We start from the raw sequence: 58,853 nt of genomic DNA, 5'->3' as shown, positions 1-58,853 counted from the left end.
ATGCAATGGGTGATGCGCAGCACCGTCTGCTGGAGGAGAGATGCTGGCACTTGGGTTCAAATAGCAAAAAATAAACACGAATCCACTGTGCACTGCCCTCCCCAGGCAGCACGGATCAGTGCCAGCACACGCTGGCACAGCCCTGCAGTGTGTCGGCCGCGGGCAGCTCGGGCAGCACAACATCTTGTTCTCGTTATGCCGGGGCAGGTTTCTTGCTGATGCTGCATCCTCTCTGTGAGCAGGCATTTCCGTGCCACTGAGTCATCCCCGGCCCTGGAACGTGGCCACGTGTGCTCAGCCCATCCAGCCCTGCTCTCCTGGTTGTGCCCTGCGAGCCATGTAGGAAATAAGAAACGTGGGGGGGAAGCAGCTCAGGAGCCTCTGTTAGCAAGCAGAATGGGATGTGAGTACAGGCAGTGAGGCACTGTGGCAAAGGGCTGACCCTTTCCCATCTCATTTTGCACCGATTTCCATGAGAGAAGGTGAAACCCAAGCAAAGGGAAAGGAAGAAGCTGGTTTCTTCCATGACTTTAAGCATGCAATGGGCATGAATTGAGTTCCTGAACAGGAGTGAGCCGCCCCAGCATGGAGCAGTGCTTGGTGGTTTCATAGCAGCCCTGAGCTGGGACACAGGAGTTTGTATGTTGGGCAAAGAGAAGAGAAGCCACCTCCTTGGCCAGGCTGTGAGCACCTCAGCCTGAAATATTCCTCATGTGTACCCCCCCAATCTGTGGTGCATGTGTTCACATGTCGAGACAGCACTTCTGTGTGAGCCAGGCAGATGGGGGCTGTGTTCAACGCCTTCACTTTTTCCTTTTCCCATCTTTCTCTGTTCCTCTAATTGGAGGCCTTGGGCTGGCATTTCCTGCCCTGCAGACCACGCTGCATGGCAGAGCTGTGCCAGGGCTGGCAGCCAGGAGACAGCTCAGCTCCATGGGGAGCACTGGGTCAGCCTTCCCTGTGAGAGCTGCCTTCCTGCTGGATGCCTTCAACCTTTCTTCCCTCCCAAAAAATTGAAATGATCTGAGAATGTGTTGGCACTCAGCTCTGCCATAAAGCCTTAGGTTTCCTTAACAAAGAAAGTGCCTTATTTGGGTTGTTCCTTACCGAAAAATTAGGCTTGCAAATTCCTTGGCAGAAGCAGGAAGCTTTGTGCTAATACAGTCTGTGCTGGTTGTAGGTGTGATATTAGAGGCTGCCTGAGCGTCTGTGCCTTTCCCTGCTGTGCTCATGTGCTGCATCTCCACCATTCACAGCACTGCTGCTGTTACAAAGCTGCATTCCCAATAGTAGGGTGCACAGGTTTTGATTTCTCTGATTTGTAATCTATGCAATTCCCAGCAGAGCCCATTGGTTTTAAAGGTGGTGGCCAAAGGGTCAGCAAATGGGGCTTAGCTGGCTTGTCCATGCTTCCAGCTTCCTATGACAGAGAAGCTGGGGCCACTGGGAAAACCCAATATGGATGAGAAGAGAGTGAATTTTAGAAGTCCATGAGCAGTGTGTGCATCAAGGCATTTGCTTTGTATTATCAGCCATGGGACAGGAAGGGTTGAGCGTATTGCCCCCAGCTTGTGCTCTCCAAATAGAAATGAAGGGCATTGGATGCTCTCTCAAAGGGCCAACTGCTCTTGGCTTGCACTTTGCAAGACAGCTGGGTTCCCTCTGTGCTCATGTTAATGCAGGTGATGGTCCACAGTGTAACCAGGAGCTGTTCTCCCCAGCACAGCGATGTGAGGTCCTGACCATTGCTGCCTGCAGGGCAGGGATCAAGATGCTTGCACTCCCTGGGGCCAAAAATGTCTTTAGCAGAGCACAGCTGGCAGAGCCTGGTGCTCTCCAGACACCTGGAATGTGTCACATCTGTCTCCAGAGCCTAAAAATGGCTCATCTCTGCCTCTTCACAGAGGGCTGTCCACAGGGTGCTGGCACTGTTCTTGGACCCAGGTGAATGGGCAGCAGTGGATCCAATGTGTTGGCCTGTCTGGTTTGGAAAAGCATGTGAGATGCTTCTGTGAAAGCACGAGGGCTGGGCGTGCTGACCTAACTGCCTCTCAGGATGGGCACTGTGCTTATTTCCTATGGTCAAGTGACTCAGACTCTCCAGTTCCTTTGGAGCAATGTGAGGATGCAGTCCCCATCTCACCCGTGGTGACTTGCACCCCAGCACTACTCCTGGCTCCCCGTGAGCCTCAGGTCCCTTTGCTGAAGCTTCTGAATCCCTTAAAGCTCACGTTAAGGAAGGCTTGTTTTTCTTATAAGAAGCAAAAAGCACATTTTTGGTTTCAAAGTGCTCTGTTTGGTTTTTTTTGCTCTACCTCAGAGGCTGGGAGGATCTGGGGTGTCACTCCCAGAAATCTGCCCCACTTTGCCAGCAAACAGTGCCTGTTGTTCCATCCCTGGGGAGATGTGGGTGCATAGGGGGTGCTAACAGCCCCCTTCTGCCTCCTCATTTCACACCAGCAAAGTGGGAAAAGCCAGTCTGGGAGTTCAGTTTTTAATTCCTTCTTTGCAAATGACTCCATGCCCAGAGTCACTTTCCTGCTGCATATTTTCCCCTCCAGTACGTTCAGCAGTGTATTAATCAAGAGCTCCTCTGATGTTGTGATTTTTTTTGTGGCCTGCCAACTGCACAAAGCCAGTTTGGCATCCTCTCCAACGAATCAGTTTAAATGGTTTTACCGTTCGTATTTTGGGCTTAGCTGTGTGTGTCACTTTGGTGGAATTAAAGTGGGAGAGGGGGCGGTATCGGCTCCAGAACTCATATTGCTCAGCAGCTCTCTCCAGACTGAGAGGAATTGCTGCATGTGGGCAAATGGAGGCAGCAGAAGTGCTCAGCTGTAAATAGGACTTCTGTGGAGCAGGAGATAATATTAATAACAAATAGCTGAGCATTACGCAAGTTGGTCTTTTTTTTTTTTCTTGCCATGGAAAACTTCCCAGGGGAAACATTCTGGGTTTATTGGCGAGATATTCGAATACTTTCAATTAAGTGGATGAGGGACTGATGGAGCGTCGCCCTCAGTGCGGGGCCGTGGGATGCAGTGCAGAGTGCTGGCCCCATGGCCGAGCACCAGGCTCTGTGCTCCTGGTTGGAGGTGATGGGGTTTACGTTGGTGCCAGGTAGGTTAGTGCAGAAGTGCAGTGCTTGGCGTCTGATCCATTTGTGGCAGATGAAGTACTTGGGGGCTCGTTCATCTGGAGTGAGAAATGAACTGGGAGAGACTAAATAAATGGGAGAAAATAATGCTAGATAAGCAAACAAAGAAATTCCTCAGTAGCAAACAGTACTTTTTTTTGTGGCTAACGCATTGTCAATGCGGTGTAGGAGCTGCTTGAGCTGTGAAGTCACTGGGACAGCACCTGGGGAGGGTCAGACCGGGCTCTGACCGGGGTGAATGGGCTTAACCCGTGTCAGGAAGCTGCAGAGCAATCTGCTGGGAGGTGGATGTTTACAGCTGGGGGCCAGGAGAGCTCTGAAACACCCAGCAATGCGCTCCATGGCTGCTGGGATGCTGCATGACGTGTAGCCAAGATGTTATTTTGGAGGGGTTTGTGTAAGTCGGCCTGGCACACTCCTAAAGCCAGGTGTGGAAGTGCATCTGAGCCAGGAGAGCCTCAGTGCTTGCTGTGGGAGCACTTGGCTGCAGCACGAGCTTGGTGGCAGAGAGAGGAGACTTCTGGCCAGGGCTGATAAATACAGCAGTGCTGATGGAGTGCTGAGGGCTAGAGTTCCTCCAAACACTGTGCTGCTTCCAAGCTGCTTTCCAGAGGTGAAGTTATTTCCTTGCACTGCGTTGAGCCCTGAGAACCTGGAGGGTCCTCTCCCCATCCACCCTTGGGGTGCTCACAGCTCCTGTGCCGGGTACCACGAGCTATGGGATCCAGTGTTGGGACCCCAGGGTTGCATCCCATGCTGTGCTGGGGAGGATGCTTTGGTTGGAAAGGCAATGGGTGAGGAGCTGAGTGTTGGAGCCCTCTGGATGGTTCCCTGGGGCTTTCAGCCTGTCTGCCTGAGATCTTCCTGCTTGCCGCCTGCTTTCATTTCCAGCCTCGTGCTCTCAGACGACGTAAGGTTTCCTGGCCTCGTGCAGAGCTGGTAATCCCTGGAAGAGCGTGGCTTTGTGTTTACATCAGCCTTTGTTTTGGACAACCAACTCTCTAGGGCTCTGAGCTCAGCAGGCCGCGTGACAGTCAGACATGGCAGCACCACGTGCCCCCTTCCCCCCCAGGTGACCATCCCCTGCCCACCCCAGAGACCCCTGGGGGGGGGGGGTCCGGCTTTGTTCTGAGCACCCCCTGCCCCAGCCCTCCACAAAACATAGGGGAGGAGCAGTTTAGGGTACCACATTGCTGTCACCCCAGGGATGGGGCAGCTCACCGTGAAACGCACCGCACGACCCCATCAGCCCTTCCTCTGTTTGGATTTGGGAATTGGGGGGGGGGTGTTTTCATTCCTGGCCTCTGTTTACATTCCTTGTATCCTAGCTTAGTTCTTCTGTAGCTCACGGAGTGGCTGAATCCAACGCATGACACCCTCCTGAAGGTCACGAGTGAGGAGCTGGGAACAGCTGAATTTAGGAAAAACTGAGCACGTGTGGGGGGATGTATTGGGAATGTGTGGGATGAGGTCTAAACACAGGGGAAGTAACTTCAGGTTGTTGGTCCACCGGGCTGTGCTTCTAGCTCTGGAGGCATGGGGGGGTGGGAGCTTCAGCAGCAACCCAGCTGGGATGTAGGAATGGCTGCTGGAGTCTACCTGCAGGATTTTCCTGGTGAGAGGTGCACGAAGCCTTGCTCAGTTCAGGAGAGAACGTGGGGTCATCCAGCACTGCCTCCTGGCTCTGAATGAGGGTGCAGTCAGTGTAGCTTTCTCCTATCCAAATTTCTTCAGAAGCCCATCCAAGTTGTTAATATGGGGAAGACATGAGATCTCCCCTTTGGGAATGGCTGAGAAACAGCTAATGTCACTCCCTGCTCAGCTCTGCAGCCAAGTGAGCTTGCTGCCTGGGTTGAGGCTGCCCTGCCTGCTCTCTCCTTGCTTCCTACCAACCCACAGCAGCACTGGGAGAGGTCCTGCTCAGCACAGAAAGGGCTGAAGGATGCAGAATGCAGCTCAGGTGTGGGCTCAGCTCTGGGGTTTGCTCCCCTTGCTAGAGGGATGGGTTGGTTTAAACACAAGAACGTCTGGATGCAGAGTACTGGTGGTCTGCAGCTTGCATGGATCTTGGTTTGTACTTTGTCACGTGTTGGCCCCTGCAGGGATAGCATGAGGATTTGGGCTGCAAACTTGTGGCACTTGAACCACACTTTTTCATGGGCTGAAGGTAAGGGCTGCCCTCCCCCACCAGAAGCTGTTGCACTGCTCTGATTTCAAGGGGAAATTTTCCTCTCTCATTTTCTCCATCCATTTTTTTTTCCTGGCTGCTGGAGGGCCCTGAGGACTCCGTGCCACTCACGTGGGGTTGGGTTTGGTTTTGCAGCACAGTGCAATGCCTGAGCAACCAGCAGGAGTGATGCTGTGTATGCCTGCAGGTGCAGCATCCCTGCCCCCAGCAGAGCCCAAAGTGAAGACCCCCGTAATGGGGGCTCACTGAGAGCCAGGCACAGATTGCAGCACATCTTTTCCTAGTGCTCTGCCAAGCTGCTGTGCAGGGCTGAGGAGGGGGGTTTGTTTCCAGCCCCACTGGGCTCTATTGGAGATGCCGTCCACAAAATGCTCCCACTGCAGCTGGGGTGGGAGAAAGGTCAGAAATAAAATGATAGTGATGAAGAATAGCCCTCATCAGCTGCCTGGGGCTGTTCTCTGCCCCAGAGCACTGAGTGGGTCACCCCTTCACCCTTCCTCTGCAAGCTGAGATTTTGGGAAGCGCTGCCTGGGTTGGACAAAGCAGTGCTCAAATGGCACTGGGATCCAATAAAGGAAAGGGAAAACAGCATTTAATGTGTTCCCAGCTTTTTGTTTTTTACAGGCTTAATATCATATGATGAATAGATGAGATTTGTTTGCTGTAGGCCTTTTGGATGTTAAAGAGCCCTGCTGCTGAGCTCGCCGCTTGGAATATCATGGGATGTCCCATAATAACTTTGCTTTCCTCAAGTAACATTTTTACATGGGGCTGAAATACCATTATTTCCTCTTTTCCTTGTTTGTTTTTTCCCATCTAGCTCTTCCACAGACAGCTGCTTACATTTTGGGAGTATTACATCACTATTAGCACAGCACAGCTCCTCTCCTTGAACCCTCTGCTGGGAAAGCAGTCCTGAGATGCAAATAGGTTCTGACCCAAGCTAATGAGAGACCTCAGGAGATGTGCAAGCTGCTGGTGGGCAGCCGATGGAGCAAACCAGGGCTGAAGGAGAAAGCTTCCCCAGCTCAGCACAGGTCAGAGGGGAAAATCCCCTCTGCTCCTCTGAAGTTTGGTGCTGTAATCACGCTCTGGGGATGAGCAGCAGTGCTGCTAGGTCAGGAGCTGCTGCAGCATTGTGGTGCTGGGCTGTGCATCCTGGGGCATCCCTGGTGTTGTGTGAAACATGAGGCCTGTGAGCAGGGAAACATCCTGCCCTGCTTCTGATGCCCTGGAGAATGGCATTTGTGCTTGGGAGAAGCACAGATATTACTCTCTACTCCCTAAGAGCTCTTAACTTTAACCAAACCAACTCTACCCTCTGTTCCCTTCATCTCTTGCTGCCCCCTGAAATTCTGATTTGTTTTCCTTTCAGGGTAAGGTTCAGGAGGGACAGCTGGCAAACACAGTTAAGAGCTGCAAACATTTGATTTTGTCCAACAGCATTTTGCTGGGGGAAGGGGTGCAGTGCAAACAAGCTCCAGAGCATTCACATCTCTGAGACCGTTTGGATCCCACTGCTGCTTTGATCTCTGTTCCAGACATGTGTCCTCTCCCCCTGGTGCCCCAGAATGTATATATGTGGGATGGAAGGGGGAGTAGGAAGAGGAGCTGCATCTCCTAGGCACTCCCTTTCTTCTAGAGGAGTATCTTGAGCAAGCTTCTTCAGCCCTGAACTGTCTGGCAGAGTCAGCAGATGGGGATGCTGGTGGTTGGAGCTGCTTCAGCTCTTCCCTGTCAGCTGGGGGGGGAATGGGGCACAGAAGTGTTGGTCACAGCTTGGTCTGGTGGACTGTGGTCTGTGCAGGCAGCAACTCCCTTGCACGCAAAGGGATTGGAAGAAAGACTTGGAAGGGCCTCTGGGGTCTGAAGAGAAACCTGCAGCAGTGGGTGCATCCTCTGCAGGTTGCTCCCAGATTTGGGAAGGATGGAAACATCACTCAGCAGATGTTGTATAGTATGTCTGGGGCTGTTCAGCCCACCCAGAAGTGACAGGGCCATAGATGACAGCTCTCAGAGAAGTCATCCCAAGGGCAATGCAGCCTCAAAGCATCCCATCGTGCTCAGGCACAGCCCAGAAAGTGCTCCTTGGTGCCCTGCTGCTTTGCTGTTGCAATGGGGGTTAACACCTGAGCTGAAGTGGCATCACAGCAGCCCTGTTGAGGCACGGGGACCCCAGCAGAGTACCACGTGGATGGCACTGCCGTGGGGACACATGTCCCATCCAGCTCAGCCCCAACGCAGAGCCGATCCCTAAAGGGTGCCGTGGCCGCGTGCAGGCTGTCCCCTCTCCTGATGTACCTCCTCCTCCAAACCTCGCTCGTCCCTCCCACTCCCTCCCAATGCTCGCCTGCTGTCAGGGAACAGGGGAAGGCTGGGGATAAGGAAAGGGCTTTCCGAGCGGGGCTACCACTCTGGCTGAGAGCCTCCAGCAGATGCTCGGGGCCCGGGAGCCCCCGGTGCTCCCATGGATCTTCCCAGCGGGATGCTCCTCGCCTGTTCCCTCTGCCTCCTGCCCGGTAAGCACCTCTGTGCCTGGGGAAGGAACTCCAGTTGGATTAGGAAGGGGGAAGGAAGGTGTTTGGGAAAGCCCAGGTTTGATGGGGCTGTTGGAGAAGTCTTTGAGGCAGGCAGAGAGTTAGTTGGAAGGGATGTGCCTCCCCATCGAGCCTGTGGGCACAAGTGGGATGAGTTAAGTGGCTTTCTGCAGTAGAGAACTGAGAAAGAATAAGTCCCCTAAGCAGCCAGACCCTTTTACCGTGGGTTAATTTTTGCACCCTTCATTCAGTTTATCATCCAACTTACCCTGCTGCCCGTGAAGTTGCTGTGTGAAGGAGAAGTGCCTGGGAATAAACAAGCAAAGCAAGTCTTTAGGTCTGTGTCTTGCTCACGGATGTGGTCCCGCAGCCCTGTTTGCCTGGGATGGGGCAGAGCTCAGCCCCTCGCTGCCTGCTTGCTCCGTCCTGCTGTGGTTGCGGCTGGCAGCATCCTGCACACCGCCCGGGCTGGGGCAGCTCAGCTTCAAAGCGAAGAAAAGGTCCCATTCCCTCTACCAGGAGCGCTGCCGGCTGCGCATCCCCGGCAGCACCGAGTGCTGATGCCACTGTAAACATTTCTAAACGTCCCGATGGAAAGCGAGCCAACACTTTCTTTTTTTTTTTCGTTTTCCTTTTGTTTTTCTCCTCTCTAATAGCGCCGTTGCTGGATGGTTTCAAGCCAGCCGCGGCGGAGCTGCTTTTCTGTGCCTAATGGGGACCATGTGTGCAGGGCTCGCATGGCGGCGGCTGCGGGGCTGCCTGCGTGGAGCTGCGGGGCAGAGCACTGTGGCCGCCCCGTCTGTGCTTACGTGGGCAACCGAGTCCCTCGGTGAGCTCCTCTTAAAGAGCTGCTGCTCGTAGGGCTGTTGCAGAGTGCGGTAGATCTGTGTTTCTGCTTTGGGCTGAACAAAAATCCTCGGGTGGAGCGTTTCTGCCGGCGGGGATCTCCGTCTGCGTGATGCCCGAGGGTGGTGGTGCTGCTCCTAGGGGTGGTGGAGTCACACAAAGGGTTAACACCGCTTCCAGCACAGCGTGGTGGTCTCAGCCCAGCCGGACCCAGTGCTTTGGTGGCTGTATTTCAATGTATTTTGCAGAGGACTGACCAACTCAAAGCACGTTTGTGCCACGTGCGGGCACTGAGCCTGGATGTGCACTGTCAGGAAATGTTCCTTCGCTGTGCAGGCAGCCACTGAGTGTCCTGCTGGTCTGCAAGGCACTCACCCAGGCTGGGAACCTCGAGGCACTGCCACGTCCCAGTGCTGGTGGGCATGGGGCATCCCCCAGGAGTTACTGCAGGGGTTACTCAGTACTGGGGGGGGGGGTTCATGATGCTCAGGGGCCACCAGGGCCATGCATCCTGTGGACAAATACCTCAAATCCAGGCCGAGGGCTTGCTTACCCCTCCAGGCAGTGGTTGTGTTGGGTGATAGCCTGTAAGAAAGGTGCAACCTACACCATGGGGACTGGGTGGTGTCTGAACAGCATAAATTTATTTGGGAAGTCATCCTTAGATTCAGTAAATTCTGTTATTTCACAGCATTCGTTTGTTTCCCTGCGTTAGTTTCCTTGCTTAGAGAAGGCAGTCAACTCATCCCTTCACCATAGGGTCACCAAATGGTAAAACCCTTGTGCTTGGGATGGTCCAGGTGGGGTCACAGGGGACCTCCAGCAGTTGTGCCTAGGGCTTTGCTGATGGGAACTAAACACTGAGGGGCTGCAGAGCCCAAAGATCAGGGCTGGACTGTCCCACACCTCAAGTCCCCCATCCAACAGCCAAGGTTTGGCCATTTGGGCAACTTGAGTGTAGGAAGTTTGCCTCCATTTCAGAGCCTTAGGATGAGCCTCCTGTTGGCACCTCCCCTGGGATAGGAGCATGTAGAGAGCAGCTGATATTCATCCCCCGTTGCTGGTTGTGTTATTCCTGGTGAACACGCTGCAAATGAATAATCAACGCATTCCTCGATGCTGTTAAACGTGGTCTGCTGCAATTAATGTGGTCACGCTGCTCCTCCCCTGCTTTTGGGGGGCCAGAAAGCTGAACTGTGGAAGCACAAGGTACTCCTGTAGCGAGTGCCCCGGGGATGTTTGTTAGACATTTTGTGGGTAACCAGGAATGTTACAACACGATGACTGATCTTCTGTTCATCCCCAGTATTCCCTGGCTCTCTATCTGCAGCTGTGGCAGCCACCGAGCCCTGCTTGTTTCCTAATAGCTGATGACAAATGCTGGCTATGTGATAGCGACCTGGAGAGGAATTTGATAGAGGCTGAGGCTGGAGGGAGGCATGGGAACAGCTGGCCCAACCTGCTCCTCCTCGGAGCCTGCTAGCTTTTGCACAGATACTCCATATCATCCTCAAAGGATTCCCTAAGCCGATCCTACGTATGAAAGTAAACAATATGTGTGACAGAAGGATTGCAGAGGAGCTCTGATGCCACCAAAGACCACGTGGCAATGGGGATCCCATCATGGGAGCCAGGCTGGCTGCCCTGGACACACCGGGGTGGCATGGGTCACAGCTGTGCAGTGGTTCAGTGGCAGTGCTTTAGAAGTGTTGTCCCGAGCCATGGAGGAGGAATGGTGCAAAAATAGCTCTCCTGCTAAAGCTAAAGAGCCCAGAGATTGGGCTTCACCCTGTGCTTCCACCTTTCCTAAGCTGTGGCAGCGCTAGCTTTGGGGCTGCCCCATGCAGTCAAAAACCCATACAAAGCACAGTAAAATTGAATTTATTCTAACAGATCTGCTGCACAGACCAGATCTCCTCGAGTTAACAGTTTGCAGCAAAACAATGAGCAGCAGCCACCGACTTCTTAGCTTGGGGCACCGTGGCAGAACCTTCACCCACCCCATGAGGACCAGGAGGAGATGAGTTGGTGGCAGGGTGATGGGTGGATGGTTGGACTAGGTGATCTTAGTGGTCTTCTCCAGCTTTTGTATTCCTATGACCCAGCTGGAGGCACAGGCACTGGGAAGGAGGATGGCACAGGGATCCTGAGAGCATCCCTGGCTCAGGGCTGCATAGGGAGGACTTATTTTTATTCTTTCTGGCAGCATTGATTCCCAGTATTGTTCCTCAAATGTGCTTTATTTTTCCCCTTTTCAATATTTGACCTGACAAGAATCAAAAGTTTGGACTCAACAGAAGTTCCAGTTCGGAAAGGAGGTATTTGAGGCTTCCTGCCTTGGCGTGATTACAAGCAAAACATTTGGGTTTTGGTCACATATTTATGATAGTGATGTCACTTCTGACAAGAAAATGAGGCTGAGCCCTTCTGGTTGCTAAATCTCCTTGACAACTCCCATTAATTTAAGCCGACTTAAATCTTGACGTGTTTATTTTCTTTCTTCCTACCTCGAATGCACCCACATCTGTCTGCTTTCCAAAATTCCTTCCCTCCTGTGTCCACATCCCAGCAGCATTGCCATCCATTGTCTGGAAGCTTTCTTCCTGACTGCTTTGTTTTTCTGCCTGGTACCTGCTGCAAGCACCGGGCATGGGGGCCATCAGAGCCCATGGCCATCTCTCTGCAATACTATGGGATTGGGTCAAGGTCATCTACGGGCCCTCATGTCTATGTGGGCACTATTTGTAGATAAAAGTACCCAAAAGCTCTTTTTATTTTTAAAGAGGAGGAGCAGCAGATTGGAGTCCAAGCAGCTCAACAGAATTTGGGATCTTTGGGTGGATGGCTCTGGTGCTGGATGAGCGGAGCTCTGCTCTTGTGGTCTCTATCTTTCTGTCCCTATGGGACTCAGTGGAAACATTTGAAGACAAAGAGACCCCAAAATGCTGAGTTCTAATACCTAAATCACTCCAAGGAAAATGTGAATGTTTGAGAGCAGCAGTGCTGTACCCCTCCCAAGGATTTCGAGGGGATCAGTTGGGATGGGAGGGAATGCTTTTTACCATTACCCTGCTTTTTTTCCCTCTATCCAACCCTGAATGTAATCTAACCAAGCTCGACTCTCAGTCTGGCTTTCCCCTTCATGCTGTGCCTGTCCTTTGAGGATCCAAGCCATGGGAAAGTGCTTTCCATCTTCACACTCTGCACACGTGCATTAATTGGCCCACCCCACGATTCTCCCTGCTTCTCCCTATTTAGAGGCTCCAGCCAAGAGCCCAGAGCTGCCCACAGTGTTAAAGCAAGGAGCTGTGGGATGGGTGTCCCCAGCTTGTCCCAGCATTCCTGCTCCCCAACACCACCTTTCATGCTGGCTCCACTGACCAAGGGAAATGCTGCTTCAGTGCAAATTTGGAGGAAGTGATCACCCCAAATGCACCCTCCTCACCCTCTGCCTGCTGCTCGATTCCTCCTTGTCACCACTGGGCAATGGCTAACTCGGAGGAGGTTTTGATTTGTTTTGCAATGTTAAATCAGGTCAAACTACCACAAAATGTGCTGGCTCTCATTCTCCCCAGTCTCTTTTTTATTTTTTTCCCTGCTTTCTAGAATTTCTTTTTGTAGGATTATAAAGCTTCTTACCTCAGCTCTCCCTGGCGAGACTGCCTTTCTCTATTTATCAAATCAGCATTGCCAATTTGTTACCATGATTGCAAAAAAATAAATAAATAAAAGCAAAAAAAAGTAAAAAGCAGGTTTACTCCTAACATTCCTACCCTAGCACTTTCCATCCTAAATTTTCTGCCTGGGAAGCAGCATTCCCAACCTCTTCTGTTGTCAACTCCTTCATATCCCTGTGAGTACCAAACGTGATCCCTCTTCTGCCTCTGAAGCTGCCTTACGAGTGATGCCAGGATTCTTCATTTGCAGTGGGCAAGTAAATCACGTCTCCTACATCCCTTGGTGACTGCAAGCGGGGTGGGTTGAGGGCATCTGTGGTCTCAGTCTCCCCTCCATCGTGGATGATGGAGGCAATGTTGTGCCACCGAGCTGCTGTGATGGGATCAAACCAGTTCTGTGCCATGCCAGACCGTGGTGTTGGGGTTGGAGGAAATTCTGGAGAGCATCTGGTCCAGCTGTGTGCTAACTGGGCTGGGCTGTGGGAATATCCCCATGGATGGGGCTCCAAACTGCTCTGGGTGACCTCTACAGGGTCTGACCACCGTCACTCTAACAAGAGCTTTCTCTTTCTGTCTCTGTATTGTGTTTAATGGGATCCTTCTCTCACCAGGGCTCAGTGATACCTTCAACATTGACACCAAGAGGCCCAAGATCATTGCCGGCTCTAAGGATGCGTATTTTGGCTACACAGTGCAGCAGCATGACATTGGGGGCAAGAAATGGTGAGTGAGCTCTGAGAGAATGGATCTACAACGCCCTAAGGATATGTGAGCATTCCCTGCTCTTCTCAGCCTGCTGGTTTGGGGCAGGCATTGCCCAGGCTCCATGGGAAAGGGAGCTTTGGTACTGGTAAATGCAAGATGTAAGTGAGGTTTAGTGCTGGATCCAAGTTATGTGCACAGAGCAGGGCTTGCAGGTGCTGCAGGGGCTCTCTTCCCACTCCAGGCAGGTTCACAGCTCCCCAGGGCTGCTCAGCCTCCAGCACTTGTTGGAAACCCATCTGGACTTTGGGTCAGGGCCATCCCATCTATAAAATGTTATAGAGTTTCCACCAAAGAGGCGATGTCTGCAGAAGTGATCAGAGCTGCCTGCGGCAGTCAGGAGTGCAGGATGACACTGGGATGAGCTCTGCTCGGGATTTTGTTCAGATACTGGAGGATGGGGCAGGAAGGAGGTGGTGTAATCCAGGAGGCAACCCCATCCCCATGGCAGAGCTGGGACCTGAGCACGTGTTGTAGCTCCCAGGGAGTTCATGGCAGGGTCTCCTCCAAAATATGGTCATGCTGAGCATTGGGAGGTCCCCACTGCTACGCCCCAGTGGTCCACGAGCAGATTTGCATATGGCATTGGGGAACCTCTTCCTAGCAACGATCCTTTCCATCCTCACTGTCCAAGGACCTAAACTACGAGACGCTTTCCCCACTGTCCAGCTTACAGTTAGCAAACCAGAAATTCCTTCACCCTTCCTGCGCTCAAGAACGTGGCTATTTACCCAAAGTAAGGCTTTCTTGGAAGGGTGAGGAATTTTGGGCAGCCTGCCAGCACGACTGCTCATGGCCAAAGCCACCGGAGCAGGGAGTGAACACAGCCGTGAGGCAGCTCCTGTAAATAGAGGACATTCCAGCAGTTCCCCCCTGTGCACAGCCCGGGAGCAGCTCACAGCAGCAGCGCTGCTGTTTTGCTGGGAAAAACGTGTGGTCCAGCTCCGTGTGATGCTGGAGTACGTGCCCCTGCAGCACAGCTGCTTTGAGCCCAAAGGGATCGCTCTTTTAGCCCCAAACTCTCAGAGTCTTTCTGTGTTCAGGCCACAACCCAAACACGAGCTGTCCCTGTGTGCAGAGGTGCAGCAGAGGGCTCTCACCACACCAGCAGTGCCAGAACCTCGCCAAAAATGTGAGGTTGGGGCTAAGCCTGGGAAAGCACTGATCAGAGACCGCAGTTCTTTGAAGCAGATAAGGAGCAGGAACAAAGTGTCTCTGCCACCACATTCCTGCTGCCTCTGCTGCTCCGTTTCTATATTGCTTTTAATCCTTCAAGTGCCAAAACATTGGTGGAGAGCAGAAACCGGTGAGGACAGTATGTGGGCTCAGGTGCCACCATGTTCCTCAAGTGACAGAGCGATGTCCACCTGTACAACCTCCTCTAGGGGCCCTGTGTTAGCACAGGGTTGGACTGGGTGGTCCCCATGGGTCTCCTCCATCCCCTCCAGTTTTGTGAGAGCGGCAGCAGGGAGCCAGTCCAGCTCATGTGGTCTTCTCCCACATCTCCTATTCCAACGTCTGCCAGCACTGAGCTGTTGTTTTCACAGAATGAGTATCCCCAGTTGGAAGGGACCCGTAAGGATCATCGAATCCAACTCTTGGCTCCACAAATGACAAAGTTTTTCTCCACCGCATGAAGAAATGGATGTTCTCTGCCCCGAGTAAGCATAGGCATATACATAAATACAGTGTGTATTAGAATGGGCAATTACATAGTATAAAATGTCTATTAAATGTGTGCATCATTAAAAATGAAGCCAGTGTGACTCACTCTGGTTAAAGGATAAATGACTGAACAAACAAAACCTCTGTAGTATAAACCAAGGACATAGAAAGCCATGTGATAATCATCGTGCAGAGCCTCAGCCAGGCTGGAGAGCTGCCAGGGGCAGAAGGAATGGGAGCAATATGGCAAAACCACGGCTACTGGAAGGCTGGAGCTGGGCGAGCAGCACCCAGGAGCTCAGAGGAGTGAAATGGCTGCGTCTGAAACGCAGCTCCTCCAGGAGTGATGCTCTGACAGTGCTCAGCCATACAGCTGCCAAATACTGACTGTGGAATCTGAGGATTTTGGCACCTCTGCTCCAGTCTGAACCGTTTTAATGCTGCTTTTGGCCAGTGTGGATGGCTGCAGGAGGATTGCAAAGCAGCTTCTATACGTGTGAGTGAGAGTATAGGAATATCTGCGTGTGTGTGAGTACACAGATATGATTCTGCAGGCGTACTTTGAGTTGTGACTCTTTCTCTTGGAGTAGCAGCCAGACAGCTTGCACGTGGGGGCTACAACGGCAGCCCTAATAGTGGAAAACCTGGGAGGAAAGAATCCCGATTATTAAACCCTGGGGGAAGAAAGCAATTGGAAATACACTGCTCCAGGAGCTCTCTGCTTCGTGGGGTCGCGTTCCCTGCTGGCAGGCAGCAGTGCCTCCCAGACCTCCCTCTTGCTGCTTCTCTCCCTTTTTTGTGAAGCTGGAGGTGTGAGCCGTGCTCTCTCCAAGAGTGCAAATGGAAAAAATGACAGTAGGCTCCTGAAAGTCATCCTGACGCACAGACCAAACTCTGCCTGGAGCTGGTGGGTCCGAGCATCCCAAAGCCCTCAGGTGATGCTGTGATACTCACCGGGGTCAGCATTTCCCCATCAGACGTGGGCAGAATTTGGGGTTAAAGAAGATGGAGGTGCTTTTGGGGTTGGGGGATGACAAGGTCCCAAAGAGGTGGAGCTGCTCCTCTTCTTGCTCTGCTCCGTTGTGCAGTTTAGGAGTACTTGAGATGTGAATAGCACGAATCTGAACAGGCCTGTTGCTGTAGATGCATTTATTTGGGAAAAGTAAGGATGTTCAAGCATGGAAATGGGGAACTCAGCATTGGCACAGGCAGCTCAGAGCAGTGGTGGGGTCGCTGTCCCTGGAGGTGTTCAAGAACTGTGGAGATGTGGCTCTTGGGGACATGGTTATTGGGCACGGTGGTTTGAGTTGGGGTTGGGCTTGCGGAGGTCTCTTCCAATCTTAAGGATTCCATGAATCCCATCCCCACCAGGCACGTGCATAGCAAACACAGACTGGAACTGCATGAAGTTCAGAGGGAAAGCTGAAAGATCCCTCTCCCAGGTGCATCTCTCAGCCCTCCATCATCTCAGCATCCCTGGAGCAGGAGCTTTCAGAGGCAGCAGGGCCCAGCCCCGCCGCCAGATGTTTTGGATTACCCCCCCCTGGCTCCAGATGGATGGGGGACATGGGATGGGGCAGGGGCCAGGGCTGCAGCCTTCATAGTGCTGCACAAAGCCCACCCTGATCAGATTAGCACTGCGCTGCCGAACCAGACAGGACTTTCCACTGCACCACCTGGGAGGGATTTATAGGGGAAAGCTCAAGGCAGGTGTCTGCAGCAGTGTGCTGCAGTGGGGAGGTGTGGGCAGGCTGGGGGCACTGCGTGTGTCATCTGAGTGTGTTCCCAGCCAGAAGCCCCAGCCACCGCCCTTGGCTTTCCACCACAATATTCCAGACGCCCACATCCTTTTCCCCAACTAAATAAAAAGTGTGAGGATGGGAGGAGGTGGCTGTGCCATGGGGCAGCAGGAGCATCACTGCTGCTCGTGCTTGCGTGTGCTGAGCACTTCCAGCTATCCAAAACAAACGAGGCATGGGGAGAACTGGCCGTGGAAGTGAAACGCTGAGAATAAACATCCATTAGACTTCTGAAGCTGTAAAATAATAAATATAGCATTCTCAAGCAGGCTGGGAGCGGGGCTTTGCTAATGCTACTGGCAAGGTGGCATCGTCCTGAGGGCATCGCCAGCCACTGCAGCTTGTGCTGCCCTGACCCCTGCACGACATGCAGTGCTGCAAAGCTCTGCTTGGCTGTGGGATTTGGCCCTACAGCAGCAGAAGGACCCCTGGGGATAAACCCCCCAGTGCCCGTGGAGAGCAGCCCCAGCGACAGACGTGACGTTTGCAGTCTGAGTGCTCGTGAGGGAAAAAGGAGGAGGGAGAGGGGAGAAAAGTCTGCTCGGTGGATTTAAAGCTATAATTGTGCTGATCTGGAAAAACAGTTAAAGGGTTTGCTATTTCCCTACTACTGCGAGGCTTTCTTGGCTTGCAACTCTCCTGTGGTTTGGCCAGTGCCCGAGTGCTGGGATTATTTTGGTGAGAGGGTACATAGCTGCAGAGCATTCCTTCGGCGCGGGGAAACGTCTGCTCCTGGTGCTCCCTCCCACCGTGCTGGGGATGGGGGGTTGCACTGCAGCCCCTCTCTACCCTCCAGTGTTCATGGCCCGTTCCTGGTTCTGTGTTATTTTGAGTGTGATTCAGGGGGGGTTTAGCTGTGAGAAGCCCAGGGCTCTGTTAGTAGCATCACTGAGCACCGTGGAGGAGAAGGACTCATCCTTGGAGAAAATCTTCCAGCTGGTTGTCACCAGCTTCAGGGCTGGATGGCATCAGCCACAAGCTTAGGTCCCACCGTTTGTATTTATCATTTTTATTTAGAAAGCCTTTCATTCAGTTGGAAAACAGTCCTGTGCTCCTCGTGGCAGGACTTGCAGAAGAGAGGAGGAGGTCCTCCTGCATTGCTCATGGGTGCATTCCTTCAGCCTGCCTCAAATCCAGGAGGAAAAGTGGAGCTATAGATACTGTGCAGCAGATGTTTATGAGTGGAGATGGTGTTACTCCTTCCTACCCCGTATTGCTCGACCATAAGAAGGCTCCTGTGGTCATTTCTTTGCTATTTAGGGTTGGGAGGTCTCAGAGCGTTGCAGGGCAGCTGGATGGAGTCGGTGACCTAATGGTGGTGTGGGAACCACCAAGAGCATCGTTTACAGGTGATAATGGGCAATTTGGGAAAGCGAGAGGCAGCGAGGGAGAACAAGTGTCAGAAATCAGGGTTTGCTTTGGAAATCCCCAGTAGAAATCACTGCTAGGATTGGGATGGTTGTGGTGCTTGATGCCTACAGAAAGCACCGACCAACTGCCCCAAACACCACGGTGGAAACCCACAGCCCAGGGGCCTTGCCTGCAAACACTCCTGGGTTGCCATAGCCCTACGTAAAAGGAAAAAATGACACCAGGAAAAACAAGAAAGTATCATTATTTCTGACCACAGTATTCTGCGAGTTCCTCAGCCGTGTTCTGCAGCACGCCCATCATACGCTATTTTAGGGAGAGCTCCAGCCATGCTGCTCTGTGTGATGTCTACAGAAGTGTTATGGCAGCAGGGACACTGCATGGCTTGCTCTTTGGTCCCGTGTCCTGTTGGAGGCCCCCTTCCCATTACAAGACTGCAATGGGTGGAGATGGCACAGCCATGGGTTGTGCCTGGAGCTGTGCTGTGTAATTAGGAGCATCCCTTCCCGGCTCGACCTGGGGAGCTGGTTGGACTACAGACGTGTTTATGTTCTGTTTTGCAATGAATGGGTTTATTATACAGCAGGGAAAACACCAATCAGCCCTTAGGAAAAGAAGCAGTGAAGGTGCCTGTGCTCATTGGAAGCAGCAGGACAGTTTCCTGCGGGCTTCCTCCATGCAAGTGGTGGCTGGGAGGGAATGGGGATGGAGCTTATGCTCAGGGATAGATGAGCTGAATTCTGCCATGTTTCTCCAGCACCATCTAAAGCAAGGTGGGAAATCCTTCCTTGGGATGGAGCATGCAGTGGAACAGTGCTCCTGATCGCTTTGATCTCCTTGAAGTCCCCCTCTGGACTGTTTTTTCTCTACCCTTGCCAGTGTAGAGAAAAATATCTCCAAGTCCGTTCCCCTCCCGTGTCCAGTCCAAGCAGCCACGAACCAACTTAAAGTTTTCCACTGCTGAACTCTCCCTTTCCTGAACCCCCTTAATCACTTCTTCATCCAGTCCCATCTTGAATAAATTAACTCCAAGTGAATTTGCCTTGCAGGAGATTAAGTGTCCCATTGATTGAAAAATCCTGTGAAAAGCATAGTTTCTTCTCCATTCCTCCCTAATCCCTGCATTCCCAGATCACCAACGAGACATACCTTCTTTTCCTGACTTCTTTCCATTTAATCAAAACATCTTGGGGCTCGGAATGAGCTTTGCAACCTCTCCGTGGTGTGTGGGGAGTTGCTCCCTGAAGTCAGAACGTGGCTGGGTGCTGGAGGTCCTAGGGGGCTTACAAGGCGTCCTTCATTTGGGGTACACAGCACCAGTGGTGATCACACCACTCTTCTGCCTGGGGAGAGGTGAAAGGGATGAGCTCTGCAACACGCTCTCCAGGGAAGGGATGGGTTCTCAGCATCTTCAAATCACAGTTGGATGGTTTTGGGGGAGGTGTGATCCAGCCGAGCATCATTCATTGGGTTCATTACTGAGCTAACCTGCATGAATTAATGCCTGTGTTGCAGGGAATTTCACCAGACAGCTGGGCTAAGGGGAGAAAAAAGAGAAGCATGGTTTGGCACCAAGCAGCCAGGACTCCAGTTGTTCCAGACACTGCAGTGCTGTTGTCTTTCAGGTTTTGTGCTGCCACCCATGTTCCCGTGCAATGAAACCACCTAAAATAACGCAAAAATAAATAAAATTCCCAGATTTGCGTTGTTTTGGTGTTTGATGTGAGTCATGCACAGTCAAGGAGCATGGAGCAGGGCAGGGCCATGGAGCAGGGCAGGGTTTGGTGCTCCAGCAAAAGTCCCAATGCCCCATTTCAGAAATTCAGTTCTTATTGCATTGGCTGAGAACATGACGTGGGCATTTCCATCCAAACCTTTGTTTTCAGCTTTTTTTTTTTTCCCAGGAAAAAATGTTAAAAGTATGTCCTCAGTCATATTGCTCTGAGCAGTCTGTGAGCTTCACACTGAATTCCTTCTTTTGTTTTCCCCATAAGGACCGCATGAAAAGGAAGGCGAGGGAGGGATGGTTTGGTTCTTGTTTGCTCTTAAATCTTCCTTTATTAGCCGAAGCGTGATGCAAGGCCACTGCTCTGGACTTTGCAGAGGGCTTTGCTCTCTCAGGACCACTGGGATGGAAAGGGGAGGATTTAGGGTGACCCAGCGTTGCATGGGAAGACGTAGTGGGATGCTCTCATTGGATTCAGGTCATTTGGGATAGGATATTTTAGGAAGTTTTGTGATTTTTTTTAATTATGGGGGAAAAAAAAAGGCAATTTAGGCCATGAGTTTTCAAAACCAAAAGACATAGAGAGGGGCTGGTAACCTGCGAGCTGGTGCTGCTGCCTTTAGGGGATGCTACCCCAGTCCTGCAGCCTGCACCATCACCTTCCCAACAGCTGGAAAAACCTTCTCCTGAGCAGCCAATTTTCCACGGGAATTTGACAGCTTCAGCTAATGAATCACTTCTATTTAACCCAAGAGAGAAAACAATGCCATTGTCTTCGGAAGGCAAAAAAAAAATCTGTTTTTGTGAGCTTCACAAACCCTTCGTGCATTTCCGCTGCATTTATGGCAGTGGCTGTAAATATTTGGGCTTTCTTGGAGCCCCCAGGCTTGATGTAGGGCTGGGGACTGGGAAGAATGGGCTGTTCTGCCATCACCACACTCTGTTGCTTTACACATCGCTGTTCAGTGTCGGTGACTGTTAATTAATGGGTAGTGTGATAATAGTGATATGGGTGTGTAAATTAGCGGGAGATTTCCAGGTTGGATTTTCTCATGGGGAGATTAATTCCTGGGCTGGGGAGCACACATCCTGCAGCCCTAGAGGGATCCTGGACGTAATGCTTTGGGGGCCACCACAGTGAAGGTGCTCCAAGTTCCTGTTAAATCCCATTTGTGTTCAATTCTTGGGGAAAGAAGGGTGAACAGATGAGGACTTCATACTTTGAGATGCCTCAACCTTTATGTCTTCTCATCTCCAGGGTTTTATCTCGTCTTCCACCCCAGCATCTTTTCACATTTCACATCTGCTGCCTTCTCTTTTTCTGACCATAATGATTTGTGGGGTGGAAGCAGAGAGCCATGAGCAGATTCCTTGTACGTGTCCAGAAGAAGGTACCAGAACCTCTGGATGCCATTCAGGACGGTTCCAAATGGTTGATATTTCATCCTAATCAATCTCCTCATTAGCATTGAAGCTGTAAGACAGGAAGTATTTCCATGGGAATCCTTAAATGCCTCTTAGATTTTGAAGGTTTTGGTTGGTGAGCAATCCCATTTTAGAGTGATGGAATAAAAGAATGAGTGCTTACTGTCTCTGTAGAAGCAGTGTTTAAAAAAAAATACCAGTTCTGGCCTAACTGAGAACATCTGTGCTGGGAACAGTGGCTTTGCCAGCTGTTGTGTAGGGCAGCCCAGAACAAAAGAGGTCCTGTGCGTTCGGCAATCCGGATGGGGATGGCTGCATCCACCAGTGGATTCTTAAAACAAAATGCAGTGGACCAGATTTATTTTGGGCCAACACGCTGGGAGGAGAAGGTGCCAGGAACCCGTGGTTCAGATTATTTTTGAACTGGCCTGGAAGAAAGGGCCGAATTCCTCAGGTCCTGCTCTCCTCCTCCTTTGGTTTGCTGCTTTGTTCCAGTCTGGTCAAGTCCACAAGAAAGTGAGAAAAATGCTTGCAGTGTCCCAGACGCATGCCACAACCTTTCTGGCTCTATGTGCTTCTGTCAGCTGATAAACCTCTGCTTATTTCAACGTACAGATGTATGCCCATCATCTTTGCCTGTCCCTGAGCTGGTTACCACTGGACCACTCTGGGCTGATCTTAAGTGAGCAACTTCAACAAGGAGCAGAACTCCTGGAAATCCACTTTTTATCTTTTTAGTGAAGAATATTCCCCGTGGGCCTCAGTGTGAGTTACAATTACTTATTCCTTTGGGTATTGCCTGGCAGGAGCCAGAACTCCATCACATGCGTCTGTGTCCTGAAGGCAATACTGGCACTGACCACTCTTGTTCCCAATCCCAGCCCAGCCATGAAAATACAACAGGGTGAAGCACCCTCTGCTCCTGCCCGTGTTGCGGGTTGTGCAGACCCCCACTGGATCTGTCAGGCAGTGCTTTCCAGCAGCAGTAAGGCACACGGCCAATCTGTAGGTTTGCATGGGACTGGGGGGCTCTGGGTCTCACCTTGCAAGAGGCAACAGACGAAAATGTTTCAGCCACATCCTTGCAGGGAAGGGTTTCATGTTTTTTCATTTTTCTGATGACAAGTCAGCCTCGAGACACTGACAGGTGCCTCTTTTTTGCAGGCTGGTGGTGGGGGCTCCCTACGAGACCAACGGGCAGCAGAAGACGGGAGATGTCTACAAGTGCCCGGTGACCAGCGACACTCACAGCAACTGCACCAAGCTCAACCTAGGTACTGCATCCCAGGGGGTGAGGGCTGCTGGCTCATTATTTCAGCTGTCTGTGTGACTCCCGGTGCTGAGTTTTAAGCACCAATAGGACAAAATGAAGCAAGTCAGGATGGAGCTAGAAAGTTGTTTTGTTAATAGAGCTTAAATTTCTTGATTCGTTCAATTGGGACAAAGTCAGCAGTGGGGAACGACCACCTCCATCTCATCACACACCAGCCATACAAAGAGCAGGATGTCCCAGGCTGGGGGATGAGCTCCTCATATTGCCCTGTGTCAGTGGGAATGCAAGAGCTGGGGACTTTCCCAGGGTCTTGAGAAACATCTCTGGGGCTTAGGGGTAAAGTCTTGAGTGGTTTCACAGCAGAGCAGAAGTTTGCACTTTATTTATCATAATTATTCATCTAAACTGTTATGGGTTTCTACCAGAGCTGATAAGAGAGAAGGATCTTTGGCTCATCCACGGTGTTTGATTGATTGGAAACAAATATGGTTTGGTTTGAAAACATTGTGGTTTATTATTATTATTTGTTTTGTTTTTATAAGAACTTCAAGATTTTTCCAGTGAATAAATCTCTCATGTAAATCTGAATTTTGCTAAAACATTATCCTTTCCCATTGGAAACCAGTTTCAAAGGAAAACAAAATCAGTTTTGAGAGCACATTCTGTTTTTATTTTTATTATCTTGTCTAGTTAGCACTGAAGCCACCTGAGTAAAAGCAGGCCCAGGGCTGCAGTGACACTGGGCATTTCTGCATGGCCAAGGTGTGCAGAGCAGGACAGCTGTCAGCTGCCACAGGAGCTGTGCTGTGCTTCTGCCTGTCTGTGCAGAGCTGCCCATGGGTACCAGAAAGGCTGGTTGGACACTGCTCCCACTGCCTCCATCATCCCCATCATTACCATTTTTCCCCATCCGTTCCCATTGTACCCATCAGTCCCTTTGTTATCGTCCCCATTGTTCCCATTATCCCTATCCTCCCCTTTGTTGTCATCACCCACCACTGTTCCCATTTTCCCCATCAGCCCCGTGGGCCCCACCTGGGTTCTCAGCCCAGGTCAGTGGGCATCAGCAAGGGTTAAGTTTCATCAGCTTGGGTGGAGGGAGCTTGGATGCATTCGTGAAGCTGCACTGGGGGTATGAAAGGGTTAGACAGTGTTTTTGTCGAAGCTAAATGCTATTCATGTTAACCAAAATAAAGGGTTGCCCCATGGGCCGTTCCTGGTTTCTGGAGTGTGACACTGGAAATGGAAGAAAGGCACAAACATAAATGCATGCTGGCCCAACATGAAAGGATGAGATGCTAGAGCTGCTCAGAGGGGTTTCTCTCCTAAGGACCTACTACGTAAGAGCCTGTGACTCACAGTTTCATTCCCAGAAGACATTTCTCTTTGTTTGTTGTGGCAAGAAAAAAAAAATAAAAATCTTATCTTGACAATCTGCTTCAAAAACAAAAGGGAAAGCACAAACTCTGCAGCCCTCCGTGCCCCAGCTCTCACGGCAGGGATGCCCCGTGCAGGCAGGCAGCAGCTAACTGTGTCCTCTCTCCAAAGGAAGAGTCACCCTGTCCAATGTGTCTGAGCGCAAGGACAACATGCGCCTGGGGCTGAGCCTGGCCACCAACCCCAAGGACAGCAGCTTCCTGGTGAGAGCCGGGGCGCCCTCTGTGATATGCACGTGTATCAATGCATGCTGCTGTATTTATATGCATGTTTATAACGATGCACGTGTGCAAATGTTTTCCCAGCTCCCAGCATGCCCTGCTGGTGGTTCAGGGTCTGGGTGGAGGGCAGCTGTGATGGTGATGCTGGTGCTGGTCATGGTGGTGGCGATGCTCCAAGCGATGCTCTGAGCCCCTGCGATGAAAAAGTGTCATTCCCCAGGACCATCCGTGATGCTTTCTCCCATTCCTCCAGGCCTGCAGCCCTCTCTGGTCCCACGAGTGTGGCAGTTCCTATTACACCACCGGGATGTGCTCCCGTGTCAACGCCAACTTCCGATTCGCCAAGACCGTGGCGCCAGCTCTGCAGAGTAGGAGAAACTCTTGCATCCCCTCTGTCCCTCACCCTGTGGGGTTGGATAAATTCCCCAGAGGTCCCTTCCAACCCCTACAGTTCTGTGGTTCTATGCTTGAAGCTAGCATAAGTTTCTGCTCCCAGAGCACTTCGGTACCATTGAGCAAACAAAGCTCTGTCGGTGCTCACGAGAAGGAGAGATAGCAGAGGAAATTATTGCAGGGCAGTGATTCAAAGGGGGTTACGAGCACAGACATCTGGTAAACATTTTCCTTCTGACTGACACCCGGGGAAGACAAAAATACTTTATTCTTCCAAAAGCAGAACAAAAAAGCATCCAGAATATTTTATCAGCGCAGCTCAGAAGGCAAAATAGGGAAAGAATTCAGCACTTGGCCACATAAAACAAAGAGCTCATTGACTGGAAACTAAATATCCTGGCCCCAATTTGTAGATCTGGGGGCACGATTTGATTTTGAGATATTAAACAAGCTTCCTGGCTTTCCTGTGGGTGGTGGGAAATTACAGAAGGCTGTCCTGGGGTCTCAGCTCTGCAAATGCTCCTTCTCCCCAGCATGGCATGGGGAGGTTTGGGCAGTGGGGGCAGTTGGGGCAGAGACCAGCACCAAATTTTAGGTGCTGCTTCCCTCGCTGTGACCAGAAGATGCTTTTTGCTCTCGTTGCAGATGGGTGTTTTATAAAGAGGGCTGTATGAGGCGGTATGAAGGGCCAAATCTGAATTAGAAAAGATACTGCGGGGTGTTATTTTTAGGCAGGGAGGATGCACGTGGCTTCTTTCTGCCCTGCTGAAGTGAATACACCCAGAAGGGCTTTATGAGGGACTGAAATAAGATGTTTTTTTTCAAACAAATCATCAGAGCGAGTACCTGACGGCGAGGAATGGGGCCGTAAATCCCCACTTCTCAAGAGCTGCCAAGGGCTTTCAATACCACAGTGCATATCTTTCACAGGATGCCAGACGTACATGGACATAATCATCGTCCTGGATGGATCAAACAGCATATATCCCTGGGTTGAAGTTCAGCACTTCCTGATCAACATCTTGAAAAAATTTTACATCGGGCCCGGCCAGATCCAAGTAAGTGTCGTTGTCCTCGTGTGTTGCCGTGCTGTGTCTCTGTGCAAAGATCCCGTTCAGACAAAACGCCGTAATCTGGCACCACATGTTCTCAGTGTGAGCACTGGATGCTTGAGTTGTAAAGCTGAGCCCATGGAAATAATGCTCACATTAATGTCCCTAAACGAGCTATGGGGAGCACAGCAACCCACACCCCAGCCAGGCATGGGGAGGATGAAGTCACATGGAAATGCAGTGGTATTGCTCTGGGCAGACGCAGTTATGCACTTATTTGTGCAGGGATTTTGCACAGCTCTGTGAGGAGGAAAGGGAGGAGAGAGGTGCTATGGCCACTCCTGATTCCTCAGCGCTTTGCACAGATAACCCTCAGTGGGTCCTATCTGGAGGTGGTGTGGATCACATGATGGCTGCATCATCCCACACCTGTACACCCAGAGAGGGCAATAGCAGGCAGAAAATGGAAACAAAAGTGAGCAGTATCAGTGGTCCCATAGAGGGAAAACTGGAGCAAATAGAGAGTGGCCGTAAACTGCTGTGGAGGTCGGGTCCCAGTGGGGCTGGGGATGCTCAGCTGCTGCCTCCTCTGACCTGGAGTACGGTGAGCTGTGAACTGCTGCATCACTGTTCTGAATGGCTTTCTCTTTAGTAGGTGAGCACAACTCCAAACAACCATTTTGGCTGTCACTGCTAGCCCCAAACCCTGGTTAAAATACCCCTTGATTCACCTTTCACCACTTTCCTTTTTTGCTTTTTGCTTGGCCCAGCTTTACTTGGGCTGTGGTTCCCAGCCTATGCAATACATCCACGCCATAGATCTGGGAAAGCACCCCTTCAGGTTGCTGTGCCCCACTGTGCAGCAGGCTTTGGTGTGACATATCTGTGCTCTCTAGGTCGGAGTTGTTCAGTACGGAGAAGATGTGGTCCACGAGTTCCATTTAAATGACTACAGGTCTGTAAAAGACGTGGTAGCAGCTGCCAGCCACATAGAGCAAAGAGGAGGCACGGAGACCAGGACTGCCTACGGGATAGAGTTTGCTCGGTAAAAATCCCTCACACTCACCTTCATTCCCATGAGTTTAAACTCAGTGCCTTCTCTCCGTTGTCGCACTCCATCCCTCCCTGCAGTCTGCAAAGCTGGGGGCACAGGGACGCTGCCTTGGGGACGTGCTGGGGTGGCCACGACCCCTGCAGCGACCCTGAGCAGCCCAGGGCATCTCTTCAATTGCAGCTCGGAAGCGTTTCAGAAAGGTGGCCGGAAAGGGGCAAAGAGAGTAATGATTGTAATCACAGATGGAGAGTCGCATGACAGCCCAGACCTGGAGAAGGTGATCGAGGACAGCGAGAAGGACAACGTCACCAGATACGCGGTGGCAGTGAGTAGCGGGGTGCTTCTGGACAGCTCTGTCCACAGCACAGAAACGCCTGATCTCCACGTCCCTACCTCCACCCTAGGTGTTGGGTTATTATAACAGAAGAGGAATCAATCCCGAAGCTTTTCTGAACGAAATTAAATTCATAGCGAGCGACCCCGACGACAAACACTTCTTCAATGTCACGGACGAAGCGGCGCTCAAAGACATCGTGGATGCGTTGGGGGAAAGGATTTTCAGCCTGGAAGGTGAGCAACGCCTTCCCTGCCCTCCCCAAATTCCAACCCAGTCAACGGGAGCTGGGATGGCATCTCCACTTGATGCTCATGCCCTAAGCTTGCCCTAGGTTGAGCAAAGAGGGGGGAGCTTTTTGGTTTTCACCACTGAACTTATCTCCATTTCATAAGGAAAGGGCACGCAGGGACATTGAAACAGAAGATGGAAGGTTTTTGTTGAATATAAATTTTGGTCAAACCAGCTCCTAAGCTCCCCACAAGCTATCCCAGCCAACCCAGTGCTTCTCCATGGCAGGATATGTCACAGGCTGAGGAATTTCATCCAGTTGTAATGAAACAAAACCCTTTGAATCCACAATTTCTTTTTTTCCCTAACCCTACAATTAGCAGCTAGGAAACAAGGCAGCTGCACAGAAGCAGTGCTCACACTATTTATTCTGCATTATTCGGTGTCTCATTAGCAGCACAAGTGTGTGTAATTGTGGTGATTGAGGGATATTTGTGCCAGCTGAGGTCGTTTGTGCTCAGCAGGGCGGAGGTGCTCTCATCCCACCCGAACCAATGTTATCCCTTGCAGGAGAACTTTGCATTAAATGCAGAATCTTTTTTCCTTTTTTATTTTTATTTTCTTTAAGGAACCAATAAGAATGAAATCTCGTTTGGACTGGAGATGTCCCAGACTGGATTCTCATCACACATTGTGGAGGTAAGAGAGTAAAGCTGCTGTGCTCCTGTAAATACCTGTGGATGTTTACAGATGGGGAAAAGAGGTGGGAAGGGGATCAGTGGGTGCTGCACCAGCACAGCCTGCCCGGGGAGTGGTGGGGTTGCTGCACCTGAGGGTGTCCCAGAAGTGTGGGGATGTGGCACTGAGGGATGTGGGTGATATGGTGGGGTGGGATGGAGATCTTGGAGGTCTATTCCAGCCTTAATGCGTTTAGGGATCCCACTAAACCATCCTGTTGGGGTCACGGGACCATAGAACCACTGAGGCTCACGGATCACCTTCACTCACGAGAACGATGGGGAAATGAGAACAAGTGGGAGAATGATCTCCAATGGGCAAGAAATAGCGTAACAAGTGGCTTTAAAACAAAGGCAGCCAAAGTAGATGCAGTGCTAACCTCCTGCGTGCCGTGCCATCTCTGCAGGATGGGATCCTGCTGGGAGCTGTGGGTGCCTACGACTGGAATGGGGCCGTGCTGAAGGAGACCAGCAGTGGGAAGGTGATCCCGCTGCGTGAATCCTACCTGCAGGAGTTCCCCGAGGAGCTGAAGAACCACGGCGCGTACCTGGGTGAGGCAGCTCAGCTGGGCTCTGCAGCTGGGGTTTGGTGCTCGCTCATAGGAAGAGCAAAATACGTCCCAAACTGGGAAGGGTTGCCAACATCGGTGGTAACATCCATCCATGTGAGACCTCTGGTAATCCCAGCACTAAGGGAGAGCCCCGCAGCGACTGTGTCACGCAGCACGAATGTGATTTTGGTGCAGGAGGAGCTCACCCCAAGTTCTTACTGGAACAGCTTAAAAAACACCGATGAAATTTCATGCCCAGGGAGGAAATACCTGCTGTGTTAATCTGTTCCATGTGTGGGAGCCCCGCAATGAGGATCCCGGGCTGGTTTGCAAAATGAAGCCTCTACCCGGGCTGTGTGTGCTGGGGTCTGGGGCTGCTCGCTCACGGGGACACCAACAACCCCAGGCACTTCTTTCCTTACTGGAAGTGGTGGGAAAGACAGAAATAGTAAGGAAACCCCAGTGCACCCTGCTCTGGGATCTAGGTGCTTTGAGATTGATGCTCTGCTTAGAAATATCCCCTCAGGATGGGAAAATGTAGAGAAGACAAAGACTAAGGTACGGTCAGTGCCCAGGGAGACAGGGTCTGTGAGCCCCAGCAGACCCCAGGCATTCAAATCTCAGCTGGGTGTGACCATGGGGGATCTCAGCCAGCCTGGGGCTGGCTGTGCTTTGAGGCTGCAAAATAATTTGAGCAGCATTTAAAGACGGCTGTGAATGTGTAGGAACCTGGAGCTGGCCACAAGTATGAAAAATGGGGTTTGTCAGCCCCACAGTTGTATTGCTGTTGTGTAAGTTGCTCTGCAGCTCCGTGTGCAGAAATACCAGGGTCAGAAATCGGGATTGCTTGGCGTTGTTAGCTTGACAGGGTTATTCCCATAAGCATTTGTGAGCAGTGTTTGGGATAGGCTCATGGCTTTTATTGCACTGTGAATTTTCACTTTGAGCATCAGTGAAATCTTTTGTGCATGTTTGGACGTGAGTCTGGAGGAGGGATGCAGTGGCTCTGCAGCAAAATCAGTGCGTGCATCCTGCTAGGGTTTGCTTAACTTCAAGTGAGCCTTGAAATACACGTGGGCAGGCTGTGAAATGGCCCCACTGCCAATGAGAGGTGTGTGTTTTGCATGGGGTTCACTGGCTGCATCGATGGGTGCCATACGCCTGGAGCTGGCTGTGCTGTCTAAGTGACTTTGGAGAAGCCTTGGTCACAGCTTACCAGCAGCTCATAGATGACCCCATGCAGGATGAAGGACAGGAGACAGGCATGGAGCAGATCTTGCTCACCCCACACCCACCCCACAGGTTACACCGTCTCCTCTGTCGTGTCCACCGCACGAGAGCGGCTCTACGTCGCAGGAGCACCCAGGTTCAACCACACTGGGAAAGTCATCATCTTCACCATGCACAGCAACCGCAACCTGACCATCCACCAGGCGCTGAAGGGCGAGCAGGTAACGCCAGGCATGGCTGCACTGCCACCTCCTGCTCCTCCCCTCTCTGGATGCCAGGTGCATTTTCCCCATCTATTTTGTATCCGAACACGTGAATAGTTGGGGACCTCTGGGCTGCTGCTGCACACGCAACCCCAAAAGGAATGGGAGAGGAGGGGACTGGAGCTGTCCTTGCGGGCAGGGTCACCGTCTCCAGATGCTCCCACCTCACTCCTGTCTCCCCCAGATTGGCTCCTACTATGGAAGTGAGATCAACTCCCTGGATGTGAACGGTGACGGTGTCACGGACGTTCTGTTGGTGGGAGCCCCCATGTACTTCAGTGAGGGAAGGGAGAGGGGCAAAGTCTACGTCTACACCCTGCAAAAGGTACAAGCGTGTCAGTGCCACCACGGCTCACAGCACCCACGTGCCACAAGCCTATTTATTTTGCAGAGCTCACCTCTTGTTTATTTCCCTTTGGGGATTTTCCAGGCTCTCTGCTGACGCCGTTTCCCACTTTCTCCTTGCAGAACCACTTTGTCTCCAGTGGGGCCCTCGGGGACCTGCAGAGCTACCAGAACTCACGCTTCGGATCCTGCATCGCCGCTGTGCCCGACCTCAACCAGGACTCCTACAACGACGTTGTCATAGGAGCACCTTTGGAAGATGACCACCAAGGAGCGATCTACATCTTCCTTGGCTTTGAGAAGACCATCCTGAAGAAGTACAAGCAGGTACAGCTCTTTGGTTGGCTCCATCAGCTGTGCCCGTGGACACTGACTTCACCAAACCCAAGCTGAAGTCAACGTCCATCAGTGTCCATGAGCACAGTGACAGAGTGCTCAGTCACTGATTTAAGTGGGTCAGGAATTTACGCTCCGTTTTTTCTTGCTGTTCAGTCACCAGTTATTTTGTTTTGGTGGGCTCAAGACAAAACAAATGTGTGGTATGGAGAGCATGCTCAGCGTTCAGCGCAGCAGTTTGCTTCAGATAAAATACTAAAAGCACTAGTAAAGAGTAGTAAATGCCAACAGAAATCTTTGGATGATGTCTCCAAAGGGAAACTTCTCTCATCCTCTGACAAACGAAGTTTGATGCCGTTACTTGGGAAGAGGCATCCTCAGTAACCCAGGAACATTGGGGGCTGGCACTGCAAACCTTGGTGCACCCAGGCTCGCATGAACACCCATCCTTCACGAATGCTGACTTTGTAGGCAGAGGTACAAACTGGGCTGGATTCTTTCCCTTCTGCTTTTCAGAGGATAGCAGCTGCAGACCTCGGACCAGGCCTGATGTATTTTGGATGCAGCATCCATGGACAGCTGGACCTGAATGAGGACGGGCTCATAGACCTGGCTGTTGGCTCCTTGGGGAACGCTGTGGTGCTGTGGTTAGTCCATCTCATTTGGCACGTTTCCCTGCCCAAAGCTCATTGCAATGTGCTCACGTTTTCAGGGGAAAATGATCTCCCAGAATCCTGACTCATGTTTCCAGAATAACACCCTCTGTCCGGTGGGGCTGTAGGATTCCAGATGCAGTTGAGCCCTAGGAGGACATCAGGGATGTTTTACATGGAATCCCAACGTTAGTTCCCTGGGAGCTTCAAAGCAGTGTATTCACCTGATGATACCCAGACTCTTCCTACTCTTATTTAATAAGACAGCTTCGTAATTAACAGCTGGGAGGTTCCTTGGGGCTGTTAGGATGCAGGTAGCTGCCCCAGTGGAGATGCACTACCTGCACACCCCCTGGGGCCGCAGAAGCACTAATGTGCATGCAAAGCAACAAGTCCTGCTGAGGTGCTCCACTCCCATATGCAGAGAGTAAAGGCATAGAGGAAACCCTATGCTTCCAGGGCTACCCAGCTGAGCTGAGAGCACGTCTGCGTGCTACCTTTGGTCTTCTTGATATTGAGGGGAAAAAATGTGTGAGAAGGGTGAATGTAGAGATCTGGGGCTTCCTGTAGGATGCTGTGGTCATGCACAGGTGCCCCAGCAGCTTGCTTGCCCCTCAGGTCCCGCAGTGTTGTCCAGATCAACACCAGTATCCACTTTGAGCCCCCCAAGATTAACATCTTCACCAAGGACTGCAAGCGCAATGGGAAGGATGCCACCTGCATGTCAGCCTTCATCTGCTTCACTGCCATCTTCCTCTCAGCCCATTTCCAGACAGCCAGCGTGGGTAAGCAGCGGGCAAAACCCCCATGTGCTCCTCTGGGGGCTCCCAGCCCTGCAGGTTGCTCGCCTCTGCCCCAGGCCACAGCTGTCCCACCACCTTGCAGCCACTGGGACGACGGGACGTGCGTGGTCCCGCAGAGCTCCCCTTGCCCCGTGCTGCAGCAGCAGGACACATCTGCACTCCAGATGTGCACACTTCCGATCAGCTCGGAGCAGCTTTACAGATGGATCGTTCCTCTCTGAAAGCACTGCGCGCTGCTGCGACCCCACATCCACCCCAGTGCTGGGACTCAGTGGGGAGGAGAGCAGCTCAGCACCAATCCTGGCAGCAAATGCTCTCAAGGGCGTTCTGGATTGGGAAAAGCTGGTCCTGAGCAAAGCCCAGGAGCCTCCAGCTCTTTGCTTCCCCACGCACGTCGTGCTGCAGTGGGTGCAGAGTTGTCCTGCTCAGCACCAGCTGAGAACCCGCAGTTGCAGAGCAGCAAAGTGCCTGTGAAGCAACACCTCCAGAGCGCTTCCAGGCCGATATAACCATGCATGAGCTAACTACGTAGAGATGCTGCACATAACCCAACGTTGTCATTGCAGCACTGCGGTACGAGGCGGCCATCGATGAGCGGCGGTACGCTCCACGGGCACTGCTGGATGAGAGTGGTGAGAGGCATGCACGGCAAGCACTGGTGCTGCCAGCAGGGCAGGAGCACTGCGAGACGCTGCGCTTCCACGTGCTGGTGAGTAGGGCTGCATCTGCAGGAGGGAAGATGCTCTCCACCTGGCACAAAGTGAGGATGCAGCAGCCTGCATCCATAGGGTGATGGCGGAGGGCTCTGTGTGGCTGGGAAGGAGCCTGGTTGCTGAGCCTGGATTTATTGGCTCTGGGTTTGATGTCATCAAGGATGGGCCGTGGTCACGGAGCCGCGTCGCATTCCAGCTTGCTCTGTGTGCGTCTTGGGGGTGGCATGCACTCCGTGCCTGGATCAGGCTGGTCCTCCCACTCCAAAAGCAATGCAAATTCACTTTTTCCTGTTGGAAGCCATTTAGCCCCTGCTGCTCCTGTCTACTGCATCCCAAACCTCGTGGTCCCCACCCCAAGCGCGGGAGCTGGCAAAACCCTTGATGTCGTGCATGGGGAACAGCTGATGCACAAAGCTGGCCAAACTCAAACATTCCCAGCAAATGATGAGAATTCTTCGGAGGCCAAGGAAGCTGCCAGACTGGCCTGGCCCCAAACCCCAGCCTGAACTGCCATGAACTTCTGGGAAATTTTTGGTTCTGGAGACGGAGCTTGGGATTTAGCTCCTGAAGCATCATGCTTCGAAGCAGCCTCGTGCACCTCGGGTATTTGGAGCGTGGGGGGAATCTGTGGACATGCATGCAAAGCGTGTGAGCTGTTACCAACTGGACAAGCTCCAGGGACGGGCCCCAGCGGGGCAGCTCTGGGGTGGGAAGTGCTCAGGATCATCCCCTACCTGCACCATTGGTTGGGTGGGTGCAGAGAGGGGATGATCATACACAAAGGATACTGCGCTGCAAAGCTCTCAGCGCATAAAATAACCACCCGTGCCTCCAGTTCTGCTCTCTGATGTTGCTCCACCACAGTGTCCCTGTCCTTCCCAACCACTGCTCTGTGCTTGCTGCAGGACACGGCTGACTACGTGAAGCCGGTGACGTTCTCCATTGACTATGAGCTGGAGCAGCCCGAGAGCGGCCCCGTGCTGGATGATGGCTGGCCCACCTCGCTCCGGGTCTCGGTACGTGCAGCACTCTCACACAGGAATCCTTGCTGTCTGATCTGAAATGTCCCTGTTCATTGCAGGGGAGTTTAAAGATCCCTTCTAGCTCAAACGCTTTTATGGTTCTATGGAAATTCACCCAGCAGTGGCAACCCAGCAAAGCACCAGATGCTGAGGGTTTCTATTTCTTATTCCCAGGGAGTTTTGCCGTGGGATTTGGGAGTTCTGGCTGGAGGTGCTGCAGTGAGGGGGTGTGCATCCATGGTAGCCCTGGTTTTAAGCAGAGGTTTCCCATGGGAGCTTAGCTGCAGAAGGGTGGGTGCACACCAAGCGTGGTTAGTGATGCCCAGCAGTACTGGAAGCAGTGTGGGACTGGTGGCTGTTGAGGACTTAGGTGTCTGCAGTTGGAATTGAAAATCCAATTTAGAGGACAGCATGCTCAGTGGGCTCATCCCCAAAGGAAGCATCTGCTGTCTTATTCTGGAGCTGCCACTCCCACCCCTGCTGTGATCATTTCATCCCAGGGCAAAACCATCACCAGTCTGTTCTTGTTGTCCCCACCAGGTCCCTTTCTGGAATGGGTGCAACGAGGATGAGCACTGTGTCCCTGACCTGGTCCTGGATGCCCGAAGCGATGTGCCCAGTGCCATGTGAGTTGGCCATGCTGGGGCTGGCACCCCAACCCCAGTGGCGGCACAGATCCCGCACTGAGCACCTGGATGCTCCCAATATGGGTGGCGTGGGGCTGGTAGAGGACAGAGCAGTCCTGCTTCCACTCCATGAGCATCCCCACTCTCAACTGGGAATGGATTGGTGTGTTTCCACACAACTCGTATCTGGTGCCATGGAGACAAATCAGAAAATAACAGGGGGATAAATGCCAGGCTTGATTCATGCAGCAGAAATAATTACGTGCTATGTCTGATCCCTTAAAGAGCTTTGAGAGGTCATCTCAGGGGGCCTGGGCCTCAGCTCACGTCGGTGGCAGTGGCTTCTGCGCTGAGCTCGTGGTGATAAAGAGGTGACATCTGCCGAGAAAATCACTTTTGAGATTGTGTGTTGGAAGAGATGCGTTCCTTCATGTCCCCCAGCAAGGCTGCAGGGCTTTGCCTGCTCCTTACCCCTGTGAGAGGGGAAAAAAAAAGCCAAAAGCAACACACAGGGACGTGGTATGCTGACGCCATGGGGTTTACATCCTTCCTCCATCCCACAGGGAGTTCTGCAGCAGAGCCCTGCGTCGCGCAGCGCCCGCCTGCTCTGCCTTCAGCCTCTCCTTTGACACCTCTGTCTTCGTCATCGAGAGCACACGCCGGAGGGTGGCAGTGGAGGCAGTGCTGGAGAACCGTGGTGAGAACGCCTACAGCACCGTGCTCAACATCTCCTTCTCCAGGAACCTGCAGTTCGCCAGCCTCATCCCCAAGGTGCGAGGCTGGTGGGTGGGAGAAAGGGGATCCTCAGCCCTGTGGGTTTAGGTCCTCTGCATTCACTGCCTCTTCAGCTCCTTATTTCAGAAATACAACAGTGTTTTTCATCTCAAGCAAAGTTATCAAAGATTTGCTCTGTTCACAGGCACCTGGCTCAGGAGTAAGCAGATTGACAACAGAGGTGTGGGGGTTGCTGCGGGTTTGGGCTCTGCAGAGGGCGAGAGCTTCCCAAAGAGCTGGAGGTGTTTGGGCAGCAGGGACCCAAGCCTTGAGCTGAGCTAATTAACACTTACTCCTCATCTGGTCACTGTGCAGAACAGTATCTTCTGATGATCAGAGTTCACAGGGAGGCACAGAAAAAAAATCTTCTTCCCGAATTTAGTGCCAAGAACAATCGGTTTCATTCATTCAGCACTGTAACTGAGCTTTGGAAGAGGATTTAGATGGGAAAGCTGCAAGGGGCTTGTTGGAAATGCTGCCCTCCAGGAGTTGCGTGGGGGGCTGCCCCCGCAGCAATGCGTGGGGGGCTTTCCCCAAAGTTTATGCCTCTCCTGTGAGGGATGTTTGCCAGCTTCACGTGGCCATGAGGTGGTGTCACAGCCGCTCTGCGTCCCCTTTCAGGATGACACCGACATCAACATCGACTGTGCGACCGAAGAGAAGCACCCCAACAGGAGAGTCTGCAATGTGAGCTACCCCTTCTTCCGTGCCAAAGCCAAGGTAATGCTGTCCCCTCAAGAAACCCTTGGTTTGGGGGCCCAGGTGTGCCCAAGCCCGAAGCCAGCTGTGCACGACCACGATTGCTATTCCATTTCCAAGACTGGGAGCCAACGTTCCCACCTTTGCTTTCCACCGTGCGTTTTCCTGCCTCCAATTAACCGAGGCCAACCAGCCCCCTGCCCCACCCCCACAGCAGCACCCCAGATCCAGCACAAACTGCTCTGTGTCACAAGCCTGGAAATGACAGCTCCTGAAAGAGCACTCTGGATGCCTGTGGCCAGGAGCGAGCAGGGAGCAGCTCCCCATGACCTCCGGGGGCTGAGAAGGCATCTGCCCAGGTAGCCCAGGTCCTGCCAAGACAAAGACAAAGCTGGAGATGGAAATTTGGCCGACGAGCAGCAGGAGCTTTAATATCATCGTCAGCTGTGCAGTCCCAGACAGCTTGAGGTCATCGCCACGGCACTCGCAGATGTGACACAGATCACAAAGTTATTGCTGTTGGCCCCCGGCCCCACTGCCCGACCCCGTGCAGCAGATGTGCACTGCGGCCCCGCACTGCTGCTCCCCCTGAGAGCACCCTTTCCTGAGGGGCTGCTTTGTTCTCCAGCCTCGGAGCAAAAAATGCAGCACAACAGAGGAAAGGGAGCGAATCCTGCCCGTCCCCAGCACGGCCTCTTTCCCTGCTGGGAGATGGGGCTGTGCACGGTGCCCTGCAGCATCTCCCCTGCTGGAGCAGGAGGTTTTTCCCCACGTAATGCTTTCTCCCCCCCCCCCCACAGGTGGCTTTTCGCCTGGATTTCGAGTTCAGCAAGTCAGTATTCCTGCAAAGCATGGAGATCTACCTGGTTGCCAACAGGTTAACTTAGCTAGCTGCCCCCCCCCCTCCCCTTGCTGTCTGCAGCATCGCAGCCCCCTCCTCTGCCTGCAGCTCTCTGCTGGGGGGGTTGGTGGGGAGGGACCCTGCGGTGCTTTGCTCAGTGCTGGGTTTGCTGCATCCGGATGGGGAAGAGCCACACAGGGACACCACTGCTGTGGGTCCCTCTGCTCAGAGCCCACGGGGCTGCTCCGCTGCTGTCTGCGTGCAGCCCTCCTCCAGCATCTCACACCCCAGGCTGATGAAAGCTCTGCTGTAGAACTGCTTCTCTCTGTGCTCTGGCTGTAAAGCAGAAGTGGACCTCTTCCCATTGCGCTCCTGCACCCCAGCACCACACAGAAATACCCAGGAGCTGCTCACCTTGGGCCTTGCTTCTCTTTCAGTGACAGCGAGGAGAAGGAGAGCACCAGGGAGGACAACGTCGCCCACCTCAACTTCCAGCTGAAGTACGAGGCCGACCTGCTGTTCACCAGGTGAGGAGCACGGGAGCCACTGCTTGGAAAATCAGCAGGGAGAAGCAAGGAAGCTGCACTGGGTTAAATGCATGAGTGGAAATTATTCGTGGGGGGGAAAAAAACAGGTTTCTGTCAGTAATAACATTCCTAGCAGGTGTCTGCAGCCCATACTGGGGCTGTAAAGCTGCACCTGGGCTGGCAGCTGTGCAGTTTGCAGTCACCTCTGCAGACTGAAGGCTGTGCATGGAGAGCTCTGAGCATCTGCCAGAGCAGAGCGTGTCCTCTGTCCAAAGCAAGGAGGGAGCGAAGGAACAGCTGATAATTCATTAACCTGATTGCAAGAAATAACGTGGACACAAGCAACACGTTCCCTGGCACTGCTTGCTGTGATTCCAGGAAGCTTTTTTAGACTTCTGTGTGTGTGTGTTTTAACACTAGAGGAATCAGGGGAGAGAAAATAATGCCGCTTCATTACTGACAATTTATGGAAGCGTTCTCTGTCCCCCTCTGTCACCACAGGGCATCCAGCCTCGACTACTATGAGGTCAAGTCCAACAGCTCCCTGGAGGGATATGGCAGCACTGGTCCCCCCTTTCACTGCACCTTCAAGGTAAAGAATTGCCTGCACCCCACCCCTGTCACTGCCCTGCTCATCCCTGTCCCCCATCCCTGCCCTTTGTCCCCACAGCTGCAGAACCTGGGCTTCTTCCCCGTGGAGGGGGTGACCATCAAACTCACCATGCCCGTGGCCACCAGGGCTGGCAACCGCCTCCTGCTCCTCACCGAGTTCCTGGTGGACCAGGTAGGAGGGGTCCGTCCCAGTGAGACCCTCTGGCATTGGGTTTGGAGGTGGGGATGGAGGCACCCCGTGGTGGATGGCCCTGCGTCGTGCACCACATCACGCTCACTCTGCTGTCCCCACTGCAGGGCCACGGTGCAGCAGTACCAGCCCTGAGGGTCAGGGGGTGTCAGGTCCCCCAATCCCCCCAGGATGCAATGAGGTGGCACCAGCATGTCCCCACCTGTTTGTCCCCATCTGTTTATCCCCACAGGAGAACACAACGTGCAACATCTGGGGGAACACCACTGACTACCGCCACACACCAACCGAGGAGGACCTGTCCCGCACCCCACTCCTGGTAGGCACCAAGCCCCACAGAGGACCCCCTGGCTGGGGAACCAGGGGGCTGTCCCTGCTCGGTGCCACGGTCAGGGCACAGAGCCCACAAGGCTGATGCTCCCAATTCCCCCTCTGCAGAACCACAGCAACTCCGATGTCATTTCCATTGACTGCAACGTGAAATTGGCCCCCAACGAGGAGATGAACCTCCACTTGCGTGGCAATCTGTGGCTGAGGTCACTGAAAGCAGTAAGTCCACACCAAAAGCAAAAGCCGTGGGGCCGCAGGGCACACCCCCTGGGATTGCAGTCCGCTCAGCCCCAGCGTCTCTTTGTGCAGCTCAAGTTCAAGTCACTGAAGCTGACCACCAACGCTGCCCTCCAGAGACACTTTGGGAGCCCCTTTGTCTTCCGTGAGGAGGACCCCGGCCGCCAGGTGAGCCCAGGGCAGGGAAACCCATGGGAGATCATACAGCCCCATGGCTTTGGGGCCATGATGGGCTGGAGCAAGCCACCATACACCAGCTCCAGGCACCCCAGGCTGTGTGCTCCGTGTCTGCAGCATCCCGTTCCCTGCTCCGTCACCAGCCCTTCTCCTTTTGCAGATAACGTTTGAAATCTCCAAGCCGGAGGAGTCGCAGATCCCCATCTGGATCATCGTGGGCAGCACGCTGGGGGGGCTCCTCCTGCTGGCACTACTGGTGCTGGCGCTCTGGAAGGTGAGCAGTGCCCTGGGAGGGGGGGGGGGAAGGGGATTGCGATGGAGGGACCACCCCGGCTGCGTGCCCACGGTTCCCACCTCTCGCGTGGCTCCTGGAGGAAAAAAAAATGCATCCTCGCAACGGGAATGCTCCATTGGGCATCGCGGCAGCGCCTCTGTTTTTTTCCACGCCGTCTCTTTAAAAGAGAGGCGTTCCCACGCAGCCAGCCCGAGTGATGCTGGGCTTTTTCTCTTCTCTCTGGTTCCCTACAGCTCGGCTTTTTTCAGAGCGGCAGGCGCCGGCGGGAGGCGGAGGAGCAGCGGAGCGCAGCGGTGCTGGAGTGATGCTCGCGGTGGGGGTGGGGGTGTGGGGGGGCTCTCCCTGCCTCCCAGGCGCATCGCCCACCGCCCCTCTCGGTGCTGGGAGAGCCGGGGGGTGTGAAATGACCTCGACGGGTCCGAAACCCAAAAGAAAACGAGAAGCAAAAGATGCGTGGCGAAGAAGAAGACGTACACCCACCCTCCCCGCCCCGCGGCAGCGCAGCCGGGGGTACTTCAAAGCGGGGTGGGGACGGCTCAGCGCTGCAGCAGCACCCGCGGGGCAAGCGGGAGCGCATCCCCACCCCCAGCACTCCACGCGGGGCTGCAGCACCTCCGTGGGCACTCGCTATGAGAGACGTACGCTCACACCTCCACCACGGAGCAGCACCGCAGCCCCAGGGCTCAGCCCCTCCCCCAAAATAAGGGGCGAGAGGAGCAGAGTGGGGCTGCGCGGCCCCGGAGCCGTCCGTGGGGCAGCGCTGGGGCGGGGAGCGGAGTTGCCTTCTTCTTCATGCACTGAAATGCAGAGCAGAAGGGCGGGGGGGGGAAGGGGGCCGTGCTCGGCACCGGAGGGTCAGGGCCGTGCGACAACGCTGTTTCCTTTTGGCGTAGCGGAGTTATTTATGCTGACACTCATGTTAACGGAGGGGGAAGGGAAGGAGACCGTGTGATGGTGGCTGGGAAGGAGGATTTTGGTCTTGTTTTTTTTGTCTGTTTGGTTTTGTTGTTGTTGTTGTTTCTTTTGTTTTGTTTCTTTTTTTTTTTTTTTTTTTTTTTGAAGGATTAAAAATATGATGTTTGAAAACCGAAGGAGCTCCTGTGCTGTTCTGCACTGCAAGGGGAAGGAGTGGGGTGCTCCTCCCCATGGACTGTGACATCTGTGGGCACCACCGAGAGGAACAGGGGCAGTGTGTGAGCCTATGGGTGCACACAACCCATGCACGTACATACAGATAGATACACATGGGCGTACACACACACATCTCCCTATATAATGTCTATAGCAACACATACACACCCCTAAAAATACATATATATATATATATATATATATATATATATACATACACACACACAATTTATGTATACACACATATGCATATCACTGTGTGTGTATATAATTATATACACATTCCTATATGAATTTAATATGTGTAAATATTGTATAGCCCCTGTAGCTTCCTGCTCTGCTGTGAGCAGGGCTGTCCAGAGCTGAAGGGGAGCTGTGTGTATACATATATATACACATAGCAGAGCAAAGATGGCAGGGTGAGGAGCCAATGTGTTTGTAAAGCACTTCTCTTTGAGGGCACACAGCCCCCATGGCAGCAGTAACCCCCCCAACCTGAGCCAGGCTCTTCCCCCTGGGCTGCACAGAACTGCTCGCTGCTGCCTAAGCCCACATTCAGTGTTTATTTGTTTGCCATACAAATAGAAACGTGTGCCCAAATCTCACCTTGAAGTCCTACCCAGATAGTTCTTTAAAAAAAAAAAAAAGAAAAAAAAAAAAAAAGAAAAACCCCAACCTCCAGAACATTCTTCCATCATCTGACAGTTAAAAAGCTGCATGTAAAATGACAGAGTTCCCGTGGAGACCAGTGCAGCTCCCAGCCACCAGAGGCACTGTCTCGAGCAACAGTTCCACTGTACAATCAGCTGCTTACTGTAAAAGACCTTAAGATAGGACAGTTCTTCGTAAAAACTTTAAGTTTTAAGAGCCATTTTTATCATAATGAAAGGAGTAAAAATGATGAAAAATTCTCACAAAGTCCAAATCCGGGGAGGCACAGACTCCACGCGTGTTGGAGAAAGCAGTTTCAAGCAGAACCACGCTCTGAAGGAAGACTCTCTTTGGCGACGACGACCCCGTGAGGAAGATACAGCATCTGGAATCGGAGAGTGCAGTTCCACATCCTTTGAGTCAAAGGAAGGTGGGTGCTGATCGTCCAAACAAAACGAGTGAAAGCAGTTTGAAATGCTGGGACACACACAGACACAAATACCCTACACGTTTTCTAGGGATCCATGCATGGTCTTTACATATGAGGAACTTAGCTACGTAAAAGGGAACCACGGTGTTGGTTCACTTCGACCAGAAGTCACTCAGTACTCACTGCAGCACTGCAAGAGAAACAGCTCAGTACAGCTCAGTACTTCAGCTGCTACGAGAGGAACAGACCACATTTTGAACCTGTATTTCCTAACAGAGCATCCCCTACTTCTGTAGCTGTTGATAACTGCCGTTCAAAACGTCATTAAAACAAAACAAAATACGATTAAAACTTAAGATGTTACCAACATCTTCAGCACGAACTGAAAGGCATTGCAAGACTGTGAGGTATAAGAGCAACGGGCTGCTCTGTGTGCTGAGACCTTAACCAGACAACTAGCAGGGAATTTCCTTCCCTACCTCGCTTGGAGATGTTTTAAAACCTGCAGAGCTGCTGCCTCAGGAGCAGTGTGAGCGGGGCCTTCGGGGCTCCTCTGTACCCTACTCAGAGCATTCAACTGCCGTCACCAGTGGAGACTCACACCTGAAACAAAGCGTTCTGCACCACTTACACAGGGAATCCTTCTGTATGTTTCTGAAAATGCAGGAGAAAACGTCACGATTATTATAATTTCTCAATTAAAAGACCAAAATCTCAAACAGATCTGATTACAGGAAAATCATGTGGCTTTTTTCCCCCCCCCCCCGCCAGGATCCACACGAGAACAGAGGCCGCAGACCGAATCCAAAGGAACCGAAACAAAAGCAGGGAGAAACACAACTCCATGTACACACACATGTTCAGTCGTCTGCAGCTGATGGGATAGCACCACCACGAAAGATTTCACGTAGCCTAATGAAACTTCACAAACTCCTCCAGAGTTCTGGGGATCTGGTTCTGATAGCTGATGTTATAGATCCGCACCGCACGGGCAGCCAGGCACTTGAGACTCAGCTTCATTTGAGTTTTAAGGAGTATTTCAGACACCCCCGTGGTACTTTTATCCAGAGGAGTTTTCTTCTGCTTATTCGTCATGTCCGTGTGGGCACCGGCCTCCACCAGGCTGATGATGATGGAATGCAACGTCAAGAAGTCGCTGATGGGCCTGTGGTACTGGACGATGAGGTGGAGAGGGCTGTTGCCATCGTTGTCCACGGCGTTGACGTCAGCACCACAGTCCAGCAGCAGCTTTGTGACGAGCGCGTTGGGGAAGCTGCAGACGTCATTGGTGTGGAAGTCGTCCACGGGGGTGCTGGAATTGACGGCGTGGTGCAGCAGGCTGGAGCCGTCCCGCGTCCTGGGGTCGAGGTGGATCAGGTTGTAGATCTGCTTGTTGATCCGCGACTGATCCTCTTCGCCGCACTGGGTCTTGGTGGAGATGCAGACTAAGTAGAGAAAGGTAAAAATATTGCATTCGTAGTTGTCCATGGCTGTGTGGATGTCGGCGTCCTGGGTGGATTTGATGCGGGACATGCCTTGCTCTATTTCCAAGACGCTGCACCTCAGAACGCTCTCGATGTCCTTGGCTTTCACCGGCTCGTTCAAGTGTATCATCTGAGAAAAGACCTGGGCGAACCTCAGGAGGTCCTTGTGAGTATTCCTGTTGCCTTTCTGCCTCAGATGCAAGGCGTGGAGCCACAGCTTGATACACTGCTCAAACTCCATGTTGTCCGCATAAACGGCCCCGCGGTAAATGATGGGGTGAGAGACATCGATGTTGTCCGAGCCCAGAATTCTTTCACGCACAATGAGGCCCTCCATGTGCAGGGCATCCCTGTCCTGCCTAATAGCCTCTAATTCCTGAGGAGTTCTGCATTCCGTCCTGTTTCTGTAAGCTTCGATTGGTGGGAGGACCTCTTTCTCGACGATGTTCTCGCTGTCTCTGTACCTCTCCAGCATGGCTAAGTACAGGTAGTGGTAAGTCTTCATGATGTCATAGTTCTCCCTGTCATTTGCAAACGAGGCTCCCAGCAGCTCCAGCGCCTCGATCCGGCTCCTCCTGCTGCAGCCGGCGTGTGCCAGCAGCAGCTCCACGATGTCTGCCTTGCAGCTCTCCGCCGCCACCTTCAGCGGCGTCATCCCGTGGCCGTTGACCATCATGGCCGCCTTCCACTTGACCAGCTCCCTCACGATTTCCAGGTGGCCGGCCTCGGCCGCGAAGTGCAAGGCCGTGGCTCCGCAGTGAGCTTTGGCATTGGGGTCTGCGTGCTGCTCCAGGAGGTACCTCACCACGTCCGTGTGGCCCTTGTAGGCCGCGATCATAAGGCAAGTGTTGTCGTACTTGTTGGCGATGCTGATGTTGGCGTTGTTTTCCACCAGGTACTTGACGATGTCCAACCTGCCGTCGAAGCAGGCCGCCCTCAGCGGGGTGGAGTTGGTCACCGTCGTGTGGTTCACGTTGGCGCCGTGACTGACCAGCAACTTGACCACCTCAAAGTGCCCCGCTCCTGCCGCGCACCACAGCGCCGTGGCCCCATCGATGACGAAGCTGAAAAGAGAAAGGAGGGAACAAGCAGCTCAACGTTGGCGCCGTGCGCGACAAAACCAACGCCTCGCCGTTACAAGACACTTGACAGCCACCCTGTTTCTGAAGGCAAAGAGACCCAACGGGATAGCTGAAGTGAAAGAAAAGGGACTTAGTGAGCACACAGGCCTCCTGCAGGAAGAAGTGCTGTGTGGAAGCTTCAAAGCAGCCTGGGGTGGAGCCAGGTTTTGCACCAGCACTTCCCGGGCTGCTTTGAAGGTCCTACCTGCAAGCTGCAGCCCCCGGCCCGCGGAGGTCTCCGGAAGAACAGCGACAGCAATGCTGCTCCTTTCATCCCTCGTGCCAGAAACTCATTAAAGGAACAGATTTATCTTTAAGCTCACATATTGACCAAAACAAAACAAAACAAAACCCCTTCTTTGAGTTCAGGCACGAATAACAGTGTAACTAGAGCATACATTTGGCAGCAAGGCTGCCTGAAGAGCTCCACGTCACTTCACGTGTTCCCTGCCCCCTGGGGCTCTCTGCCACCCCTTCTGCTGCACCGATTCCTTGAGACCCCAGTGCAAACCAGACCAGCAATCAGATTTAAAAAAAAAAAAGAAGACGTTCAGGAATAAAACAGCACTTTAGAAAGAGGAAGCTATTCCAGGCCGGAGTGCTCCGGGGCTCTGTTTTGCATTACAGCCCTGCAGACAGCTTGCTGGCACTCTAAACGTGGGGACAGTTCCCTCCAGCAAAGCCTCACAGCTCCTTAGGCTGCTTTTATTCCTAAATCTTCAGCGCCTTCTGCAACTACAAATGCAAGGGCTGATGTCCTTCCCAGTCCCCTACATCTCTGAAGCAGCACTTAAACACAGTTCACCCTGCACATACAGCCAATATCTGATTGTTTCCATACGTCCACGCAGCCACGTTTTTCAAAATTAAAATATCATAAGACACCAGCTCACTTTCAACTTCAGCAGCCGTTTTCACCCTTCTACAAAGCTCTGCAGAAACAGCTGCTTGTCTATTTGTAAATCCAGCATCTCTAGACAGCACTTCAGAGGCCACTTAAGAGCCCTGGCATGCAGAGATGTCTATATAACAGATGTGGCTACCTTTGTTCCCAGTAAGAAGTTCCTTATTTTGCACATACGTAACCACAACAAAGCACTTTTCTATTAAAACAGCAGTAAATCAGGATCCAGGCTCAGGGAGTGAACACAAGGTAATTCACTCACGTGCTACAGGTCCACATTTACAAGTCAAAAGCTCAGAGGCCAAACCAGGGGGGGTTTCTGGGCCACCTTATCACAAATATGAAAATAATGCCAAGCATGATCTGGGATCACATGCTGCCTTTCTTCTCACCAGGCTGTGACTCCTACGGAGGCCAGCGGAGAGGTGATGGCACACTGCGCCCATTGTATCTCAAACAACACCTCCTTTAATCTGTATCAGGCAGAGGCTCTGGCAAGCAGATCAGCATCCCATCAATGCACAGCATGAGAGAAAATGCAGCAGCAGAGGGGAGACAACAGCCCTTCTATCACTTTCTGTCAGCAGAGGCGCTTCTTTTATCTAAAATAAGGACAGACACTCATGCTAGAAGGTACCCTCAACTAGTTTTTACTTGTGAAAAGAGGGCTGAAAGAGGAATAAAAACCACACACACAGGGAAGTCAGTTCCCTCCACTTCATTCAGCATGCAAGAAGCAAGACAGCCTTCCCCTGGGTTAGGTGGAGCTGCACGGACATCACTGCAGCTCATCAGGCAGGAGCCAGATGAGAGATACAGGGGAACCATGACGATCCCTCTCGGTATCTGATGGGAGCTCTCCTTTCTGTGCCAGCACACAGCCAGCTACCTGCCAAACCCGAAGCTGTTCAAAGGGCAAAGGGACCTTCAGGATTAGTCAGCCGTGGTTTTAAGAATGACACATGAGGAAGTACTTGACAAGAGTGGTGAGAGACTTTAGAATCAAGAGAGGTAACGAAGCTCATGCCAGCAAAGCGAAGGGACGTGTGAGCACAATGGCCTGCAGGTTTAAGGTGAGGACAGGCAGCACTACTTCAGCACCTAACACGACAAAAGTAATGCTCACTTGCTGTTAAGAGAGCACTGTTAAAAGGCTAAAGTCTACTTAGAAACAGGCTTTCTGCAGTGAGCTGGCCACGTCTCCCCAGACCGAGAGCAAACCAAGAGCGTTCATCCTGCCTGTCACACAGCACCACGAACAGTGGCTCCTGGGCAATGCTCGTGTCCTTCAACACAGCTCCTGTCCTAAACCATCTCCTTTCCCTCCCTGCCGCCCCGTGCCAGCCTCCAGTGGTGAGGAAGCAGCTACTTGTCTGAACTGGGAATGGAGCAAGCGAGTAGCACCACCCCACCCTCATCCTACTCATGGTCTGTTACAGAATGGCTCATGTCACAGAAAAGCTGCTTTGGTGCAGAATGCATGTGGAGTTTCAGTTCGACGTGGTGAAGGAGCATCAGGTGGCTACACCCCCAGGACAGCAGTGCCATGCCCATCCCAACAGCTCAGCCACCAGCTGAGCAATGCCAAGCAGGCAGCCACGGCCTGGTGCTGGTCCTGGACACAACATTATAGGCCCCAGACACTCTGTGACAAGGTGCAGTGCAGGCCCTGGACAAACTGTCGCGTGCCCAGGACAGACTATGACCATAGAATGACAGAACTGCTTGAGTAGGAAGGAATCCTTAAAGGCCATCTGGTGCCACTCCCCTGCAATGAACAGGGACACCCACAGCTCCACCGGGTGCTCAGAGCCCCTCCATCCTGACCCTGGGTGTCTCCATGGATGGGACATCCCCCACCTCGCTGGGCAGCCTATGCCAGTGCCTCTCTAGTCCTACCGTAACAAGTTTGTTTTCCTTACAGCCAGCCAAAATCTCCTTTTAGTTTGCGCCCATTTCCCTTTATCCTATGACACAGACCGCACTAAAGACTCTGTGTCCTTCCTTCTCTTCCCCAGCCTGAGCAGCCCCAGCTCTCTCTTAGGGGAGGCACCCCATCCCTTGGGTCCTCATCTGGAGGGGCTCCAGCAGTCCCACGTTACGACAAGTCCACGACAGGCTGCACACACACCGTGCCCCGGCCAAACCACCTCCGGGACCAGCGTGGGCCCCATCCACGCACGGGCAGGCCCCAGGCAGAGGGCCCTACGTACCCATCGAATCGCACGGTGCCGGTCTGCTGGGTCTGCACGCGGTAGTGCTCGAGGAGCAGGCGGACCACCTTGGTGTGGCCGTTGCGGGCGGCGATGATGAGCGGGGTGGAGCGCTGCCCGCCGTGCTGGCTGACGTAGCCCAGCAGGTACTTGATGTCGCTCTCGGAGCGGTTGAGGAGCAGCGCGGCCAAGGTCAGCACTCTCCCCTCGCTCGCCGCTTTGTACACGTACCCCGCCAGCCCTTCCATCGCCGCCTCCTCCTCCTCCCGGCTGCGGCCCCGCCGGCCCGGACGGCCCCGCTCGGGCCTGCCCACGGCCGCCGGGGCCGCTTCTCCGTCGGCCTCCCGCTCCGTCCTGCCTCGGGGCCCGGCGGGGGGCACATGCGGCCCACTCGGGGCCAGCCGCCCCCCGGGCCCGGCGGCTGCGAGGCGGGGCAGCCCCAGCGCCCACCTCCTCCTCCTCCTCCTCCTCCTCACCCGCGGCCCATCCCAGCGCCGCCGTTCCCGGCCGGGACGCGAACCCGCAGCCCCGAGCGCCGCAGGGTGGTCAGGGAGGGGGCGCCGGAGGAGCGCCGCACCGCTACGGGTCGCCGGAAGGGCCCCACGGAGCGCGCGCGGCCGCTCCGCCCCCGATTCCGGAAGCGAAACCGGAAAGGAGCGCCGCGCGTACTCTTCCCCCCTCCCCCACCCCGGGAAACAGGAAGCCGCGCGCTGACGTTCCGCGTTGCGGACGTTCCCCCCATCGTTTTCCCCCCCACCCCACCCGCGGGGTCTCCCTCAGCCTGCCCTGCCTTTGGGTTGGAGTCACTTGGCGTTTTCTTTTAACAAGACGTTGCCGGCGGCTTTACAAGCGACCCCGACCCCCATTGCCTCCTCCCCAGTGCCACCCCTCCCCCCGCGCGCTCAGCAAAGCGTCCCGAAGACCCCCGAGCTCCCCCCCCCGCAGCCTGAGGTCCCCGTGGGACAGAGGGCACTGACACACGGCCCACGCCGATACGCAGCCCGTCTGCTGCGCCCCATTGTCCTGAAGGGGATCCGGTATCGGCCCCATTAAGAATTAACGGAGAGCCGTGCAACCGGAGCTCTGCGTGGGGAGCAGCGTGCATTATGCATGGCAGCGTGGCCCGGCCGTCACCGAAAGGAGCCCCGAGGAGAGGGGTCGGGGCGTTGAGTCAATGGGGATCGGCCTCGAGCTGTGCCGGACACGATGAGTTCACGGTGAGTGGAAGTGGAGTTCTTCTCCGTTACCTCCACCGTCTCCTCCACTTTGCAGAGTGTTCCCAAGAAAAGCACGCGTCGTGTTCCTCAGCGCACAGACGGTGATGAAGGGAGAGCCCACATCCGTTCTGCCGCCCCATCGCAGCCATCCGTGCCATGCTCGGTGCCGTCAGGGTTCATCATCAGCCTGCAAACACTTCCAGCCCAGCAGCACTTACCAGGGCTCTGCACTGCCATCCCTCCCCAGCACCATTCGTTGGGGCCACGCGCACGGGAGGCAGCGCAGCATCACACAGCGTTTAGATCTCTGTGATCCTTAAGGTCCCTTCCAACCTAGGCCGCTCTGTGATCAGCCCCTCGTGGCTCCCTGGGTTCCCCCCTGGTGCACTGTGCCCGTGCTGCCCCACGTCTGGTGGCTCGCTGACAGCAATGCCCAGCCCGTGGCACAGCCATGCTGCTCCCGGACCCCTCAGTTGAGCTCTGTGTTTACAATGAGACGCCGATGGTGTGAGGCAGTGTCTGTGCTCCGACGGCCTTTCCCCACTTCCAAATCTCATTTCCTTGTCCAGGTGGGGGGGGGGGGGGGGGGGTCGCATCCCTGCATGTGGTGGCACTTCGGGACCAATAGGGTTTTGTTTCTGAAGAGCGCTTAAGGATTTAAATACCATCTCTCTCTCTTTCCTCTATTTTAAAAATAGCAAAGATTATCCGAGCACGCTTTGGACGGGGAAATAAAACGAGCAGCCCAAATTTCCTATGACGTGAAATACAGGCGACGATCACGGGCTCCGAGGGTTTCCCGTGCGTTATTTACCCACTCTGACAGCTGGAGGAGGCAGCAGGGCAGTGCCGCACCCGCAGAGCAGTGCCTGCTCCCCGTTTTGGGGCTGAAGCAGTGCGTTTCAGTCCCGGCGCCCACGCTGCGGGGCGGCACCGCGTGCTGCCCGGCTGCTCCCCGTCCCAGTGTGCGTGGTGGGAGAATAGAGGAGGGGGACGCGGGGGGGTCACGGTTCCCATCTCCAGCCCCGGCTCCCCCCGCCCGCAGCCGCGCAGCCGCCCGCCCTCCCCCAGCGCCGAGGCGGAGCCCGGGCGGAGCAGCTCCGCACCGCGCCGTGCCGTGCCGTGCCGAGCCGGGCCGTGCTGAGCCGTGCTGAGCCGTGCCGAGCCGAGCCGAGCCGGGCGGGCGCATGCAGGGCTCGGCGCGGCGGCGGCCGTTCCCGGCGGCGGCCCCGGGCTCCCCGCAGCCCTCCGGACCGCTCTACGCGGGCAGGTGAGCGGCGGGGCCGGGTGCGGGGTGGGTACGGGCACCGGGGCGGCCCACAGTGCCCAGAGCTCCCGGCACCATCCCTGGGACCCCCCCCCCCCCCTCCCCCCAGCATCACCCGCAGCGCCCCTGTCCGCCTATGCCTGACCTCCCCCAGCCCATCCTGGCTGCATCGGATACCCAGCTCCACGCGGATCCCCACCCCCCACTTATACACATCACCCTGACCGCCTCCCTGGATCTTTACGGACCCCCCCCCCACCCCCGGCCCCGCTCCTCCAGTGCTCCCCGGGTACCACCGCCTCATCCGAGATGCCGCGGTGCCCCGGGGCATCCCGGGCGGTTGGGTATCCCCGACCTCGTGGCAACATCTTAAGGGAGCCACGGCTCTCCCACGCTCATCCCAATCCTCCAGCGTAGCGCCGTCCATCCCGCAGCTCCGTGCTCAGCTCGGGGCTCTGCTCTCAGCGCCCCAAAAGAGCTAGTGGTCCGTCGGCCCCAAAGCGGCTGCTTTCCCTCTCCCCTGCCTGGAGGAAGGGGCTCGGAGGAGCGGCTCTGCAGGGGCAGGGCAGAAGAAGAGCCTGAGAGCGAATGGCCGGAGCATCCCTGTGCTGCAGCACGGCAGGGCAGGGATACTTTCTTGCATTCGTTAACTTTTTTTCCATTCAGTGCTTTCATAGCATTCGACGCCTCTTTATTTTTAGCGTTGGAAGTGCGGTTGGGAGCTTTGTTTTGTCACCCAGAGCTTAAAAAGAGCTGCACTTCATTCAGCATTCGGGTTTTTCATCCCGCTTTTCTGCCCCCTCCTCGTCTGGGAAGAGCCTTCGCGAGGGCCGTGTGGGTTTTTATTCCCGATGCTTCACCTTTCTGTGCCTCCTCCTCCTCAGCTCAGCTCCGTCCTTACACCACCCATCCCAACCCACCCAGCAGCAAAGCTGAGCACGCAGCCCTGGAGCCTCCTCCCGCCTTCCCCATCCCCGTGGGGCTGACGCTCTCCTTCTGTCCCCACCAGGCATGGGGCAGCAAAGAACGAGGACGCCTCCAAGACCTCCCCGTTCCACCTCGACCTGTGGTTCTACTTCACCCTGCAGAATTGGGTGCTGGACTTCGGCCGTCCCATTGCCATGGTGAGCTGGGGGTGGCAGAGCTGTGGCAGTGCAGCCCCATAGGTTTATGTTTGCGTAACACCTGTGATGTTAGTGCTGCTCATCCCTTCACCTTTGCCTGCACATCCTGAGCGTGGGGCTCTCCGTACGGCACGTGGCAGGACACAGGGGCTGCTTGCCCTAAAAATGAGGCTTTTTTTAGTGCTGGCACCTGAACGGGACAGCACGTCAGCAGGGATCCGCCGCTGTTGGGTTCCTGGTGCTTTCCTCTGAGATTCAGCTGCACCGTTCCTTCAGCTCCCGTGTCCCAGTGGTGCTGGCAGGGATGCTCCCAGCTAGGACAGCTCCCCTGTGTCGTTCTTAAAGCACTGATGGGTCTCTTTCCCCCTCTCCTCAGATAATCCTGCCGCTGGAGTGGTTTCCCCTAAACAAACCGAGTGCCGGGGATTATTTCCACATGGCTTACAATGTTATAACACCGTTTCTTCTGCTAAAGGTAAACCATTTCTACCATTGCCAGCCATAAAAGCAGGGCACGTGGCACTCCTCCTCAGGTGAAACCATTCACCAACTGCAGCTCCTCCTGCCACGCTCTGCTGCGTTCTCTCCAGAAGGATCTGAGGATATGGGCTGCTCGGGACCGAGGCAGTGCCCACCACCCCCTCCCCCCCTTCCTGCACTCTGGAACCCGTTTTCAGCCTTTCTAACAATCTCCCAGCCACCAGCCCTGAGCCCTGATGGGGCTTTTGAGGCTTCTCCTCCTGCTTTGAGGCGATGCGGTGCTTGTGGAGCAGTGGCAGTCAGTCTGCTTTCACCATCCGCGCCCTGAGCTGGAACAAACCCGGTCACACTCTGCACCCACACAGCTCAGCCTCTGCCAGAAGTGCTGATTCGAGGGGAAGGCCACAGGAGTTGGAGCCCGGGAGAAATCCCTTTGCTTGTCCGTGTGCTCCCTGCATGTAACAGCACAGTGCTTCGCCCCGGCTCAGCTGAAGTGCATTAAGACAACATCCATGCAGACCTTACGGGGCAGCTGAACTGCAGCACATTTCCTAAGTCGTTCAGTGCTTAATCACACTTGCTCTTCAGCATTCTGTCTGTAGCTCGAATTTATCCACTGCCAGCTGCCAGGTCCTGCAGCCACGTTTTCAGGTTAAGGACTGTCCTATCCCCAGGAATCTTTTCCTAGGGAACACTTGGCAGCCAGGAGATGTGAGAAAGTGATGATAAATATATTTTAACCTTCATTAGCCAGGAATTGAATTATGTCCCGAGATGGAAATGGTTCTCTCCTGAGTCTGGGAGTAATTGAACTCCACTGGGGCAGGAAAGGAACGCTGTCAGCGCTCTGCAGGTCGCAGTTTGCTGCTGTGGTCTCCCCGTGTTCCCCTGAAGGACATCTCTGCCCTTCTTTCTGCGTGGATGGGAGCTCCCTGAGCCCCGTGCTCCCCTCCCTGAGCCCTCTGACAGTGACAGCCGTTAGAGAGAGGGAAAGTTAAGCCTCAGAATTAAACACAAATAAGGAGCTTTTCTGTGTTTATGCAGACGAAGGACTGCAAAGCTGCTTTGGCAGCGCAGGGCTTGCTGGGTCCCAGGGCTGCCATATCTCCCACCGATGGGCACTGAGACCTTCCCCATCCCCAGGCTGGGAGGGACAGCACTTCTCTGCCCACAGTGAGTGGGCTGAAATGAATTAGGGCTCATTGCACTCCAGGAGCAGAAAGAAAGGGAGGGGTCCACTTCCATTAGGAAGAAAAGAAACCAAAGAACCCGGCAGAGCCCCCTGCCAACCCTCTGTGTGGGGATGGGTGTGCGGCGCAGGGGAGCGGTGCGGGAGGTCCCTCTCGCCGCTGGAGGGCACAGAGAGGCTGCAGGAAGCACGAGGGGAGGGAGAGCTGGCAGCTGCCGCTCTGTGGCCAGTGAACGATGCCTTTGGACAGGACTGGGGGAGGAATTGCTGGGCGTCCCGATTGGGAGTCCCTGATTGGGAGTGGGAGCGCCCCACGATGTGATTCATCGTCCCAAAAAGGGACTCGTGCTGGGAGCAGGAAGCCACACGGGCTGCGCTTCTCTGCAGATCTCTGTATGGCGAGGGCGACTCCTGCCAAGCGAGAGAGGGACGAATTCATCACAGCCTCACTTCGTCCCTTCTCACGGCTCCGTGTCTCCGTTGTCAGCTCATCGAGCGCTCCCCGAAGACACTGCCGCGGTCCATGGTGTACGTCAGCATCATCACCTTCGTCATGGGCGCCAGCATCCACCTGGTGGGCGACTCCGTCAACCACCGCCTGATCTTCAGCGGGTACCAGCACCACCTGTCCGTCAGGGAGAACCCCATCATCAGGAACCTGAAGCCAGAGACGCTGGTAACGCCACTTCTTTATGCCGGGGCTTAGAAAAGAGTCACGGTTAATAACGGGCTGCTCTGATTTCAGAGAGCTCCGTGCCCTCTGTGCCCTTTTCAATCTGTTCCGTTGCATTGCAGATTGATTCCTTTGAGCTGCTCTACTACTACGACGAGTATTTGGGTCACTCGATGTGGTAAGTGCTCTGCAGCGTCGATCTGGCGGCCTCAGAGCGATGCGCTCAGGGGCAGAGCTGCTCTCCTCGTGGTTTGCTATGTGAAAAACCCCACACAGGTTTGGGGAGGTGGCTGGGGGGCTCACAGGGGTCTCTCCCTCGCAGTGCCTTCCGTTCCTGATGGCAGCACTGTTTCCTCCCTCCTCTGCCCCTTAAAGCACCACCACCACTGTTCAGATGATCACGCTCGTGGAGTGGTCGTGCTGTCTGTGTGGAGGGGGAGGGGCAGGGCTTGGAGCCCCACGCCCACCCCAGCACCGCCTCTGCCCCCAGGTACATCCCCTTCTTCCTGATCCTCTTCATATACTTCACCGGCTGCTTCACGCCCGATGAGGATGAGAGCAGGATGCCCGTGTCTGCCCTGCTGCTGACGGGGCCCAGCAGCCTCTATTACTGGTGAGTGCCCCCCACACCGTGCCAGCCTGGAAAACCCAAGCAAATCTCCTTTCCATGGGCTTCTGAGGGCTGGGGCCACTTCAGTCCCTGACCCTTTGTGGGGTGTTCGCTCACCCACTGCGCTGCTCCTCACACTGGCACAGCTGTCCCAGCACCCCGTGCTTTTCCAGCTCCTCGGGAATCCCAGCACAGGGATCCCAGGGGCTCAGGATGTTCAGCACCACCCAGCGCCCTGCAGGGCTCGATGGCCTTTTGAGAGAGGCCTTATTTATTTCCCATTTTCATTAGCCTCATCTTCTCACACGGTTTCGCTGACGGCAGCCTAACAGCTTCCCGCTCATTCTCAGCGACTGCGCCTGTGCCTTTGACCCCTGCTGAGGCTGTTCTCATACAGTAAATTAATTTTTGATCATCAGAGCCATCAGGATCATTTGGTCAGTTCCCACTTACCCCTTTAAACACGTCGGCTCGGTCTCTGCCCCTCCAGGCAAACCATTTCAGATGCACTGAGCGCAGTTCCTCCTGCCAGCACCCGACTGATCCTCAGCACAGCTCCCTGCAAGGAGGCACCCACGGGTCCCCCCACCCCACAGCTCCTGGGGGGGGCACCCAAAGCACTCCGTGGCCCCCAGCACTCCCCGTGAGTTTGCTGCCTGTCTGTGCTCTCTCAGATGAGTGCAGTGTCATGGTGTGCACCCGCAGGTCTGCGTGGTGCAGGAGGAAAGAAATGGGAAACAAACAAGCCACAGTTGCTCAGGTTTCCCATGAGCAGAACCCAAACCCTCCTCATGTCTCATAGATAAGAACCAAATCCTTCCTCATTTCCCATAGACACGAACGAAGTGCGAGAGGTCCCCCACCATCACCACCAGCACCATTTGCCTTAAGCTTTCAGGACTCACCAGGGCCATTTCTCTGCCCCACAGTGGGGAGAAATCAGTTCCTGGGCTGACCACAAACATCACGCGTCCCATTCGGAGCCGAGCAGGGCCAACCCAAACCCAACACCAACCCAAAGAGCCACTTTAATGGGGGAAAAACGGCGTAGGGTGCTTGCCATGGGCTCCTGCTGTCAGTACAAACCAGGCGCTGGTTTTGGGGTGGGCACTGAGGGTGCTTTGCTTTGCAGGTACCTCGTGACCGAGGGGCAGATCTTCATCCTTTACATCTTCACTTTCTTCGCCATGATGGCTTTGGTGATGCACCAGAAGCGCAAGGGGCTGGTGCTGGACAGCAACGGGCTCTTCCTCTTCTACTCGTTCATCATCACGCTGGTGCTGATCGCGGTGTGGGTGGTGTGGCTGTGGGACGACAAAACCCTCAGGAAGAAATACCCCGGGGTGATCTACATCCCCGAGCCGTGGGCATTTTACACCCTGCACATGAGCAACCTCCACGCGGCGAAGGAGAGTTTATAGGTTTTGATATTTTGGAGTGAATTCGAGCAAAACAAAAAAAGTAATAATAAAATCTAGTTTTTCTAATGTAGAGATATTTCAAATAAATCCTTTGCCCGACGTTGGCTGCAAGGTGAATGCTGTCACCCGGGGGGGGGGGGCTTTGCTGGGAGCCCCCATGCAGTACTCAGCTGATGGAGCTGGGTTCTCGTGGAGGTGGGGAGTGCAGGGGAGGGTGTGGTTGTGCTGGAGCAGCACTGGGGTGGAGCTCGGGGTTGGGGGCTGCTGCTGTGCCCCATCTCTGGGCAGCATGAGCTGGGGGGGGGGGGCACGCAGTTCCCATCATGGGGGGGTTCGGGGTCCCTTCCAAACCAACCATTCCACAATGCATTACAGTATGGCAATGTATTTCCATAAGTTGTAGGACTGCTCTTTGGCTTATTGCTTATTTGTGACATGTTATAATACGTTAATGTGTGGGAATGATGATTTAGGGCAGAACCGTAACGTTTGTTCAGCAGTTTCATAGAAAACCCTTAAAAGAAGAGAAAAAGGATGGAGAAAAAAAAAAAAAAAGAGGAGGAAAAAAAAAAAGGAGGAAAAAGAAGTGGAGGAAAAAAGAGGAAAATAAAAGGGGGGGGGAAAGGGGGAAAAAAGAGAAAAAAGGAATATAGAGGGAAAAAAAGAAGAAAAAGAGGAAGATAAGAGGAAGAAAAGAGGAAAAAGAAAAAAGGAAAAAGGAACAAGGAAGAAAAAGGGGGGAAAGAGGGAAAAAGAAGGAAAACAGAGGGAAAAAGGAGGAAAAAGAGGGAGCAAATGGGGAAAAAAGGAAAATAAAGGAGAAAAAGAGGAAAAAGGGAAAAAGGAAAAAGGAAGAAAAAAGGAAAAAGACTGAAAAAGGAAAAAAAAAGAAAAAAGGAAAATTAAGGAGGAAAAATAGGGATAAAAGAGGAAATAAAGAGGGGAAAAGGGGGAAAAAGAAGAGGGAAAAAGGAAAGTAGAGGATGAAAATAGAGGAGAAAAAAAGAGGAAAATAAAAGGGGAGGAAAAGGAAAAAGAAAGTGAAAAAGAAAGTGGGAAAAAAAAGACAGAAAAAAAAAAGAGAGAAAAAAGAGAAAAAAGGAAAAAAAAAAAAGGAGAGGAAAAGAAACCCACCCGGAGCACCACCCCACCGCCCCACCCTCCGCCTCCCGCGGCGCTCCGGGTGTTATTTCAGCCCTCCCCGCCCCACCCGCGGACTTCGGCCGTTCTGCGCTGCGCTGCGACCCGCGTGGATCGGCCATGGTGAGGGGGAGGGGATGGGGGTGGGCGTGGGACCCACGCGGTGCGGCGGACCCGCAACGATCACAAAGTTTTGGTTGTTTTTTGTTTTTCTCCTGTCTTTCCCCCCCCCCCACCCCCCCCCGCAGGCCAAGTTTCTGTCCCAGGATCAAATTAATGGTACGTATTTACTGTTAGCGTTAGCGTTACTTCCCATCAGCAGAACGGAGCGATCCCCGCTCCCACCGGGGGCCCCCCCGTGTCCCCCCCCCCGCTGGGTGTGCCGGGCTCGGGGGGGGGGCACCGTAGGCAGAAGGATTTCAGCTGTGGTGGGAGGAAAGGGACAGACCCGGCTGAAACCCCCGGGGGGGGATAACCGGAGACCCCCACCCCGTGGAAGGGGATCTGAGAAGTGGGGCTGGGGGGGGGGGAGGGTGTGCACAGAAGTGCACGGCGGTGCTGCGCTGCAATAAGAGTATTATGGCCAATCTGCTCAGCGGGATCGCGGCGGGGGGAGCCGGGGCCACGGCCCCACCGGGACCCGGTGCCGCTGGGAGGGGGGAGGGGGGGCCGTGCCATGCTCCGTCCCTTCCCCGCTTTGCAAGCCTGGACTTTTAATTACCTTTAGCACTTGAATAACTGAAACACAAAATCTCTGAGGTTGGAAAAGATCTCCAAGATCCCCAAGCCCACTCCCCATCCCCGACTTCAGTCCTCCCCCCCCCCCCCCCCCTCTACACCGAGGGGTAAAGGGACACCCGACACAGCCACCCGATCCCCCTCCTTCGCCACGAGAGAGACTTTTGGCTTTTAATTAGAGTTCAAGGAGTGCTTTTCGCTCTACGACAAGAGCCACAAGGGGAAGATCCGTGCGGCGGACCTGCTGGCCGTGATGCGCTGCCTGGGGGTCAGCCCCACGCCGGCCGAGGCGCAGCGGCACCTCCACCTGCACAGGATTGGTGAGTCCCCAAACACGGCCCAAAATGGGTCTGAGGGGAGGGGCACGGGGAGCGGAGCTGTCGGACCCCGGCACGGGGCGGTTGGGGGGGAGGGGGTTGGTTAAAATGGGGTCTGGAGGTGATGGGTGAGGAGGAGGGGATGCGTGTCACCGTGCACCCCGGGAGCCAGCATGCAGAGTGTGCTCCAGGCTGGGAACTGCTGCACGCGGGCTGTGAGGGACACCAGCAGCGCTCCCCCCATCACATCAAGGCCGGGAGGAGCCCCAGGAAGGGGAGCTGGGGGCTGGGGGAGGTGGGACAGCTGCCCCAGGCTCCATAGGTGGGTCTTTCTCACATCTCTTGCCAGAGCGCAACGCGGAGCTGGACTTCTCCACCTTCCTCAACATCATGTACAGGCAGATGAAGCAGGAGGAGCCCGAGAAGGAGATCCTGACGGCGCTGGCCATGATCGATCGGGAGAAGCGAGGGCTGATCTCTGCTGCAGAGCTGCGGGCCAAGCTGACACGCCTGGGGGAGAAGCTGAGCGAGGAGGAGGGTACGGCGGCTCCGGGGCTCCCACTCCTCCCTTTCCCTCTTCCCCCATCCCTCCCGTGCACACGGAGCACTCCTAATTCCTGCCCAGCAGCGCAGTGCACTCAAACACTGAAACCCAACTGTCCCAGAAGGGCACTCAGCTCTACTCGGGACTGAGCAGCTGAGCTGCAGGGACGCAGATGTTTGGATGAGGTATTATTATTAGGACATTAAAATCGGGGTCAGTGGCCGCCAGTTTCACACTGGGTGGCACTGCTCAACCGACCCTGACCCCTTCAAAGCCCACACCCCACGTTCCCCAGCACCACGGAGCTGTACCTGAGCTCTAATTAAGCCCTGGCCTCCCTCGTTTGCTTGCAGTGGACGACCTGCTGAAAGAAGCCAAAATTGGACCAAATGGAACCATCAGATACGAAGAGTTCACCCGCACCGTTTGTCTCCCTGCAGTTGACTACTGACAGCAGGAGGGGTTTGCTGGCAGCAAGACCTGCAGCTCCTCCCCATCTTTCCCCATCCCCATCTGGACTCAGGAACCATAGTTTGCCTTTGGGAACCCAGGGTCCGCCTCAACCCCACCCCACCGACAGAGAAACACTCACAAAACACGAGCTGATAACTGAATAAACGAGGTGTGGCATTCCCTTGTGGCAACGCGTGGTGCTTCACATGGGTTCGTAGCATCCAGCAAACCTTCCTGCCCTGCCAGGCCCTGCAGCCTGACCCAGCAGAGCCGTGGGCTGCTGGCACTGCTGCACACGGAAGGGATGCGGGCTCTGCTGGCTGTAGGTGTTGCCAGCCTCAACGTGTGGGAATTCTCGTCCCCCCTCCTGCAGCACACTGATGCCCGGAGTGCTGCGCTCTGTCGGGGTGCAGTGTCACACAGGGTTGGTCTCAGTGATGCTCTGCTGAGCTCCTGAAGGAGCCTGGCAGGGAAAACAGGCTGCAGAAATCCAACTTTTCCCCAGCTGCAAAAAACAAATAGAAAACCAAGTGCAAACCCATCTCCAGACTGCTTGAAGTCAGTACTCATCTCGTCCCACGGTAGCATGGCAACCATAGCTGAGGACAGAGGGCAGCACACGGCCGCTCCCTGACGC

The 58,853-nt window shown here is 54.0% G+C and overlaps 4 protein-coding genes across 4 annotated transcripts; 3 read left to right on the top strand and 1 right to left on the bottom strand.

Moving 5' to 3' along the window:
- Window positions 1–7,724: 7,724 nt before the first annotated feature.
- ITGA11 (integrin subunit alpha 11) lies at window positions 7,725–39,602 on the top strand. Its single transcript, XM_065734100.1, has 30 exons — window positions 7,725–7,864; window positions 13,017–13,128; window positions 22,318–22,427; window positions 23,975–24,066; window positions 24,338–24,452; window positions 25,408–25,535; window positions 26,426–26,574; window positions 26,764–26,908; window positions 26,988–27,153; window positions 27,777–27,847; window positions 28,293–28,437; window positions 29,739–29,887; window positions 30,114–30,254; window positions 30,398–30,601; window positions 31,127–31,257; window positions 31,882–32,048; window positions 32,633–32,775; window positions 33,685–33,795; window positions 34,342–34,427; window positions 34,991–35,198; window positions 35,823–35,921; window positions 36,701–36,777; window positions 37,179–37,268; window positions 37,770–37,860; window positions 37,939–38,052; window positions 38,303–38,389; window positions 38,509–38,619; window positions 38,710–38,805; window positions 38,975–39,088; window positions 39,343–39,602. Exons 1-30 carry the CDS (start codon window positions 7,813–7,815, stop codon window positions 39,412–39,414), a joined length of 3,576 nt encoding a protein of 1,191 aa, XP_065590172.1. The 5' UTR covers window positions 7,725–7,812; the 3' UTR covers window positions 39,415–39,602.
- Window positions 39,603–42,082: 2,480 nt separating this feature from the next.
- On the bottom strand, window positions 42,083–47,443 carry FEM1B (fem-1 homolog B). Its single transcript, XM_065734098.1, has 2 exons — window positions 47,044–47,443; window positions 42,083–43,869 (listed from the first exon to the last, which is right to left on the bottom strand). Exons 1-2 carry the CDS (start codon window positions 47,289–47,291, stop codon window positions 42,234–42,236), a joined length of 1,884 nt encoding a protein of 627 aa, XP_065590170.1. The 5' UTR covers window positions 47,292–47,443; the 3' UTR covers window positions 42,083–42,233.
- Window positions 47,444–49,183: 1,740 nt separating this feature from the next.
- On the top strand, window positions 49,184–55,065 carry CLN6 (CLN6 transmembrane ER protein). The gene is made up of 7 exons (XM_065734099.1): window positions 49,184–49,530; window positions 50,537–50,651; window positions 51,028–51,126; window positions 52,808–52,996; window positions 53,116–53,171; window positions 53,484–53,606; window positions 54,736–55,065. The coding sequence occupies exons 1-7, from the start codon at window positions 49,448–49,450 to the stop codon at window positions 55,022–55,024; spliced, it is 954 nt and encodes a 317-aa protein (XP_065590171.1). The 5' UTR covers window positions 49,184–49,447; the 3' UTR covers window positions 55,025–55,065.
- A 1,168-nt stretch (window positions 55,066–56,233) lies between these two features.
- CALML4 (calmodulin like 4) lies at window positions 56,234–58,390 on the top strand. The gene is made up of 5 exons (XM_065734339.1): window positions 56,234–56,287; window positions 56,413–56,443; window positions 57,082–57,222; window positions 57,569–57,757; window positions 58,117–58,390. Exons 1-5 carry the CDS (start codon window positions 56,285–56,287, stop codon window positions 58,212–58,214), a joined length of 462 nt encoding a protein of 153 aa, XP_065590411.1. The 5' UTR covers window positions 56,234–56,284; the 3' UTR covers window positions 58,215–58,390.
- The last annotated feature ends 463 nt before the right edge of the window (window positions 58,391–58,853 follow it).

Source organism: Cyrtonyx montezumae, unplaced genomic scaffold (genome assembly GCF_038088225.1).
Source record: "Cyrtonyx montezumae isolate F1298 unplaced genomic scaffold, pur_monq_1.0 scaffold_17, whole genome shotgun sequence".
Taxonomy (NCBI): domain Eukaryota; kingdom Metazoa; phylum Chordata; class Aves; order Galliformes; family Odontophoridae; genus Cyrtonyx; species Cyrtonyx montezumae.
The sequence above is the reverse complement of the archived record's forward strand: the minus strand, read 5'-3'. Positions and strand labels throughout refer to the sequence as shown.

What these genes read in the sequence shown, in the direction of transcription:
- ITGA11 (XM_065734100.1), top strand. Translation starts at nt 7,813, where the DNA reads ATGGATCTTCCCAGCGGGATGCTCCTCGCCTGTTCCCTCTGCCTCCTG. An exon ending in GAACCACGGCGCGTACCTGG is followed by an intron (nt 28,438 to 29,738) that starts GTGAGGCAGCTC and finishes CCCACCCCACAG; the next exon opens with GTTACACCGTCTCCTCTGTC. An exon ending in ACGTCTACACCCTGCAAAAG is followed by an intron (nt 30,255 to 30,397) that starts GTACAAGCGTGT and finishes TTCTCCTTGCAG; the next exon opens with AACCACTTTGTCTCCAGTGG.
- CLN6 (XM_065734099.1), top strand. Translation starts at nt 49,448, where the DNA reads ATGCAGGGCTCGGCGCGGCGGCGGCCGTTCCCGGCGGCGGCCCCGGGC. An exon ending in CACCGTTTCTTCTGCTAAAG is followed by an intron (nt 51,127 to 52,807) that starts GTAAACCATTTC and finishes CTCCGTTGTCAG; the next exon opens with CTCATCGAGCGCTCCCCGAA. An exon ending in TATTTGGGTCACTCGATGTG is followed by an intron (nt 53,172 to 53,483) that starts GTAAGTGCTCTG and finishes CTCTGCCCCCAG; the next exon opens with GTACATCCCCTTCTTCCTGA.
- FEM1B (XM_065734098.1), bottom strand. Translation starts at nt 47,291, where the DNA reads ATGGAAGGGCTGGCGGGGTACGTGTACAAAGCGGCGAGCGAGGGGAGA. An exon ending in GGCACCGTGCGATTCGATGG is followed by an intron (nt 43,870 to 47,043) that starts GTACGTAGGGCC and finishes TTCTCTTTTCAG; the next exon opens with CTTCGTCATCGATGGGGCCA.
- CALML4 (XM_065734339.1), top strand. An exon ending in GTCCCAGGATCAAATTAATG is followed by an intron (nt 56,444 to 57,081) that starts GTACGTATTTAC and finishes GCTTTTAATTAG; the next exon opens with AGTTCAAGGAGTGCTTTTCG. An exon ending in GAAGCTGAGCGAGGAGGAGG is followed by an intron (nt 57,758 to 58,116) that starts GTACGGCGGCTC and finishes GTTTGCTTGCAG; the next exon opens with TGGACGACCTGCTGAAAGAA.